Raw genomic sequence first — 68,118 nt, 5'->3', positions numbered from 1 at the left:
AAGCATCACATACACCAGTGAGAGAATGTAGTGAAGTTTTACAATATATGAGGCCTTTTTTTGTATTTTTTACTTTTGATATTTTTTAAGATAAAGGGAATGCAAATTACCTGTTATTTGTATAATTTGTACTCCAAGAAGTACTCTGTCAGGACTATCCCTTCTTGGTGTTTAGATATGCAAGACATCCCTGGTATTTCTAAAAATTGATTTTAACGATAACATCTGAAACAAAAATCAGAGATATCGGTCTCATTTTTTCCTCCAGCATGAAATACAACCCTCGAGACCAATAAGAAATAATTAATTACATAAAAATCTAAAAATGTGGCTATGGCGACCGTTTATACCCCCGAAGCATATTTGTTTTCTTCCTTTTTTTTTGTCAAGCGTTTCTGTTTTTCATTTTCCACTTCCTTATCACTGATATTCCACAGTTTTTGTGTTTATTTTCAGATCAATGCGGACTTTGCCCAGTTATACCGAGAAAAGTGCAGGAGATGGTGAACAGATGGGGGCCATTTTACGTCAATAGAATCTTGCACTTGCCAAGCGAAACTACCCTTAGTTGCAAGACATCGTAAGAAGATGTGAAGACATGGATGGAGACAGTAAGTCCTTCCGCCAATCCTCATAGATCTTGTGGCATTGATTATAATTACTGGAACAATTTCTGTCCAAAGTGTAAGAGTAAAACTTACTCATTTGTTTATGCTTCATTGCTATTACACCTTTCAGGAAAGTGAATGTGTACGAGTTTGCTCTTCATAGACTGATATTGATAATAAGTCGAAAACTGAATGTTAGGGATTGTCAGAGCTTATACAATACGTCATATCTAATATGTTAAAGAGAATGTGTGAAATACTTAAAGTTGAAAAAAAATATTTTGTATTGTGTTCCATTCTATAGGAATTTTGTGGAATGTCACTACTTGCAGCGATGCTTCACAGACCCAACATCCCCATGTACAAGAAAGGGAGAGGACCTCTCATGCTCCCGAGGGATGCCCAGCAGTACCTGGTGCAGAATGACTATGTGCCTGTAAGTACAGTATATGCTTAATGTTTATAGACTTGAAATCAGTTTATGATCAAATCATTGAGCTTCCAATTTTGAGAATTATCAATATGCATGTTTCATTGGGCTTTTAAGTACCAGCTCATGTTTAGAGAAGAATATTTTAGCTTCGTATCTTACAAAGCAAGACTCGTGTAGAATCTGCAAGTACTCAGTAACAGGTGGAATTTAAAAATCTGAATTTCTCATGCTGTCGTGAGAAATGCAAAGTTTTCTTCTCTGATATATCAGTGTTTTTGAAGCGATTCTTCTCAAACAAACTTTAGAACATTCAGCAATGAGTATTGTGTAGGGGTATCTACCGTGTTTTGACAGTTTTCTTTTAAATTCATTAAATTACGGATTAGAAATGCATGCTGACTTCTATTGATTTGTAATAATATGTATATCAAATATCTTATGAGTCTGGAACATGTAAATATCAAGTAGGCCACACCCGATGATGGCAAAAAGTAATCTGATTTCTGGGAATTTTTTTCAAGGCTTTGAGGTTTACCAGATGAGACAAAATGTTTTAAAATAATATGTTCTGAAATATATCAGAAATATTTACTTGTACATCACAAACTAACAGTTATGTGATGAATATTGTATTTAAGATCAATATGTAAAATTATATTTTAATATTTTTTCCCTCCAGAGTGCCCTCTCACTGAGAAATTAACTTCCCTCTATGTAATGCAAAGTTTATTTGATAATAATTGTAGTCTTTGTCATTTGCTCAAACGATTCAAGTGAAATTTAGTTCGAAATATCAGTAGTGCTATACATGTTCAATCTCTTTTCAGGTAGGAACCAATGTTCATGGCATTGCTGATGCAGAGACTCCAACCCCAGCCCCAAGCATCTTCTGATCTGGAGATTCTCCCACCTGAAAGCCCTAGCAAACGGGAAACGCCAAGTTGATCCGCGCGAAACGTATACATCACGAGCGAGAAGCGCGAAGTTCAGTGATGCTAAAGATGCCACCTTCAGCCAGCCCTGCTTAGTCAGATAAGGGAGTGACTAGACGTACATCCAGTATTTTCTCATCCTGGACGAGACCATACTAAGTCCAGGCTGGAGATGACCAGAAGCAAGAATTTGACAGACTCTTTAAAGCCCACTGTGTCTTCATCGTCAAATATGCTTGGGTGCTTGAAGCATTCTTTGATTTTGTGGCGGCATATTCATGTACTACTACAATCCCAAGTGAGGGCTTCGTTCTGGGCATTAGCCACGAACTTCAAGAATACGTCAGTGTATGATGCTAGTAAGATTTTCCGACATTGTGCCACAAACTCATGCACACAAGAAGCATATCTGACTTGCCCTGATGTGCAGCAAAGTTTTCTTAATTTTCGGTGAATTCTTAAATCAAAGAAACACAGGTAAAATGCTGCAATATTTCCTTTGAAGATACTATCATGCATAATGTTTGACTCATGGATATTGAGTTATGTTATGTGTGCCTCACTTTTCCATTTATATTGAGCTACAAATCCATGCACACAAGAAGCATATCTGTCATGCCCTGGTTGTAGTAAAGTTTCCTTGTAATTTTTTTTTTTTTTGTGTGTGCATTTTTAAATGAAAATAACACAATAAGGAAAGTTCATGCCGCAATGTTACCTTTAGAGGTACTATCATGTATGTGTGTGCCTCACTTTTGCATTTGCATTGCTACGTGAACATTTAAACAATATTTCAAGTTTTTATACACGTCCAGTTTCAATTTATTTATTGTTCATCTTTGGCTTGTTTTCTGTATATTATGTCTGGTTGATGATGAAAAAAAAAGTAATGCCAGATCCGCATTGATTTAAATTGAAAGAAGAAAGTTTTAAGTTCCCCTGAACACTTTTGTAATTATTCAAAGATTACCTAATTTTCATCACTCCCACAGTGTTGTTGAGCCATTGTCCATCACATTTATTGAGCGCTGATTTGTTGCTATTTTCATTATGACGTTGTGGCTAAACACTTTAATATGAAACTCTCTATTTATAAAGAAATAAACTTTGGTTTTCCAGCCAAAGTATGTGCTTGAACCCACGAGGAAGGATAGATTCAGCGCAGGTGGGCACCTTAAACAAATTTAGAGCATTTGACTTGAAATTTGGCACACATGACCACTATGGTATATATGGAAACAATGTGGTGAGCAATGCTTTGCCATGGTAACAGCTTTTTTTAAACCAAAAAAACATACAAAAATATTGTGGATTCAGCTCACTTCCTTTAGTCTTCGAGCATTTAGCTAGAAATTTGGCACAACAGACCACTGTGGTATGTAGATGTGTAAACGTATTCTTTCGTAAGTGTCGATCAATGTGTTGCCATGGTAACGGCATATTTTGAATGAAAATCATACAAAAATATTGTGGATTCAGTTAACTCCCTCACTCTTTGAGTAATTGGCTTGACATTTGGCACATGCAACAACTTTAGCATATAGATGTGCAAACTTAATCTTTCATCAATGGTGAACAATGCGTTGCCATAGTAACAGCATCTTTTCACTAAAATGCATACAAAGATATTGTGGATTCATGTAACAACCTCAGTCTTTGAGCATTTAGCTTGAAATTTGGCACACCTGACCACTATGGTACGTAGATGTGCAAACTTAACCTTTTGTCATTGTTGATCATTGTGTTGCCATGGTAACAACATAGTTTGAATGAAAATCGTACAAAAATATTTTGGATTCAGGTAACTCCCTCAGTCTTTGAGCATTTGGCTTGAAATTTGGCACATGCAACCATTGTAGTTCAGAAATATGCAAACTTCATATTTCATCATTGTTAAACAATGTGTTGCCATAGTAACGGTGCATTTTCAATGAAAATCATACAAACATCAGAGCATTTTGGCTTCAAATTTGGCACATGTTACCTCTGCATTACCTAGATGTGCAAAAAATCTTTTGTCAGTGTGGAAAATGTGTTGCCATGGTAACAGTATATTTTGCATGAAAATGATACAGTAATGTGAATTCAACTAAACCCCTCACCCTTTTAGCATTTAGCTTGAAATTTGGCACATATGACGGCTATGATATAGGGCCTTTAGTTGTGCAAACTTCATTTTTTTTCTTAATGTCCAACATTGTGTTGCCATGGTTACACAATTTTTAGTAAAATTAAAAACCATAGAAATCGTCAGTTTATTTATCTTGCTCACTCAGTTTTTGAGCACTTGATTTGAGAGGTGGAACAGTGCATTGCCATGGTAATTTTTTTCTTTATTAAAAAGTAAGAAAAAATAATCCTGGTTGAGCTAATTCCCTCAGTTGTGGGTGGGGTATATTAATCACAATGAGTGATAATTCTAGTTAAAAATTCAGATTGCATCACTTCAACATAGTGCTTTGTTACGAGATATGACATCAAAGTAATTAAGAAACTAGTGGTCCATCTCACTTGAACAGTCTCTTGAGATGGTTCCCTGTCATCAGTTGAGATGGATTCTTAAATATCAATAGATTAAGCAGGAATTTGTATATTCTTTTGTCAAACATTTTGTCTACCAAAATGCAGTATGGAAATGTACTTATGTAAATCCATTTCAGACAATCGATATTCAAGGAATTTTAGAAGTAAGTTTAGAATGTTAATTGTTATTTGAGCTTCTTAATGTTTTAAGGTGAATTTACTTCAGAGTTTACATAGATCTTGCTCCCTTTTGTTGTATGTAATACAGTTTGGATTCAATTGTAAATTTTCTCTACGGAATAGTGGAAAAATTAGGAAAGTCTGGTAAGAAATAAGGAAATGTAACACGTTTTCAGAAAACATGAATATGCAAATACATGCAGGTGAAAAGTGTAAAAATATTTTGAAGGAATGACATCATCAATTCCCTCATTTGGACGTTCATAAAGACTGGACAAGATCTGTTTTCTGGAAATGTGTGAAATTGAAAAGAGGCATATCTTCCTTATTTCGTAGCTGATTTTCATAGTCTTTACACCATTCTGTGTAGGGAAATTTCTTCTCTTGATTACACTAATTTTGGCCTTTACTTCCCTCTTGATTAAATTTATACTATGCATCATTCCAAAAAATCAAATAATTCTTTAAATTGCATGCATGGGACGTACAAATCGTGTAAATCTAAACGTCAACTTAATGGAGGCTGTATTGTTTATTACACAGCATCATTTCTAAAATTTAAGTTATTAGAATTCATTATGATATAATCTTATATTTGTTCATAGTTTCCATCTTACAACTTAACGATGCTCACCAGGGAAAGAAATACATAAAATGAAAGTGAATCGAGTCGTATGGAGTCATCTTGCAAGATTTAAAAAAAAAACGTGAAAAAAGTAATCTATTTGGCAATGAAGGTTCCAGTCGTCTAGTAACTTGTTTACAGAACACAGTGAAAAAAGCATCAGTAACATGAATGTGAAGATGTGACCATCTGAGACTATTGCAAAATATGCTCTGTTTTCATCATGTCGTATTTCATTTTTTCTGGAGCCTACATGTGTATGACAATCATCTCTATATTTTGTAACTTATCGATGTTTGTGAAAAATGCATCAGTTTGATTTTGTTAAAATAAATAGACCTTTACATGTGAAGAAAGTGCATCAACTGGCTGTCATTTTCAGTAGTCTGATTTTAAATCCATGATGGATTTATTTGAAATAAATCCAAGGAAGGTTTAAAATAAGTCTTTTGTTGTTTAAATCCAAGCTGGATTTATTCTAAAAACAAGTCTAAGAAAGATTTAAATGTAATCTAATAAGACTTAAAAAATAAATCCTATAGACTTGAAATTTAAGTCGAACATAGACTTAAATTTTTAAATCCTAGCTAAGACTTACTTTTAAGTCCTAAGGTTCTGTCCGTATCTACAGTCCGCTAGGACTTAAAGAAATAAATCCTTAGGACTTAAAAATAAATCCTAGAAATTAAGAGAGTAGGGAGGACTAAAATATAAGATATGATTCATATAGGCATAGAATTCTTGAGCGAAGGTCCCAGAGTAAAGACGTATAATTTGGATTTAATTCCGCTCACGATGGCAATCAGGGATTATACATAATGAGGTGACCAAAAGACTTCATTGTTCCTGGCAATAGTACCTATTGAACACTAGCGTCTTAGGCAGAATTTACTATTGGATCGAACCATACTTTATACGAGACAATAAACGAGTTTGATTATTATTTTCCATCTCGTGCACGTATATTCGAGAAACATTTCATCTGATTTCTATCGATCTTGATAGGCATTGTTTACACAGCAGAGATGGATATCAAAATAATTTGGTGATATTTTTGCAAATCCTTGAACGTGTGAATTTATTATAGATTATGATAACGGCGCCATTAAACAGTGAGATAATGACCTATACTGCATTGTGTATAGCTTAATGATATGTGAACAAAACACTATGTCATCGGTCGCCACATTATAAGAGTCTAATGCCTTTGGCTGTTATGTCAAACCTGATTCTTGTATTCCTGTCATTTCATAACATCATAAAAGAAAACTTAAACAACAAAGGCAATTTACTCTGAGAACAGTTTGCAGATCAACGCAATGGCATAATACACGTTCAAAATGCTCTGACTTCATCTATTACGGAAACATAATATTATTCACAGAGACCCGGTATGATTTTAGAATAATCAGGCACAATATTATACTGTCCGTGATTTACAAAGATATGAAATAGACAGTGGTTATTTATTCAATAGGCATCAATACTATTCTTAAATCTTTTGTCTTTGGAAATAAGTTCCAGACGTTTAGTTCCCAGACTTTGAGCAAATCGTATATAATACATTTTCATCAGGACTACGCGTGTATGTAAATGTCTGACTCAGTGTGGGAACAATATAAACCCTATTACGTAACACATGATGCTCCATCGCAATAATGTTACTTCAATATTGGGGGATACAAGCAAGAGAGGGGTATTCCCCTCGGACATGAGGGAGCTTTGCATTTCAGAACTGAAATTCACCATTCTTGTGCCTTTGCACTTTTCAGTGGATTAGGAATATTTGGAAATTTTAAAACTGAAAATGTATAGTATAATGACAGATTATATACACAGTGAAAAGTCAATGTTGCCCTGCATTCGTGCGTCTTCACTGCGAACTATAGTCTATAACTATCAGCGGCATTGACAAAATACACTCACAGCATGCTGCAGTGGTGACAAAAATACACATAGTATCGCGATTCTGGTCGTGTATTTTCCTCACACTAGGATAACGAGAAACTTGATTAGCAAACACGAGAAAACAATAAACAAACAAAATTACAGGTAATTCTTTAGTTCTCATTTATTGATCAATAAGGTTTATTTAAAAAATCCAATATCCTAGTCTCATAATACAGAAAAGGGTTTTGGAATAATCGGGGAGGGGGGGGGGGGCGGTATAGACCCCGCTATACGGCCGTGATGACAGGAGAAAAAAAAAAAGGATGCAAATGAAGTGCAGTTGAGACTGAGAGGTATAAGACAAAGTGGCGCACTTATCTTCAGAGCCTTGCAATTAGGCAAAATACAACCAGATCAGCAACATGAACTTCCTTCGAGCAGCGGAAGTTTTCCAGATTGGATAGCCATGACGGCCGGGAGCCAATGACTGAGACAGTCATGATATGCTGTAAAATGATTACCAGGTACCCATCTTTATTTGTTTATCTATACGTTTGATCATTGATTTGTTTTATTGTTTTGGTCAAGACAGACGTCGAGGGATATGTACACACCTAGCTACATTCCCTCATGCATTTATATCATTATAACAGTCAAGTCTGACAATTGTAATTTTACCACTGATCGAATGATCTATATTAATACTTGTGTCCCTACACAGTATTATCAGTACAGGATATGACTGCAGACTTTTTTTCTATAGGACTAATGTCTCATATTTGAAAGTAATGAGCCCCCAAAACATATTTAACCAGAAACAAAACAAAACAAATGAAAACAAAACAAAGCAAACTCAAGACAAACAAACAAAAATATCAATAAACATGAAAACAATGTTGTTTTTCTGTGCCCTCGATTAGGAGCTTGTGATAGTCCGTGTATAAGAGAAGTAATCAAAGAAAGAGCGGAAAAGACAACGTCCTTTTATAGATTCAGAAACTCGGACATGTCGAATGTTCTTATTTATAACGTATACTTCGATACGCAGATCGGGTCACCAAAATATATTTAATTTCATAAAAAGCAGAGGCCTGACATATAATATCTCGTATACTGTGATGCCCCGGGCCACTGGGCCACTGGGCCACCACTGATGTCGAAATCATAATCATTGACTTGATTACTGAAGCTCCTATAATACTGACTTAAAGCAAGACCTTAATGTGAATGCTTCGTATTTTAACACTAAAAACCTTTGAAGAATGAAATGAAAATCAACAAGTAGACTTTATGAATTGAGTGAAATCTTGACGAAACAGTGAAAGTTTCATTAAGCAGCTACAAGCTAAGCTAGATGAGGTGTATACTGTGATGAAGTCTAATGGCCCGACAATTCTCCTCAGTTTCTTACACAGAAAATGTTCACTTTGTATACATTTTCTTTATTCTTCCAGATGAATTAAAGACAAACGAAATCATATCCAACCCCATTTTGTTAGACATCGACCTTTTTTTAACATCACGTTATTGGCTTTATACCTTCTCTCCCTCTCTCTCTCTCTATCTCTGTCTTCTTCTTTTTTTCTGCATATAACAGCGATGAAATTTGTATTATCATGTTTTTGGGGATGCACGCTCACAAGCATTGCTTCTTCAGTATTCTTTCCCATTTTCCAGCATTTATACACTTAAAATGTTTTGCAAACTTGCATAATACGTTTACTGTGCATTGTATTATGTTGATGTACTTATTTTTTCTGTAAAAATTCACATTTGTGTTTCTGTTAGATATGGAAAAATAAACGAATGAAGAAATGAATGAATAGACACTCTTTGCTCGACAATATTGTATCCGATAGCTCGGTAACAATGTCGTTAGTAGAAATGAATAATTTCGTAACTACCAAGTATTAAACAATCAAAGCGTTGTTTGCCAAGGACATTATCTGCTTTTCAGAGTTGCAGATTTATTCTAGTATAAATGTACGAACCGTTGCTGGTTTTGAAAGACATATTAATATTCAGAATTCTGTAACTTTCTCTTTTTTTTTTGGGGGGGGGGGCAGGGAGAGATGGGGTATCCGATCTTGATCTTTATCTTCCTGCTTGGCTGAACACGTCTTATCAGAGTTAACTTGACCGTGGAGTGAGTTTTCCCTTGAAACAAACATAAGAAAAACAGAATTGGAAGCTTGGTTGAACTTATCAGAACCATTAATATCTTGTTTCTTAATTTATATTCTTTTCTTTCTCTGCTTATCAGTGCCTTTATACAGGTAGAAAGAGACTCTAGTTTCGTGTTTTCCTTATATTGTCAATACTTCCAACAAAGGAAAGAATTTCGACACATCAGTCAAGGCTCTTAATCAACTCTTTCAGAAAAAAAAAACAACAACAAACAAACACAAAACAAAAACCAACGTTCCGAAACTCTGGGCATGCATGGGCATAACAACAATTTTTTTTTTAAATTAAATAATTTATGGAAGAAGTGCTAATATAAACTTAAAAGTAGAATTGCTTCTCTAGGACTATCATTGACGCTGATGTATAGGCATTTTATGTAGTTCTTCTGGATACTGTGTTCTTGTTGTGTCACTTTGCAACTACTGTTACAGTACGAGCCAGACACTGAGAGGTTCAACTCTTCCCGGAATTGTAGACTACGCACATTCATTTCCGCTAGGGGTTCAACAAACTTTTCGAACTTTCCCTTTCAATACCGTCTTGAAACAACGCCGCCGGTTGACTTGGCATTTCCACTCACATTTCCCCGGGTGCTATGGTGATATTTTGTGAAGAAATACAATAATAGTGCTGTATAATATTTTCCCTATCTAAACAACGACATGAAAAGACACATTTTGATAAACAACACGTGAAAAATGGAGAGAAAAAAATAAAGGTCATACAGTACTCGTACCCATGAGTGAAATCATGCATATTCATCTATTGTGGCGTAGTACGGAGTACGCCCTCTTGTTTATGACGCGATGAGGTGATTCTCTCGCACGATCACAAGATGACTACGAACATGCATGCCAACTGCCGCACCGCATCCCATACCACATGTGATCGCGTGGCCTTTATGCGTATTGTCAATACCACACACATTTTCAACAGCAGGCATGCAAAGCGTAGTAATCTAAAAGCATACGCAGATAGCAACGCGACGATCTACGACGGGGTACGGTGCGGGAACGGTGAAACGAAAATAGGATCTGCTGAACAACGAGCAGTGGTCAAACGAGTCATCAACTTGAGATGATCCATTTACTCATGTTAACTCATTTGTGAGGGACGTCTGTTGGGCAACTGCTACAAGTAATCTCCAACCAAACAACCGGGCGGTGCAAGAAATTCGAGCAAGACTGAATAGAAGGCAGAGACACATTTCTGTACCGGTACATAACTATTCATTTTCACTTATCATTGCTTTTCACCTTTTCTACTCGGAACGGACGAGATCCAAATCGTATCTCACCTTTTTCTAACAGTTTCTAATTTAATTTTCCCATTTTCAGTAAGTACTGTGGTTAATTCGTAAATAATATGCGGCTTAACGTAAATCTCACTGTTATAACACCTTGGTCCTTTAGATAATGGCTGTTTAGTGTTTGATGGATACAATACCGTGGACGTGGTGGTAGGCCTGCTGGTGAATCAGTGTGCGTGCGGATGCGGGGCTTCACCTACGACATCGTCATGGTTGCAATGCAATGTGGCCCCAATGCAATAAATATGCAGCTGGTGACCAACATCGGGCATGTGTGTGTTGGAGGATGCTGAATTGGATACTACACTAGAATCTAGTAGTGGTAGATCTAACGACCACGTTAGACCAAGGAGGTTGAGGAGATGGAGTAACAACAGAGTTATTCCCTTTCTATGTTCGAAGCCGCCGCTCAAAAATATTTGAAGCATGTGCCAAACAGGATCTGTCGCGCCGATACGAAGACAATTGACTCGCTTCTCGTCGCATAATCACCAGCCACTTTCAAAGGAAGATATGTCTTTGTCAATGTGATGGTAATTACTTTCCGCTATCCCTTCTTGTAAAAGGTAGGTAGTACAGACACGAGGATGCGCGAACAGAAATTGAGGAAAAAATGCTGAAATGAAGATGAAAATTACTCCACTGGGCATATGCGGGCTCTAATCTGATATAGGGCCTAGAGTAAAATATTCCGTTTGCGGCAGTTTAAGCATTGTTAAGGGTTTTTCCAACTTGTAAACAAATCAGGCAAATTATTTTCAACCATTTCATATATCATAGACAAGATTATTCATTAACGCAATTGTTTTCATGAAAGAAATTTACCACTGACCAACGCAGTTTTCATGATTTACGAGGGCAAAACCCGGCACAATTTTCGCCGATAAGGGCGATATGCGACGTAGTATTTCTGCTTGCGGCACGATGTACAATCCCTATGCAATACACGCGTGCTCCACGATCTTTAGCTGAACGCCTTTACATGTCTCGCGAACATTGCGTAAGCGCCAATTCCCATTGCGAAAGCACGTGAAAATAGCGTGCGCACTTGCATTGGCCGCAAACAAGATCGCAATTCTGGCGGTGTTGTTGATGTCTTTCTCGTGTTTTTCTTATTTTTTTCGATGGTAACATCCACTTTCCGAAAAAAATGGCGGCCCACATCGGCTCGGGAAAATTCTATTTTACGTGAGGATATGTTTTCAAAATCCATGAACATCGAGAAAATGACAAAAAATCCAGTTTCTTGGACCATTGTTTCTTAACTGTTATGTTAAGAAGTACCGAAAATTTCATTTTGGATGCGATATGTTGTCATTTAGGTGAGAAAATTTCACTTTCATCAGAGATCGTGCCCATTTTATCGGTTGGTTTTTGTTGATTGCTAGTGTGCATGTAACAGTGCAATGCTGTGATTAGCTGTATATTACCGTGTATGTTGTACCTGCCGCGAACGGCTGCACGGCCGCTTACTGACGCAGTTACCTTATCTATCAATAAAGAATTATACTTGAAGATTATTACATATTTGGGCAAATTAAGTCGAAAAGTTATAAAACCAGCTTTCTAGGATGGTACAGTTTTAAACATTTTTACATAATACAGCTCTGATTTACACTTTTGTGCAATTTTCTGAACGAAATTGACTTTTGTTTTACATGCTTTACTATTAAGTGAAATTTCATTTCATTTAATAAATGAATAAGCAAAATATGGCCAACATTATGATAACGTTCAAAATAAATCTTCAGATTGCTCAGCAAGACGGCGGCTTGGAACATCAATCTTCAAAGGCACAAGTGCACCTGTGGAATTCTTTTGTACGTCGATAGAAATCTGACAACACTGTTTGAATAATTACAGCCAGTTGGAACTCCATGTATAAAACCTCCTTGGTTAGACTTCTTAAGTATCATAATCTAACACTTTAACAGGGTAAGAAACTAGTCTAGATGGCCAAATCGTGATATCGGTCCCCTCTCGTTCTGCGTGTGCGTCCCCACTATATGTGCAAAGTCTATGGAGGTTGAAAGAATTCAGAAGTCCCAGGGGCAGGCTATGAATGATGAAATGAATGGCAGTGAATGGAGCTCTGGAGTGGGGACCTATTTCGCGATAATGCCGTCTAGATCTGTATCTGGCAGTGCAGCATGCGGTGCAGTGTGGAGTGAAGGAACCCAAGTACCCACCACTTTTTTTTTGTTCCCACCGACCATCTTTCTGATGTCAAAAACTCAAATGAGATCACCTGAACTTGGCTTGTGTTGTGTAGAGTTAGCCCGTGGTCGCCGTAATTCATTGCCCATTTTTATCAGAACACAGCTACAAAACTTTTGAAAATTTCTGCTTTCCAACACAAAAGCACGGAGCAAAATATCAATTTCTATTCAGTAATTGCAAATCCTGACCATTGCTGCACAATTCAAAATAGACTGTCTTCCCGCTTTGGGGTTGAGTGATGATAGATGATGCAAGGTTATGCGCATGCTAGACAGAAAGATCTGTCTGTCCGTGTCCGGCCGTGATCCGGAGGAGTCTTTTATTTTTTTGACATTCTCGCTCTCCTCCGTAGACAGACGGAAGGTTATCCCATACCTCGCTGTATTGAAGCTCTTAACCACTGTCTCTATGGAGAATTGAGTGAGGTACCTCACCCTTCTCAATTGCGTCTGATTCACAGCCCTCGATCGGCAAATTTAAATTTGTATAGCAAAATCAACATTCCAAGAATGTACTGTATTGAACTCACCAGATTAATGAGTTATCCAACATTTTGGTAGAATTTTCGTGAAAAAAGTCACAACTCCCAGCCCGTCGTTACGATCGTAACAGATCTTCAACGTATGAATCACATGCAAGGTACATGTTTTAAATAGTGACTAACAGCTAGCGAACGGCAGTGTTGCGATATGGATACAAATTTCGGCAATCTAACCTAGTTTATTGACTGTGAGTATTTCAATTGTACAATGTGAGAAAGTTACCGCAGAGCATCAATACGGGAGCCAGTAGGATAGCCTTCGGTCTGTATGGGAGGGGATTCCATAGAAGCCAGACGCAGTCTCTGCGGAACATATTCCTGACGACCAGATACAGACCGATCTTTCGGCCAATGGGCATGCATGACTGAAAGTGCTCCAGAACTGTGCAGCGATCGCTTCTGCGAGTTCACGTGCCTCTGATTAGTAGATCAATGTCACATGCTGCTTGGTGCCTTGAGTGTACCGCAGCACAGCTAATAACAGCCTGGTCTTTTGAAATACAGTGATAACCTTCTGGGTCATTTCAGCCTTTACTTAGGCCAGGGTTATTCATTGGAAGAAAATTACCTACAGTGCGCAGACAACGCAATAAATCTTCATTTTCGGCAGGTTGTATATATTGTGTTATAAGTCAATGTCAATATTGCCAATCTGAATGATCACAATTAGTTAGGACACATACATGTAGGTCTGAGGTACAAAAACATAATTTCATTTAAGGTAAAACAGTTCTTGTAGTCCTGCAGAACTGTCAAATTTTGCTAAAAAAATATACACGTATGCCTAAGAAATGTGTGGAATAACGCTGTAACAAGAAGATATTTGTTGGGTGACGACGAAAATGGGTAATTTTAACCAAAAAGTTTCGCCAGAGTCGCAATGTCAGCATTTACCCAATCAGAGTCTGGTTAACTTGGACTCGGGGACATCTCGGCTTCACTTTGACGGCGGGGCTGAGTTGTCCTGAAGAATTGTACAGTTGTGCTATGGGAGCGCTTCGCGTTCTGGCAGTTCACAGTTAGGGACTGAGTTGATATAACATGTGCATCAAAGAGGTTCTAGAATAGAACCTCTTTGGCGTGCATACAAAATGAATGTGCGCTTTAAATGTATAAAATATGGCAATCATGAACTGCGGCAAATTGTCTGAAATAGGACTGAGTTGTCCTGAGTCCGAGTTAGCCTGGATCCTCCATAGAATACAAGTCAGTATACCGACTTATCATTTTATATTTTAATCTTCATTTTAATTTTTACGTTGCACTTATGGCACATACGTAGGCCTACTAACTAAGCGGCCCGAACCAAAGATCCTGGAGTACGTGTAGGATCTTTGCCCGAACTAGAAGTTGCTTACAGGATTGAGAGCATGTATAGCAGCATGCGACACGCTTGTAACAACTGATTGAGTGCGTATTGCTTGTGTTAGACATTTTAATGTCGGTGACTGAGCAGTTATGCTTTCTCTGTATTGTCCCATAGGGTAACACGCCGTGCTGTTATGACTTTCCGTTGCATCACTTTTTGCGCGGCTGTGCGTGGTAGTAAGAAGATCACGAGCGCACAAGTGACTCATTTCAGCGCTTCTGATTGGCTACATTCTTGAACCCATTTGGTAATTTATGACAATGGCACAGGTGCAGGATGCACCTACTCCAACCAGCACCTGAAGTTAACGCAGTTAGGCCTGAGTGATTGTTATCACTGGGAAAGAAGCATATGCTGAATATAGAACAATTTGTTAAAGCAAATTTTAAAAAAAGAAAAGCTTTTATCATAGGACATGTGAAAAAGTACATTTTGCGACCGGACACTAAAGGAACTTCAAGTGAAAGTCATAGACACTGAGGATTTCAAAATCGTGAATTGGAAATACTCCCTCATAACCCTAATAACAATAATCCCTAATAAAAAACACAAACCGAAAAGCCTTCTCTGGGTAGGTTTCCATGGTAACCTAGCCGTGTTCATGAGCGACCCAACTCAACACAAAGTGCAGAAAATAAAATTGACAAAGAGCATAGCCAACTTTGTTTTGTAGCAAAATAGTATTGCTGTTGGATTTTGACATGTGCAGTTATTCCAAATGTGCTGTATTGACAATTCCGATGTGTTGAGCATGGATTTGTGGTGGATAACATTGATCATGCTACTTTTCAGATGCAGAATTTGCAATTGAGTTACAGAATTAAATACTAACTGTAAAACCAGAAAAATTGCGTGCATTTTAATTTCATTAATTTTGTGAGAGCCAAGATTCGCGGAATTAATGTGCATGAGAAAGTTCTTGTCTGCACTACATCATGTATGCATTGAATGCCAGTGGCAGTTCACAAAAATTTTATGCCTCGAAAAAGGCTGTTAACTCCACTTTGTGAAAATTTCATACCGCCGGCCAACATTTCTCTGTACAGTACCATATCAAGCAAGGACAGAGTCATACTGGAAATAATAAGATTTCTTGTCACCGAGAGTAATGTTGGTTTCATTTTTTAGGCAACAGTGTGTTAAGAAGACAGGATTTCGATCCCTGCATTGTGTTAAGCGCATGGTGTCATTCTGCCTGGACTGTTGCTATATTGCATGGCAACTGAGATTCATGCATATTAAGTTGTAGGTGTTCAGTGTTTTGTGAAAGTGGTGATCACGTAATGGTCTGTGTCAGCAGGACAGTAGGTACTGTATGATAGCACACTTCTCCTGAATACATCAAGCACTATTGTGTACCTGTATGTATGAATGATTGTGTGATCAGAATTCTATGAATTTTGCAAGCGGAATAGACCTTATGCATTGACGTCATCACTCGCTTGACAACCTCTCGCGACGCCATCTTAGAGGGCAAGCGAAGTCCTTGACATCGCAGAGGCGTGCAGCTAGTTATGTGCTTTTCCTATGCGCGCTAGCGGCGATCGCCTCACTCGCCGCCAGTCCCCAGGCTAGTGGCAGGTTTTTTTTTTTACCATCAAACAAGTTTGACATGACATGACACATTATGCAGCAATATTTGGGTAATTTTCTCACATTGTGCAATCGAAATACTCACAGTAACTAGAGAATTCCTAGGTTATATCGCAGAAATTTGTATCCATAGCGCAACATCGCCGTTCGCTGAATGTATGTCGCCATTTTGAATTTCATTAGCCAATCACATGCGAGGTACGTGTTTTAGTAAAAAACACATAGAAATCTACCTCGCATGTGATTGGCTAACGGATTCGTAGGTTGATGAGCTGTTACGACCGCTGGTAGTTGCATCTTTTTTCATGAAAATTGTGCCAAAATGTTGGATATATCATTAACCTGGTGAGTGCAATGCATACCTCAAATGTCGATTTTGCTATACAAGCTTGAATTTCCCGATCTAGGGCAGTAGATTACATGCAATAGAAATGACAGTAAAAGAAACACCGATGTTGTGTGTAAATGCCCATTGCCTCGCTTGTAAAAGCACGCTCGAGCAACGCATCGCTTGCCCTCTAAGGGAGGGCGCCCTTCAGTTGGTAAGACCGTGTGACGTCATATGCATAAGGTCTATTAGATTTTGGCATTGCTATTGCCATCATAATTCTTAGTGCTAAAGCAGCATACTACTTGTAAATAAGATGTTTGCTCTTCAGATAAATGTAGTTTTCCATGCAGGAGAAGTGGTATGCATTTCATGTGAGTGTGCATGTACAATGTAGTACAGTATTCATCGCATAATCGGGACAGGTTGGGAGTAGCAAACACGGCCCCTTCTAAAGCGGGGTGCCCGATTTTGCGATCATTCTCGCAATGATGTACTGTAGAGAAATCGCAACCGGGTTCTTCTGTCAACTCTCTAAGTAGGAATTGCAAGCGAGCACATGGCTTTGCTTACATGTATGTAGGGGAGAAGAATGTTCGCGAAAGCATGTGTTTCACAATGGCATGGATGCTTATACACGGCGCTTTCGTGGCTATGCATGTACGTGTACTGGATGGACGGCGGTTTCAACACACCAGTCCGAAGCTTGCTTTGTAAGTTCAATGTAAACGACAACTGATAGGGAATCTTTGAAATATTGTTGTGGTATTTTGGTAGATTTTTTGTGTAAAATATCAGCAAAATCAAAGATCGCTTGAAGAAAAATTGTCCCGTTTATCGGAGGTCCCCGCCCGATTAGCCAGTGAAAATAACATGCATTGGAAATGTTTCTGGGAAGCGTATGTCATTTAAGCGAGGTTCCCGATTATCAGATGCCCGATTATGCGATGAATACTGTACCGTGTTCATGAGGGAAGGGGTGTGGTTTCTGCCAAGAATTTAATGTCATTGATGTTATGGGGAAAGGGGGGGGGGGATGGGGAAATCATGGGGGGGTATTAAGCTACAGTTTTACTGTACATGTATGAAGGCATAGTGAACCTGCTCTTGGAAGAGGTACATTATTACAAATGTATGTGCTAAAGCCCAGTGTCTCAGTCTCTTTAAGATTCCTGTTGAGTGTCTATTACTTTCTGGCCAATATCCAACACATTCCACTTCATGCTTCATAGCGTAGTATACACGTAGATCATTCAGCCTCTTATACCTGTCAAAATTGATCATTCCAATTACCAATTGATGTGCAGAATGTACTTTTCTACTGCTTAGATACATGTAATGAAGTTGCTTCCGTTTGTTTCACCTTGTGAGAGGTCATTGTCTTGTTATGTAGATTGACTAACCATGAATCCTTTTTGGTGATTTGCTTTCTGGTGACCTCTCAACCAATGTCTACAATATCATGGGAGCATTTGAGATTAAATTTCTCTTGAAAGACACACAAAAAAAGGTGGCTTTATGAAGAAGTGTATGCACATAATGTATAGGAGGCTCTTTACTGTAGACATACAGTTCAGCCTCGATTATCCGGCCTCCTTTTATCCAGAAATCTCTATTATCCGGACGCGTTCATGCAGTGAAGGACTTTTTTTCCTTCCAAAAATCGAGAAAAAACAGTGACTTTCATGGATCTATTTCACTAAGTTCATAAGATGTGCATGATAGGTTTCTCAATATCTAATGAGGTAAAACATCTATGATTTTCACATAAAGATATACTTTATGTTTGTGAAGAAGGGACTACAATTTTGCGCAGGCTAGCATAGATTATACCACCGTTGCGGGGTACGCTACCTGCCTAGCTGCCATTGCACTGGGACGGCAGCTTGGACAGCAGCCATATACATTAACATTGCGTCTGCCATATCCGGCCAATTCGCTTATCCGGATGAGCGCCGGTCCCGACATGGCCGGATAATCGAGGTTGAACTGTACAATGTACACGTAACACACTCTACATTGTAAAAGATCATGCCAGAACTGTCTGTAGGTAGAGAAGAGTAACAACTTTTTCTGGTTCCTCAAGGATTTTTCCTGTAATATTTATATTTTCAGAAATAAAATTGCCTAGAATACACACAGACATATTGTAGTAATGCCTTGGATGATGTACAAAACTCTTCTTTTGTGAAGTGTCAACATGAGAGGTTTGGGTTTATGACCTTTTTTCCTACGTGCAAAAAAGCATGTTTTCCCTCCGCTACTGGGATTACCTTGAATCCAAATACACATGGTTTGTTTGGTTTTCAATGTCACATTGTGAACTTTCCCATTGATCACTTGCTGCAGGTTTCCAAGTAAACACATGAACAGAATATCAGCATATGACTCTCATGATTTCTTCACCAGTGCTTGCAAGTGTGTAGATACCCCCCATGCATGCAGTAAGAAAAGCACACCTTGTCAGAGAATGTGCAGAGACTCCAACTCTCCCGTTTTCGACGGGAGATCTCCCGCTGAAAACCCATTTTTGCAAAATCTCCCGTTCTCCCGTTTGAGATTTAATTTCTCCCGCCCTGGCTCTTTGTCTCCCGTTGGAAGGGATTTCTTACTTATTTCTATCGTATGTTGAAAAAATAAGCCTTAGATAGCACAAGAGAGCATCTCGAACCCTAGGAACTTCGCGCTTCGCACACATCAAGTTGGAGTCTCCCGTTTGCTAGGGGTTTCCGGCGGGAGAATCTCCAGATCAGAAGGTGCTTTGGGTTGGAGTCTCTGAATGTGTATGCTCGTTGGTAGCACTGGCACATGATCGCTATGATCGCTATGGTCCAAGGTACAACGGTACAAGTGCTAACTGGCGAAAATGGATTTTTCAGTTTGCATAGGGACCATGCAGACTGAGGAAGAAGTGCTGCGCTTTCTGTACATCGTGCTTGCACATGCAGCCCACAATGTAGGCAAATTCATCTTCAGAGAGTCTCTGTGACGTTTCCATCTAGGCCATTGTCTGTGACAGTACCCCCAAAGGTACAGTGTACATACACTATTGCTAGGGGTGATACTACTACACCCACTAAGTCTCATTGTCTGGCCCTGTGCTCTTGTACTGGACCTCATACTTGACATTGCGACCTGTCCAGATTTGCGCAAACTCAAGGATGTGCATATTTGTTTTGACTGATCATTTCTTGCTTGCTGTGTACTATTCAAATTTATGAAGGACTAGTCGGGGAGCACCAGCACTTACCCACCCCATCCCCTTCTTTGTTTTCTGGCATATTTTTTTTCCCCCCTGCCAAACTGGATTCCCATTGTTTGCTGATGCAGTGTGATGCTTGTATCACCGTCAAAGTCAAACAAAGGTCAGATATATACTCACGACACCACACAAGGCCTGCAGAGCCTCGTCTGGAGGTGACTCTCATATGACTGTCCAAATTCAGATGGGTATACCCACCCTGTGCCCTTGTGCCTCGCAGGGATAAGGGGCTCTGACTCATGAATGATGCTCAATGACAGTTTGAAACCACACTGGATGTCATAGGAAACTTGCGTCCTTCCTGCCTTATGGGGGGTGGAGGGGGTTGTAAGAGAAATCATACAAATCAATATTCAACAGCTTGAATATACATGTAGGTACAATGTACGTGTAGGTCAGAAGTCAAGTTTTTCAAGAACAGAGTTTTGGTGGTGTTTTCAGGATAATTTATTTTTTTTTTTGGGGGGGGGGAGGGTGTATAGAGTGCAGTCATCTTCTCAAAAAACTGAAGTTTCTACCAATTGGCATTGGCTATTGTGTCAGTGAAATGAATATCGTTGTTTAAATGTGGACTCGAGGAGAAGGTTATACTGTAGGTTACTAGTTAAGTGCATGTGAGTATCTCACTTCCCGTTTGTTACAAATTCCCAAAGTTGAGCAGAGTAAATGGGTGTTCCCATGACACAGGACAATGAATGGAAAAATGAAATATTGTATGTCAAAATACAAATACATTACAGAGAGCTAATAGTTGGTTACAAAGTTGTCCAACTGGATATAACAAGTTATTTGGCTTTGTGTGAAGAGTTCTTTTTTTTTCCAAAAAAGAAGTTAACATTAACAGTTGCATGCCCTTTTTTGGTGCCATTCTCTCTCCTGGCGGATTGCCAATGAAGGGTATTAAGTCGGAATTCCACTTCAAATTGAGCATAACATATGATTATCGTCACTGAGTGCTCTTTCATTGTTGAGTACTGCCACAATTGTGCTGGCCCTTATTCCAGATCAACCACCCAAACTTTAATATCATGCAATTTGTATTGTGAGCTCAAGAATTTACCACAGAATTATGTAGGAAGAAGAGTTACGAGCAGCCGTAAATGGAGTTTACTGTCATTGCATGCTGGCTAGATAAGAAATTGAAAGGACCACAAAAGTACTTTAATATGGAAGTGAGTGTGTGGGTGAAACTACCATCATTTCAACACACCTCTGAATGTGACTTTCAGTTCGGCAATTTATTATTTGTGTGTACTGTCGTGGCATGTCTTTGTACTGTACCTTCACGCACAAGTGTCCTAGAAAATACAAATGTAGGTCTGATCAGGGACCTTGGCTATGTTTTGGAGAATGTAGACCACACAAACAATCTGGTAATCGTGGCTTGGTATGGTTTGATTTTAATTCAAACACGAAAACCTCGGGTCACTGACAGCAGATATGACTGCATTGTGGCATCAGAGGTCTCTGCACTGTTGCCAGACAGACAGACAGACAGATGCACACACACACACACACACACACACACTCACACAAACACCCTCAAAAACACAATAGTTACTTTCAGAAGGTGATCCTCAACTTCGAACATTTTAAAGCTAAATTCGAGGATAACCTCTATGGGGTGCCAAGTGTCGCATGGTCTATTTCATTACAAAATCAGGCTTTCCATTTTGTCAAACAAAATGACTAATTTCATAACGAAATCAACAGTGCAACAATTGGCACCCCATAGAGCTCATTCTCGAGGTTAAGGACTACTGTCTGAACATAACTTATTATACAATTAATTAAAACATCCAATTGCATCTTCTACTAATACAAGCACACATTGATCCTTCCCTGGTGATGAGCTGCCTCAAGGAAACTAAATGCTTGTACCTCTTTTTATTTACTCCTCGTACTTCCAGATGTATTCCTGATGTTTGCCTTTATTCTTTGTGTATACCCAGTATTCTACCTTTAAAGACCTGGTAGCGTGAGGATGCCATGGAGTGGGAGGGTTGGTCCAGCTTGGATATATTTGAGAATCCCTGAAAGGAATTTTTTATAGCTTTATCACTGATTTCTGTGTAAGTGCACACACAGCTATAAAATCTTGATTTGAGTCAATCGTTCAAGTTGAGTGTACGCTTTGATACACACATTCGCTAAGTGGTGCTATTTGTGGTTTTTTAATGTACCTCGGTAAGCAGCGAATAAGTTGGGCGACCCATGAATCTCTATGCTATTGGGTCTCCAGGACAAAACCTAGCTGCCACCCCTTTAAAAGTCATATAATTGTATGCTGTGGCCCCTACTTCCTGTCCACAGTATCTAACCGTTATCTGAAGAGTTATTTTAAAAAATACACAAGAAAGTCGGTTTCCTTCACTGTATTCCTACGAAAGAGGGTTTCCCTAAATAGTCGCACATTCCTAGTATGAGCATTGCGCCCTTGATTCTTCTTAGGTGCTTCAGAATCCTGCAAACAGTTGGTGTGATGTGTGTACAGTGAGTCACTTGGGATGGGATTTTCTTCCCATCCTATGTGGGTCTGATAATGCTGTCTTGCACAAGGCTGTTCCCACATCAGCAGCCCTATTCGCATTGATGCCCCACACTCATGCACAGCACTGCAGCTTTTGCTCTGTATGGTGGCCCTGAAGTACGCTCGACGACAGGTCATGTGCGCTGTGAATTTTGCGACCAGGTCATGAAATTCGTGATTTGGGACGCCAAGTTCGTGACCCGGGACGCAAATTTTGTGACCCGGGAAACAAACTTGGCAACCAGGGACATGAACTTGGCGACCGGGGACACGAATTTGGCGACTTTGGGTCACGAAGTTTGCAACTTTGGGTCGTGAAAATCGCGAACTTCCTAAAGTCGCGAAGTTTACGACCACAGGACGTGAATTTTGCGTCCCCGGTCGCCAAGTTCATGTCCCAGGTCATGAAATTCGCCTCCCGAGTCACAAACTTGGCGTCCCACATCGCAAATTTCGCGACCTGGTTGCAAAATTCACGGCGCACATGACCTGTTGTCGAGCGTACTTCAGGGCCACCATAGCTCTGTGACTGTCAAGAATGTGAGAGGGGAGAACGAGCAGCTTCTGTATACCATATGCCATGTATTTAACTTTTTTCTTAATTTTCGTGAGTCAGATGCTCTTTGTGAATTATAGCATAATAATATTAACTCTGATCCAGACATGAATGTGGAGTGTGGGTATGCACATTTCTCTGTTCACTACTGTACCCAAGTCACAAATTCAACCACTCGCCAAATTGTCAGTAAGTCCCGATTTGCAATTCAGTGTCATTTTGTCAGCTGGAGATTTTGCATTTATGTATGTATGGCACCCAGTCATGCATTTACCGGTACATGTATGTCGTCCAAGAGAAACTAAATTTAGAAAATGGGAGCATACATTGTACATTACAAATACCAAGGCATGGATGGAGTGGGTGTGTACATACACTTAACCATGTGAGTGATCAGTACCATTCTACCAACTGACTCTTCGTGCTGTGTTTGAAAGATTTTATGCTTTCTGTGCATCCTGTGCTAATTGGCGACCTAAGATATCAAAACAATAAGTGTTTCACTTGACTTGCTTCAGCGTTGTCTGCAGGGAGCAGCGAGTGTGTCCAGTTTGTACAAGTGTATGTTTATGAAAGCTTTGAACATCAATATGCACATTGTTTACGTGGCCTTCTGAACTGTACACACTTTATCGAAATACCTTTGTTCTTCTATGACCCCAACAACTTTTCGAATTGATTACATTCTTTAAAGGAGTTCATGCTTGACGAGTCCTTTGAAATGTTACAGTTCCAGCTGCACTATTCATTGTTGGCTCCTTTATGGTTTTCCACACAATTACAATCCAGGTAGACGTATGCCTTCCTGGACATGCTAATTAGTGGTACAATTTTGAGCTCTCCATCACCGTTATTTATTCAGGCAGCGGGGAAAGTAGGCTGGTGCCATTTCAAATGTAGACAATGATTGTGTGCAAGTTGCAAATACAGCATTGTTTAGCAGGCATTGTTAACGCAGTTGTTCATCATGTGCCGGTACAACCAATAGGGGGTGGGGGGATGTAAGGGATTAAATTGACCAGTTGGGTCAGATGCGCATAGCTGGTAGGTCGTACAGCTGTACATAGCACAAGGTGACTTTCAAGTTTATCTTTACTACAGCTCTCTCCCAATGGGGGACAGATTTAGGAGACCAAATGAAACAGGATATGACTGAGGTGTGGGGAAGTTTCTTGCGAAAAAACTCCGGAACCACTATGACAGAGGTGATGATAGGAAGGGGGGGGGGGGGGATTGAATGATTTAGCAAAATATTCCCATTTCCATTGAGAAGTGTCCCAACATTAGCAGATTGATTTGGCAGTCTGTGAAGTGCAGCTACAACTTGCAACTGTGATATGTCAACAATAACCTGGCCTGTGAGCTGCACATTTGGAGTTAGCCCAAATGGTGAAGGAATGAAGTCCTGTGACAAAAGCAAAGATTTCTCTGTGACAAACATTCTCAAGGTAAATAGTCACAGCAAACTTCTTGCTAAGGTAGAAAAATATCACACCCTAGTGTGGTTTTTCTGCCATGTTTTAGGTGGTTTGTTGCAGTGTTGTTGGGCAACTTTAACGTACAGCTGTAAATGTCACTTTTTTAAAGATATTTTGATGCTGCAAATTTTAACTAAGAGTGCCTATGGCCCTAATGCCCACGAACTTTGCAGTGCCACTTTACATCAAACTCTGACTATGGTATTTATAGTACCATAAAGCACCTGTCTAGATGCAGCACTCCGCTAATGTTCCCATGAGGTCTTTGAGGTGTAACATGTACTGATTTTAACCCAGTGGGATTGCCCAAGGAGGTATGAGAGAGCATACCTCCTTGGATTGCCACATTTGCGCTTCCAGTCCCATTCTGTTCAAAGAACGTATATGCCTATTGAATGCTAAACTGCACTCAGGTATGAAAGATTAGATTATATTTGACAGGTTTGATGTCGAATTGATAGATTGCAACTAATGGCTATGTCAGCGAGGAAGGCATGTACATACCGTTATACCACATTTCTTTACAGATTTAATTTGTGTGAATTTGCAAAAGGTGAATTTTCGAAGATCTACTGGTTTGCGCTCTTCAAGCTGCAGTACATTGTCTGATGAATAATATGCACATTTACTGTGAAGACCTGTCCGCTATGAACAGGGAAATTTAAACACCAATATGTGTTGCTTGAAGGTTTGCGGTAACACCATGTGTATGTAGTCCTCATCTGGATCGTTGCTTGGCAGAAGAAGAGCCTAGAAAGAGGAGAATTGAGGAGGGAAGCGACATACAACGTGTATATGGGTTTACACTAGGTTTTACTGGTGCTGCCTTCATTGATCCATATTGTACAGAGTCAAGCAGCACTCTGTACAGATCAACGGAATGTGGCTGTTACTCAATGGGTTTTATTCAAACTTGGTATTGATGGAAGTGAATGGTAATACAAAATTAATATAGTTTGGTGATTCTGCCACCTGTGTTTATTCAAACTTCTTCCATTTGATGGGAGTGCACTTTCCCTTGATTTAAAAGCTAGAGTCTTTTGTTTATATACAATGTATTTTTTACAAGTCTTTAAAAAGATTATACACTCTTGTGCTTACTTTGATAACCAAATGTGTGCACTGCTCCCTACATTTGTAATTTATCACTTAGTAATCATATAACATTGAGGGCAAGGAGGAATTCTGTTTGTGTGTGTATGCGGTTATCTGGTCAAAACAGTCTGGATGAAATCAAATATTTTGATGCCAAAAATTTGAAACAGTCGATTGGTTTCTTCATAACATGAATGCTTTGCCTTCAAAGATGTAGACTACAATGCATCAGATAGGAAACATTCTTTCGATATCTTGTTGAGTGTAGGATTCTGTGTAAACAAAACACTGTGTCTTCAAAAGCTAAGCAAACATTTGCTCTAAGATACAGCTCTGTAGCAAGAGAAGTACAAGGGAAGAACTGTAGATGAAGAAACACTCAAGTGTAAAGAAATTTTGAAAGATGTGCCAGTTCTTTCAAGAAATCTATCAACAATGTTACTGTACATGTACTACCAACTGTTTCCAAACAGGACTTTTCTTATTACATGCAGGAAAACTTTAATTCTGGTACCATCAGTTAGTCACAAATTTTCATTGTTTTTAAGCATTTAGCGGTGATTTTCCAGCAGCAATTCTTCTTTTGATAGATTGCTATTTGTGAATTCAGTATCTGAGGCTGGTAGCATAGGACCATGTGGCTCAGATTTTTTTTTTTTTTTTTAACTTGACACATTGTTGAACGGTGCTTCTAATAATCAACATTTCCTCCGTGGAACAGGCTTGTTTCCTTCTGCTGAGATCATCATTCTTGCCCAATAGGATCACCCTGGCATTCGGCTAGATGATTACGTTGTACTGTACATGCATGTCAACCACCTCTGGTAGACCACAATAATCAATACTATTGACCTGTTATACAGTGTACCAATAATTGCCAGTGGTAATGACAGAATTCCAGGGTGTGAGTCTCTTGGTGAAGTGAAGTGAAAATGATGATTGACGAATGGTTTTCTTTACCCTCTATACTTCTGTGATCATATCAATACAATGGCTTTGTTCATGGTTACCATCCACTTTTTAATATGGTGAATGCTTTCTGCTTTCCTTTTCTTGGCACAGGTAACCTCACTACGGTACAAGTTGTCAAATTGTCTGCTGTTGAGACTCCAAGAAACAAAAAGTTGATCTGCCCGTAGAGAGAGAGAGAGAGACATTTCACACTGCAAAATGGCAGAAAATGGGGAAAGCGAGCCGTTCCACGTCTCGCTCATCATACGTGCAATCCAGGCCATAGCCTGGGTCTACGACATGGCCACGTACATCCCGTGGCAGATCGCCACCTACAGCGCGTGGCAGTATCAGAACCGGCTCAAGGCGCTACCGATAGACGGCGACAGCCGCAAGGCTTGGCGCATCATCGGGTCCAACGGGCTCAAGATCCGGCGGCGCGAGGACTGCACGACCCTAGCGGAGGACTTTGAGAGGAACTGCCAAGAGTACAGTGACCTGGAGGCGATAGGAACGCGTCAGATTCTCTCCGAGGAGGATGAGGTGCAGCCAAATGGCAAAGTCTTCAAAAAGGTACTTGATATTTTATTCTTTTGAGGATATGTAATGGCCCAGCTATCTTTTCAGTTGTGCATCTAAACTTGTTACCTGAAATATGTCAGTAGCAGCATTGAATTACGGTGGTTGTGTGTGCATAAACCCATAAGAGGATTTTCAGGGCCAATATTTGTCATTGATACCAATAGATAATGGTGTCCTTTTTAGATATCTTTAAGCTGTATCGTAATAAGTGGCACATTTTGCCGTTTCCCTGTGTCACATTATTCTCGCATGTTCCTCCCTGGTGTGTGCAGTTGCTTATTGAAAGTTGTGATCTGAGATTCTCAGAATTTGAGTTTCTATCGCTCAAATGCCACCTGCTTTAGTCTTCTTCATCTATATGTGTCTGCAATGTAGTGGCATTGAAATGTCATATTTGTAAGGTTAGAATTGTGGCACTGTGCCATTGCATACTGCATGTCAACTCAGAGGGTTATGGAGCACAAATACCTGCTGGTAACACTTGCCGGGACTAAGTTGTCTCATAGGGTTTGTAGTTTTGTATTATGGATATGACACATGTTTGTAAGAACCAGTTTATGCCAGGTATCATAGAGTAAGGGGTGTTAATTTATCAACACAAATATGAAACAAAAGCATGTCAGACTGTTGAGAGCAAAGTACAGTTTGCAGTGTGCGTGAAGATGACTCAAAGACTTCATTTGGACAAGTTACTATCTTTCTGAGCAGAGTGATTCTCATGTACTTGAAGCCACCAGCGATGTGTATTTCTTATGATGTATACAGTACATGTACATGAGAGCTTATTGTTGCCCCTCCCCCCCCCCCCTTAAAAAAAATAATGTAGACAGTGCCACAAGGTTATGACTATAAACTTCATAGTGGTATGCATCACATACTGTACACACCCCAAGAGACTATGCAGTAGTGGCAGGAGACATGTTTTATCCTCTGTTCATGTTCATTGCTCCCCTATTATTGACGACACACAGACCTGTTTGTGGACAAATGATGCAAGGTTATGTCTGCTACATTTTCGCTTTTGAGCTCTACCCAAGAAATTGTTGCCGATAAAGGATTATCTTTTTTGAAATATATCTTTACATGTATCCAACATAGTCAAGAAGTGTGATGTTTTTGTATATATATATGAGTTTTGTTGCCAAAACAAACAACACCTTTGATCTGTAGGCTTGTAAGTGAAGAGCACTGTACAACTGTGTATTATTTCGAAAGATGGAGGTTGTAAAATCCAATACAATGAGTTTATGACATACTTAACATGATCATTTTTGTGTTGGGGAAGGTTTTATGTGCTTGTGAGTATCAAATTGGTTTCGCATTAGTGAAGGTTTTCTGAGATTGCTGATTATCAGTTGTTATGCTACATGCAAGGTGCACATGAATTGACTTTAATTCAAAATTTTGGATGTACAGTGAAACTGTGTCCCCTTTAGTCTCACTAATTCTGCAGAAGACTCACTGAAAACTACAGTATGCATATCTCGTCATGTCCTGACAAAGGAATATAATACTTCAATGACTTCGGAAAGAGTATTGCATAGATGAAGATGCTTGTAACATACAAATGTTTCCCTGATTGTTCTAGGTGGAACCGTCCTGATATTTGTTGTAATGTGCGTTTCCCATAGACACCTGGGTGAGTGTACTCAAGACTAGTCTTCAAATGGGTTAATGTGGGAAGGGTGGCAGCCCAGTTGGTATCATTTCCTTGTACTACTCACAAGGTACATATGAATTAATATCAATTTTAAATCTGAAATATGTTTTCATTTTTTCTTCCTCCTCCCCTCCCCCTTTCCTGCACCGTCTCTAGTTGATCATGGGGGACTATCAATGGAGAACGTATGCAGAGTTCTTCAGCGACGTGGACAACTTTGGCAAGGGCCTGATGAGCCTCGGTCTCCAGCCCAGACAAAACATTCTCATCTTCGCCGAGACGAGGGCAGAGTTCCAGATAGGTCTACAAGCGTGTTTCAGATACAACTTTCCAGGTGATACATTTGCTCCTCTGCAGTTTTATGTTTGTATTATATTACAAACGGTTAAAATTAAGTGTATTTCGTTCTCCCCCCTTCTCTCTTGCTGATTAACTGAAAGAAGCCATTTGAACTTAGGAGAAAATGGATATCAAAGGAGCTGATGTGCCATGCAAATTTGGTGATGAGCCAAGATCATTTGATAATTCTAGGTGATAATTTAGGTGATAATACCAGCGATTTCATTGAGCTCATGGCAAACTTGATATGTTATCTTGGTATGGAGTGCTCTGTAATCAAGCATGATTCCACACATAAGACTCAAATCTTACCCACCCACTCCATAAAGAGAGACACATATTATTTTGCCTCTAGGCATATCTTCAAATGTGACTTTGTGGATGAGACCAATTGATAAATTGTCAGTTTCTTGTTTTTTCACATTTTTATTTTTGTTAATGCACTTTAATGTAGATGTACATGCCAGTATTGTCAAACGGGGACAATAGAACAATTTGCACCTACCACCCAGCATTTTCCATGCCATCATTTGTGTAACAGACGCCTCTGGAGAAAAACAAAACAGAGCGAAACAGAATCCACATGTTTGAAAGCCAGAAAGTCCCACCGGAGGCATTGATTATCGGTCCTACCCACTTTGATTCCGCAAACCATGAGAATAGATTTCTTGATATCAACACTGCGAGTTGCTTTTCTTATTTTAATGTCTTGTCACTTCGGCGCCTGTCGTACATACGTATCTTCTGCTTTTGTGCTCACACTCTTCATCACTTTTAGAAAAGCTACCATTACTCCTAGACTCAACCAAACAAATGTCCATGGCATCACAACATTCTTACTGTTGTTGCTCTTCCCCTTTTTCGTCTCCTTTTGTTTTGTCATTATTCCTTTGCCTTCCCCCTTTCCTCTTTGTATTTTCCTTTTAGTCATTCCTCTACCCCTTTATTCTTTTTTCACTCATCTTCACTATTTCATCCTCCAACTGGATGTACTTCTTTTTCTTCTTCTTTATCTGCTTCCTCTTCCCTGTATTTCCTTCTCCTCCTCCTCCTCCTCCTCCTTCTCCTTCTCTTCCTCCTCCTCCTCATCCTCTTCATCCTCTTCCTACTCCACTTTCTCCTCCTTCTCCTACTCTTCCTCCTTTACCTCCTCCTCCTCTCACTCCTCCTCCTTCTCCTCCCCTCTTCTTCCTCCTCCTCCTCCTCCTCCTCCTCATCCTCCTCCTCTTCCTCCTCCTCTTCCTCCTCCTCCTCCTCTTCTTCCTCCGCCACCTCCTTCTCCTTCTCCTCCACCTCCTCTTCTTCCTCCTCCACCTCCTTCTCCTTCTCCTCCACCTCCTCTTTCTCCTCTTCCTCTTCCTCCTCCTCCTCCTTATCCTCTTCTTCCTCCTCCTTCTTCTTCCCCTCCTCCTCCTCTTCATCTTCCTCCTCCTTCTTATTCTCCCCCTCCTCCTCCTCCTCCTCCTCCTCTTCCTCCTCCTCTTCCTCCTCCTCCTCCTCTTCTTCCTCCTCCACCTCCTTCTCCTTCTCCTCCACCTCCTCTTCTTCCTCCTCCACCTCCTTCTCCTTCTCCTCCACCTCCTCTTTCTCCTCTTCCTCTTCCTCCTCCTCCTCCTTATCCTCTTCTTCCTCCTCCTTCTTCTTCCCCTCCTCCTCCTCTTCATCTTCCTCCTCCTTCTTATTCTCCCCCTCTTCATCTTCCTTCATCATGGCATTTAATAATGCTTGTGCATATATATCTCTTACTGTACTTTTCTCCGCAGTGGTTACACTCTACGCCACTCTCGGAGAAGCAGCCATTACGTACGGGATCAACCAAACAAATGTCAAATACGTCATCACGACGACATCACTCTTACCAAAGCTGAAGGTAAGGAAGGGCAGACCATTCGACGAAAGATGGGAGGAGTCAAGCTTTCAATCACGTTGAGATTATGACAGATGGCAATCAAAATGCCACTCGTTTCACATTTGTATTTTGTTTCTTATTCTCATATTTTGTGTTTTGTGGACATCTACACCTACTGCTACCACACTTAATTGTCCTTGGGATGAAGGAAGTCTCGGCTTGTTTCATTGTCAATAGCTGGGCCTCTTTGGTTACTGTTAACTCGTTGAGGACGGACTGATTTTGGTACAACATGCATTTCCCATAGACAACTGTCTGAGTATACTCGCTTGAGCAAGTCCACGGGACTGGCTGTAGCGGTTGTGCCTGTAGACAAGGCACTTTACACCACTTTCGATAGTCATTCGGAGGGGACTTAAACCCATAGTAGTCCTGTGGTAGCGTGCTCACAAACATGGAAGTTCTTTCTTGGTGGCTATGTAACATAAACCCACAAGCAGCAACAACTTGTCTTTTACAACATACATGTAGCCCTTTGCATTATAGAGCAATTTGGTTTGGGTTCTGTTTGTTTGTATGTTTGTTTGTTTGTTTTTAATGTTGATGTCAATTTCAGCCATAACAAGGGGGTTTCAGTGTGCCTATGAAATAGTTAATTTATGCACTGACATAGCGATGCACCTGACTGATTTCACAGCCCATTAAATCATCTTTTTTTTTTTTAGGTGATCCGAGTATCCTCTCGGATCACCTTCTGTATCTGTACGGATTCTTTGTTGGGTCTTCTTCTTCTTCTTCTTTCTTTATTTCTGGACAAAATTTGTGTATCGATTAGCTCAGAAAGTGTTCTTCCTATCAATGTCAAAATTATACCATATATGTATCATGTCCCAAAGACGACGGGTCAAATAAAATCATAGTGATCAGTCGACCGTGACGTCACTATGACGTCATTATATGAAAACACATTTTCATTCATATCTCATTAATGGAATGGAGTTTTTCAATGAAATTTACGTCACATATATTTCAAGTTATGCGGATTCTACTCATATTCTCAAAATTCATATTTTCTCTTAAAACGTGCGCGTACGCGCGCGTAGAAATATTTGTATGCTCAAATCGAGCTCAAAATTTTTTTGCACACGTTTCAGACCATTTGGAGCATTTTTTGAAAAATTGAAAAAATTGGACGGACGCGTACGCGCGCGCATATATACGCACGCACAGCTCATATGCAATAGAAATTTCCCGTTTTTTCACACTTATCGGATGCCTGAAATGTCAAGGAATATTTCTACCAAGTTTCAAGTCAATCCGACTCAATATGACGTCATACAGACCCGTCAAAGTTGAAATTCCGCGCGCGCGTCAATGGCGATATACAGTCCAACAATGCCAAAAAACCGCCAATTTCAAATCCGATTTTACTCGTCAGGATGGACGGTGACCCCCCATTTTCTTCAGATATTCTGAAAGCTGATGAGTTGTACATGTCATTTCATGGGTTGACGATGCTGAAAAAATGATTAAAAGATATCAAATTTCTTAATAAAGTAAAAAAAGTAAATTTTCAAAATGACGTCATCAAATTTTAAGTTCATTCGAGCGTATCTCACTAATCCTTTGCCAATTTTCACCTAGATTTCAGTATGTTGTAGCTTATTAAATGCTCTTTCGGTAATATAGTAACAACATTTTGATTGGATGACGGCATCATCTCGTAAAAATGGATTAAAAGTAACATTGTTAAATTTGACCAGTTTACGTGTTATCTCTATGGGAGTGCAGTTTTTCTGGAAATGAAAACTGACATGACTATCTTTATCGAGCACTAGCTCACTTATGCTTCGGTGAATTTCTCCCATATTTTAGTATGTTGTAGCTGAGACTTTGGGCTATCGTAAGTGTGCCCTTCGTTTTTTCATACGGAGTCGGCATCATGCCCAAAAACTTGGTTGAAATTAAAGCTTATCTTCCATGTATTTTCATATTCCTTTCTTTCTGCAACTTTCTTTGCAATAACTCAAGAAAAACAAGCTCTATCAGCCCAATATTTTGCACATGTTTAGTTTATGTCACGTACATTATTTCATAAAATAACAACTACTTGATCGGACACCTTCTTGGGTATGTAAATTAGGGTCAAAGGTCAAAAATGTTTCATCCTGTATCTTGGTGAATACATGTCTTATCTTTCCCATATTTTGCATACGTAAAGAACATGTTACAAGAATCATTTCACAAAATAACCACTTTTTGCTCAGACGCCATCTTGTCTGTGCAAAGTAGGGTCAAAGGTCATATGTACTTCTTTCTTTATCTTCATTATCACGTGTTATCTCTATGGGAGGGAATTTTTCTAGATGTGAAAATTGACATGATTGTCTTTATCGACGACTAACTCAATTACCCTTTGGTGAATTTCTTCCAGATTTTAGTATGTTGTAGCCAATGTAATACTCTTTAAGTTTTGTTCAATCAAAGTTTTAATCGGATGATGTCTTCACCTCGTGAAATTAGATATAATGTAACCTTGTCAAATTTAACCAGTTTACGTGTTATCTCTATGGGAGGGAATTTTTCTGGAAATGAAAATTGACATGACGGTCTTTATCGAACACTAGCTCACTTACTCTTCTGTGAATTTCTCCCAGATTTTAATATGTTGTAGCTCAGACTTTGGGCTATCGTGATTATACCCTCCATTTTTTCATACGACGCCGAGATCACGTCAAGAAACTTGGTTGAAATCAAACTTATCTTCGATGTATTGAGATATTTCTTTCTTTCTACAACTTTCTTTGCAATAACTCAAGAAAAACAGCCCCTATCACGCCCATATTTTGCACATGTTTAGTTCATGTCAGGTACATTATTTCATAAAATAACAACTACTTGATCAGACACCATCTTGGGTATGTAAATTAGGGTCAAAGGTCATAAATGTTTCAACCTGTATCTTGGTGAATACATGTCCTATCTTTCCCATATTTTGCACACGTAAAGACCATGTTACAAGGATCATTTCACAAAATAACCACTTTTTGCTCAGATGCCATCTTGGCTGTGCAAAGTTGGGTCAATGGTCAAATGTACTTCATTCTGTATCTTCGTTATAGTTTATACCAGGGAGGTACCTCCCTGGTTTATACCGAATTTGGTACCAAAGATGGTAGACCTCACTCTCTTTTCTAAATGAGAATCCAAATATCACACGGCCAATGTCTCTAAACACAGATAAAATCTATATGGTCATGCCTATTGCGATCAGGACTCGAATCATTGATTAAAAAAAAAAATCGGATCACCTAATTTGTCAGTCTTGACAAATTCCGAGTCTAGTTTTTATGTTAGAAGCCCCCAGACATGACCAGCATTAGTTACAGTGTTTTTAAAACCAACGTTGTTGGGTGGATGTTATGTCAGTCTATGTTGTTACATCATATAGCCATACGAGTTTAGGACAGGGTCTGTTATCGTTTCTTTATACCATGCCAAACATTATACATCTGCAGTGACCTGCCATCCCCCTCTGGAAATCATGTTTATCCAAACTTTGGCCGTTTGTCAAGCTAATGAAGTATTGTTTTCCTATTCTTACGGAGGTTTCTTTTGTTTTATTAAACAAAAAATATTGATATGATATTGACTGGCCTTGAGGGGGATACGACACTTCTTGCCTGAGTTGAAGACGAGGGCAATACAATTCTAGTGAGGGTGATTAATGTCGTATCCCCAGAAAGTAGACCGTCCATATCATTATTATTACCCATTTCAGGCATCTTGAGCAGTAAAATAAATCATTACAATGTAAACTTTGTACAACTTTCCAATTCACAGCAATGATTTTCCACTCGGCGCCAGGTAGAGCTGTACACCGCATTGTGCGCTACATCCCTATACACAGGCTAGCTCACGGTATGCAGCGCGCATATAACAGCGAACTCATGCTCAGGGATTGTCCTCTATTTTTACGTGTTAACCTGTGGGAATTTGCCCTTTGTCGCGAACTCGGGTATGCGGCGAGCATAGAAACAGCCAGCTCACGCAGTAACAGCAATCGTCCTTCAGTTTTATGTGTTAACCTATGGGAATTTGCCCTTCGTCGCAAAAGCACTCCGCAAGAAACTGTCATCAACAGCAAATTTTCCTGACTGGGAGCTCAAGTGCCCGGATGCTATATTCCCCTCGTTTTTAACACGCAAATCCCATAGGCATTTGCAAAAGAGGGGAATATGAGCAATTTACCCCTCTTCTCCCTGCTGGCGCGCAATCCCGCACATAATAATTAGAGGGGAATACAACTTCGTAAAACCACAGCTCAGATGCCTGATATGGGTAATACGTATGACAGCTCTTCAGGGCTGACAAGTTAATTACATGTATGCCTCAGTGATAAAAGACAAAGTTAAGAAAGCACCGTATGCAAATCAACTTGTTGGTGAGTTAGGAAGTTAGTTAAAGCCTCTAGTGATGAACTGAACTTACAAACCATATGGCAGGATGACAGAAGACACAAGTGGTATTTACTGGGTTTAAGTAGAGGAAAATCAAACATTGATAAGTGGTGGGTCAGATAAGGAAAAAAAGGACAAACGTGAATACTCAAGGAGAAGTAAATAGACTCCGGGAAGTGTCTTTACAGCCCACTGCACTGAAAATAGCCTCATCAAATGCAGTTAACTTGATATGCAATTGATTGTAGCATAATTATGACCACATTTTTCTGCATCATATGTATGGACAAAGTTTGATCCTGCTTCACTTTTAATATACATGTACAGGTATCCTACCCATTGTTTGTGTGATACAATACTATCAAACCAGTTGTAAGATGTTGGCGTTGTGTAAATCTTGCTGAACTGGCTTGAGGCAGTGTGGGAAAAAAATGTCTGTTTACCTACTGGTACTTCAAACATTTGAGCATTGCTAATTTGACGGACTTCGTTCTGTCCAAGTGGAATACTTGGACGCTAGTGATGCCTTAATACCCCATTACCTGTGATTTAGTCCAGCACTTGGCCCCGCCAGAGTAGGGGCTGAAACCAGAGTGAGCCCCATGAGGTACTCACTCTGTGACCACATGCCCTCACTCTGATCACATGACCAGAATGCCAGTGGAAGGTGTCCTTGTTCACGCTGTTTGCGTAAGGTATACATGCAGTGTTTGCAAAGTCAGCCTCTAGGTCCTCTTCAAATCCAGGGCAGTGCAGGCCTGAAAGATATCGTGCGACTATTTATCTCATTGGCGACTTTGACTTGTCCTGTCTGTAACGATAGCGAGCCTTGGAATTCAAGCCTGTATTTGCATTTTGGCCAAACAGGGATGTCAAAAGTGTTTATGCTGAAAGGTAGATACCCCCCCCCCCCCACAAGCCTAGCTCCGTCTCTAAACTACACACATTTTTCATGGAATGCAGTGGGTTTTTTTAGGATCACAGTGTGTTTGAGAAGGGAAATCGTTCGCAGTTCCACATCTTGATACTGATGGCAACTCGATAATAAAGATCTATTAAGTGACCCTGAACCAGTTTTGGAAATAGGTTGATTGCTGTAATTCAAGGTGGTACTCTCAGCAGTCTCTTGATATAAGAGGAAAGTGCTCATTTACAACATCAAACTTTTTCAATTCTCCTTGAACAATTGCCAGTTTAATCTGTAGAACACAAACAACATTGACCATATTAGGATAGTTTGTTTTAAAGGGAATACACAGAACTACAGAATATATGTATTCTTGAGGTATCAAATCATTGTTCTTGAACATCTCCGTGTATACCGTATACCCTTACAGTGCCTTGGATTCAAATTTAAAGGATCTGACAACAAATTTAAGGGTGCCCACAACGATTAATATCTGAGGATTTCGTATGTTTCAAGACTATCTAGGTTAATAATGATTGTTCAGTTTTGTAAAAGTTGTCATTTATCATGTGCTTCATCTCCCCTCTCAATGAAAGTGTACTTGTGCCTGGAGTAACTTCATCTTGTTGGGAGAGATAAGGATGAGACGACTTCAGCTGTCAAGGGGTACATACTCTACACCCCTACTGGCGATTAAATTGGTGCTGAAGGGTAGCCTTGCTTTTGGTAGCCTTGCTTTCAATTCAATTCAATTCAATTCAATTCAATTCAATTCAATTCAATTCAATTCAATTCAATTCAATTCAATTCAATTCAATTCAATTCAATTCAATCCAATTCAATTCAATTCAATTCAGTTCAATTTCATTCCATCCCATTCAATTCAATTCAATTCAGTTTAATTCTTCTTTTGCAGGCTATCCAGAAAGATATTCCATCAGTGAGCCACATTATATGCATGGAGGACCCAACGTCCAAGCTGGACGAGAAGAAGCTTAGCAACGGCATCAAGGTCACCTCATTCCAGTCGGTCATCAACATCGGTGCCTCCACAAAGAGTGAGTTTTTTGTTTTTTCAGTCCATTTACTGGACGCTCCTATATTCTCTTGCTCCTCTTACCCTTGGCAGCTAGCTTTGAATATTTGCCATCATGATCACCAGCAAAATAGTCCATACGCAGCGTTTATATTTCCTCAAATTGTGCGAGTTAACCAATATTCACGAAATCAACGACTCCCAAAAATATTACCTCCTTGAGCACAAATGCATCGTTTATTGTATCTGAGATGGGAAAGCGCTAAGTTTTTCTCTGAGAAGTGATGGTTCTTCTTTCTTTTTGAAAATCACTTATTCAGCCTCTTCTGAAATTGTCTTGCAGGGCTCAATTTACAAAATGTATGGTGTTTATACAATATGTAGAGATGTAAACACTTCATGTATATTAATGCTATCGACATAATTTTCCGCCATGAATTGGCTTACCTCTCTAAGTGCCCAAAATCTCACTGTTACTGTGTGAAACCAGTCTTACTGAGGAATAAATGAACATTGTATTTTTTACTAATCAGTGGATGTTTACTCTCAAATAAAAGAGCAGTGCATGAAATATGGTAAAACTTTAGAGTATTACTTCTCTGATACCTCAATTCAGGAACACAAGTGTAGTCTCAACGACTAATAGTGGTAGAGTAGTCAGTACAAAGATTTTCACAGTACGTTGCACTTGGTATTGGTATGTATGACTTGTGCCATTTGTAGATAACTGTGCTGATCCAGAGATAACTCTGTGTGCTGAGGTCTGTGCTCTTTGTTTTTGGGATTACGCAAGCATCATTCATACTATTTGTTGTTTGATAATGTTGTCTCTTGGCCCTTCAGCAAATGTGACAAGATTTTTTTTTTGATCAGCGGTGATAATTTTCAATGCAAGTTGACTGTTTTAGCTGTGCAGCAGAAATAATTTTGTTGCTACTACTTGTTTGGAGCTGCTGTTGTGCATGTGTTCAGTGGCAGATCCAGGGGGTGCACTGGGTGCGCGCCCCTTTAAATTTTTCTTAAAATAAAAGAAATAAAAATGAAAAAAAAAATGAAAGTAGGTGCATGCGGGAAGTGGCACGACAAGAAACGAAAAAGTGCATGGGAGCCTCTTTTTTTTGGCTTGCTTGTCAGCTGATCAAAATGGTCCCAGAAATATTTTTTGTGCCCCCCCCCCCCCTTTACGGACTTCCTGGATCCGCCCCTTTGTGTGGGGGTAACTTTGGAAAAAAAATACTTGGAGCATTGCGAGTGAAAGTCATCCCATCCCCCATTTCCATTGAAATGTACTTGACAATTTCTGCATGCATTGTGGTTTTTTGTTTCAGATGTGAAACGGTCAGAGCCGAGTGCCAACGATCTTGCCATCATCATGTACACAAGTGGATCTACGGGAAAGCCAAAGGGTGTGATGATTTCACACAAGAATGTTCTGGCCGCAGTTTGTGGTGCAGTCGACCGCATCAACGATGTCGGGTGAGGGTTCCATCCAATTTCCTTCATTGACTCTGAAAGAAATAACTTCACATGCTTGTTTCATACCTTCCCTAGGTGACCAACGCACTTGTCGCCAATACAGATAATTATACCCCCGCCAAACGAAGTTTGAAGGGGGTATATAGGAATCAGCGGACGGTCGGTCGGGCGGTCGGTCCGTTGCAAATCTTGCGTCGCGAACTACTTCCTCAGTTTTCAACCGATTCCCATAAAACTTGGCACAGATGTGTGCCTTGGGTTGTAGATGTGCAAGACGTATTTTTTGACAGTACCCAAAAGTACGTTGCCATGGTAACGGCATATTATGGGCAAAAATGGGTACAAATCTTGCGTCGCGAACTACTTCCTCAGTTTTCAACCGATTCCCATAAAACTTGGCACAGATGTGTGCCTTGGGTTGTAGATGTGCAAGACGTATTTTTTGACAGTACCCAAAAGTACGTTGCCATGGTAACGGCATATTATGGGCAAAAATGGGTACAAATCTTGCGTCGCGAACTACTTCCTCAGTTTTCAACCGATTCCCATAAAACTTGGCACAGATGTGTGCCTTGGGTTGTAGATGTGCAAGACGTATTTTTTGACAGTACCCAAAAGTACATTGCCATGGTAACGGCATATTATGGGCAAAAATGGGTACAAATCTTGCGTCGCGAACTCCTCCCACAGTTTTTGATCAGTTTTTATGAAATTAGGTACAGATGTTCATCTGAATATGTTAATGTGCAAGACACATATTTCCGCAGTGGCAAAAAGTGCGTTGCCATGGTAACGGCATGTTATTGGTAAAATATAGGGCAAAATGCTTCATGGCAAAACTGCTTCATCAGTGTTCTTCTAATTCTTATGGAATTCATATTGAATGTTTGTCTTAGGATATAGGTCAGCATGACACATTTCTTGACAGTGACAAAAAGTATGTTGCCATGGTAACAGCTCACATATTATGAGCCAAAATGATGGAAAATTTTGTGTTGCAAACTACTTCCTCAGTTTTTGCCCAATTTCCATGAAACTTGGTACAGATGTGTGCCTTTGGTTGTAGATGTGCAAGACACATTTTTCGACAGTACCCGAAAGTACATTGCCATGGTAACGGCATATTAATGGCAGAAGATCAAGGAAAGATCTTGCGGATTTAACTACTTCGTCAGTTTTTTGACCAAAGCTTATCAAATGTTGTTTTGACCAAAGCTTATGAAATGTTGTTTGGCGGGGGTATAACCAGTCGCTGTAGCGACATTTCTAGTTGATATTGTATTTCAAGTTCCGAAGCTAATGTCCTCTCTCAGAATAATATTGGAACAAAATTTGAGTATATGTGAACTCCTTTTTGCAGTGTTGATTTTTCCCCATCCTTTGATGATGTTGTCATTCCAGTTGCTTATCTTAGTGTGTATATGAGTGGTAAAAGGTTAGCTGTAAGGTAAGTTAAATCAGGATATCTTTAAGTCATTGTTTCTCCTTAAATTGAATTGTGAATAAAAAGCACAAGCACTTTGATAATCACTTGTAAACTCAACAGGTGTTTTAATATAATCTTAACATAATCTCCTTTTTTTTTTTCCTTTTTTTAAAACTGCTGTCATCATGGGTGATATACAATGTATCTTCTCACAAAAGAGTACAAAGCCTTTTTATTTGAGAAGGGGGGTGCGGTTCATGGATAAAGTCAAGCAGCATCTTCTCATTGTGGCTCCAATCTCGTCTATCAACAGGGTTGGTGAGACGGCGTCAGTGTACCTCCCGCTGGCCCATATCCTAGAGGTGGTGGTAGAGCTGTCCCTGATCACTCTGGGCTGTCGGCTGGGCTACTCCACACCCCAGACCCTGACGGACACCGGCACCAGGCTGAAGAAGGGATGCCCAGGGGACATCCGCATTCTCAAGCCCAACCTAATGGTGTTCGTACCGGTGAGCATTTGATTTTTGATTTTGAACTTCAAAGGTCCTGTTTACCACTGGGATCAGTAATTTTAAAAACATTAGAGATACCATATTTGATGCATATGTGTAGGTCAGTTGTATCACAAAACATCCTACCGTGTAAAAATTTCGTAATAAAACCAAAAAAATAAGGAGATGTCACTATTTTCCCCACTAAACCATAACTAAACCATAACAGCGCAGTTTAGTCTAGAAACATTCTTATCATAACTATTGTTCACATATTGTATATTTAACAATAATTAACATTGACTATACTGATTCAAATTTTTACTTTGGTTGTTTCCATCTTTAACTCACCTTTTAGAACTATTTTGAAGCACTAAAGCTGGGTTTTTGTTTCATCTACAAATGGTAAATAATGCCTTTAATATGAGAGTCTAAGTCTGATATTAACTTTGACATTACATTTGATTTTTATTTTGATTTGTGATTTTGATATTTTGTTGTCTTTAGTGATGAAAATAAGTGTAATTGCCAACAAGCTCATACTGGCAGGTTGCACATAAAGCCATTTCAAACAGTGTTACATGAATGGGAACATTTGATTTTGTGAAAAGAAACTGAAGCAAAACAAAATAAACTAAATGCCTTGCTAGAGAATTCCTGACTGACTTTCACAAAATGTACAACATGCCAAAGTTATAAGGATGGTACTGTATTGGTGGAGATGAGAATTTGGCTTTTAACTTTTTGTGAGATACCAAGAAAACACTTATGAAATTGTACAGAGCATACGGTATTAAGAGGAATTCAACGTTTATTTGATGAAAATCGGGTTTGGAATGACTCAACCATCCAAAAACAAAGTAAAACAAAGCAACCGTAATAAAATGTGGGTCCCACACTTTATTAGAATTGCTCTGTTTTGGATATCTCAGCCATTTCAAAACCAATTTTCATCAAATAAATGTGGAATTCCTCATGGAATTACATGCTCTTTTATATTTCATTAAAAGGTTTCTCATTATCTCACCAAAAAATGTTAGAAACCTGAAATTAGGTCTCAACCAAAACTATACAATCCCTTTAAAATACTGCCCTCTGTATTACAAGCACAATATACTGTGCCACGATGGGAAATTTGCTCAGTTTTTATCTTGAAAAGAGACAATGCTGATTTCTCATTCCATTCCTGTGGCTCTTGGTCACATTTTTACCAAAAGTGGCATTGCCTTACAAGCCCCGATATACAGAATATTATGCTCACTAAGGGAAGGGATATTTATTCTCACTAGCGTTCTACCGCAGGAGGACGCATGGAACGCTCGAGGACGATTTTACGCGTATATAGGCGCATTTGACATGATGTGCGCGCTGGTGATTTTTTTCTGTAATAGAGAAATCGTCCTACCGCGGTAGGACGACTGTCGTCCCTCCGCGTTCTACCGCCGCTGCTTTCAAAGTGAAAATAAGCATGCAACGCGCGCGCGAGCATTTTGGTCACGTCTCATGCTTTGTGCGTGTGTGTAGGAGCCCGGTTTGGTTGTGTTGATCCCAGAACAACAGAAGTGAGAACTCAACGCAACCAACGAGAGCCAGAAGCTAGCTATCGGTGTACTACGATGCGTATGGCGATTTTTACAGCGTAAAGACTAGAATTACACGGCTTGAAATTGTTTATGGCCGTATGGATGCCAGTTTAATCACAAATGAGGTGGAAAAATATCGTCGAGCAACCTTCAAGCTGAGACACTATTCTATCGGAATCACTCAAAAAAATAAAGTGTAGGCCCTAATTTACATCCAAGGATGAAGTGATTATGATTACTAGTAGTACCTGAATCCTGATTTAACGACAGTGAAATGAGCTATACATGACAATTCGCGAGTCTTGTGTTGATATAAATGAACGAAATCACTGAAAAACATATCTACACGTGACTCATAGTATTCTTTGTCAGGCAATTGAATAGAGAGAGTGCAACGTTTGACATGTTAAAATGCCAATGGGAAAAGTGAGCTTCAAATATCGAAGCTCGTAAAAAAAAAAAAAAAAAAAAAAAAACCGACAAAACAAAACACAAGTCACGAAAAAGACATCGTGAAGCTGCATTTTGACAACTGTTGTGATTATTTGCATACGGCATACGTGCCACGGTCACACACTTTGCTTAGACTCGCCTTTAGACGTAAATTTTGGTGGATGAATTTCACTTCTGATGAACAAATGTAATGTCTTTCTAGTAACAAGTTAGTTTGTAGATTTATTTTGTACATTGTTATTAGAGCTTGATCGTCACATTGACATTATTTTACCGACTGTCGGGATACTGTTTTACGGAAATTAGTTCTTTTATTAATCTGGTATATAATGGTACATACACCTACAGAATATTTACCACGCCTCGACGGGCAACTCATTCCGTGTGTAAGGACGCCAAAGGTTGTATTAAACGATGTGCAATTTCGTTCCTGATCTCCCTATCATTACAGGAGTATTGGCTGCTGCTAAAATACCGTTGCAATCCCAAGAAAACCGCTGGATTTTACGTTAAATTGGTTAGGCTTTTAGGGGAGATTGCCTGTACATACCACTTGTCTTTGGAAGATAGGAAAGCAAATTCTTCTCAAATCAGTAGTAACCTGTGATATATTCCCAACAATTCCATTTCAAACAAGCTGTTGCTTTCCCTGCAGGCTATCAACAGCATAAATATGAAGAGAAACGCGTACATTGTTGTACACTAGTTGAATGATTGAGAACAACACTGTAATCAAGTCAGTCTGCAAGAATCTGTGAACAGTCTATTGCAGAAGAAGTCTACTCAGTATGTGTCCAATGCGAGGTGCGCAATGACCACGTGCTGTCATTCAACATGTGCGTGCCTGGGAAGAACGCAACTTTCATGTTCAGCTCCCACGGTGTCATGTAAGATGTTCTTTGAGTGGTGGGAGACCGACGTGCAATCAACACGTTTAATACGACGCGAAATTAAATGTACAGTTGTTGTCTTCTCTATTTTTTTTTTTTTTTTTGAGAAGCATAGCGGTGTTTTAAAACGCACTACTAGTATGTGTTAGGTTGGTTTTCGAGGGGTGGGGGTGGTGGAGGCGGAGGCGTTACGGTAGTACTGAGTACAAGACTTTGGGCAAGGAGATGCTACATCTTTCAGTTTTTTCTCGGGATGCGCAGAATTGCTGTAATTATAATTATGGGATATTACACGATGAAAGTTGAATTAAAACACGCAAGTTAACGTATGCCCACATACACGCACTGACATAAACACAAAAACATGATACAGTTTTGACGAAATGAAATATACTGGCGATCTGTAATTTTCTTAAAATTCAATGATAAAAAAAAAATCCTTCCATCTGCCACGTTTCCCTCTCTTCTACATCACCATTAGGATCAAATTTCAGGATCAAATTTGATCATTTCTTTCACTGTTGTAATTGTCAAATACTAGTACATGTAGGCCTACATGTATTGCTCTTTATGATAAACTAACAACTTGGATGGAATTGCCGAATAACCAACCGTTTGAGTGTTTAACCTTTTTTTATTTTCGGTTAAATTACGAATGCTATAAAGGGTTAGATGTTCATTACCAGCAAAGAATAAGGGGGAAAAAACATTGACGACAGTAAAATAAAAGCGAAGAGCTGATTGTGCGTATGCAGTCTCTTCGGATAGAAGAAACTTGACCCCCCCCCCCCCCCCAAAAAAAAAAAAAAAACACACACACACACACACACACACACACACACACACACTTGTGGGCATTTCCACAAAAACCGTTGCCAGACTCCAGGTGCTAGACGAAAGAATGCGCGCACTTCTGGTAATAAACAGCGTATATTACATAGCCTGGAAATATCGATCGAACGACGATCAGCTTGTATAATTGGCAAATCTAAGCAACACATCATGATTGTGTATAGCCTTTCTTTTGGCCCACACTAGACAACATCGAACAGTCGATTGTATATATTTGAATACCAGTATTTTTAATGCTCACTGAACTATAAAAGGGATTGATTAAACACTCAATCAAAAATGGAATTACAGAAATATTACTAGTATGAAGGGTCTCGTATGCCGAGACAAATTCACTACGAGAATGTTATGCAGCCGCATGCTTATTGAGAGCTACATGTACCCGATTAGACAGCCAAATCATGACAATTTCATGCCCCTCAAAACTGCGTATCCCTATTCAAAGTTCGAAGGAACTTCACCTGTGAAAAAAAAAAAAATATATATATATATATATACTGTAAATTTCCACTAAATTTTACTTAGATATTTTGGCTAGCAACTTTCGTTCAGGGTTTTTCTTTTTTTTTTTCATTCTCATTTTTATTTCTTTGCTCGTAAAAGACTTCTTGATTTCTTCAACTAAGTAATGAGGGGCATTCGATCCATCGAACTTGCAATAACCTCATTGAAACCACGTGTTTCGTACGGGTGCTGTTCGTAAATATTCCGAAGGTTCGTTAATCCGAAACACGCAAATTCCCTATACCTAGAGGCTCGTTAATCCGAAAAATGAAAAAGGGTTCGTTAATCCGAACATTTGTGGCGTTATTCCGAAGGTTCGTTATTTCGAAGATTCGTTTATCCGAAAATGAAATTCGGAACAACGAACCTTCGGAATAACGAATCTTCGGACTAAAGGGCCTTCGGAATAACGAACCTTCGGAATAACGAGCTGTAACCGTTTCGTACTTCCGGCACATCCACGCAAAGCGTGGCGTTTAGCGATCATGCATGTGGCAGACTTTTCAGATTATAGTTAGGGGAAAAGAAACTGGAATAATATACTTCGGAAATGGTGATGTTTAAAGTTAAAGCTTGAAAACAACGCATGTCTATGTTTTATAGTAAACGATAATTAAAAATACCCAACAAAGTTTTGCATTCGCTCTCACAAAAGCTCACAGTTTGAGAAGATCAAAGTATCCCCCTCCCCTGAAAGGCAGTTGGAGTTTCCGCACCCCCCCCCCTTCCGAAGCTTTTGGAGATCAGATATTGCGTCCTTGGTATAACATAAAGCAATCAATGAACGCTGAACATAGGAATCTTCATTCTTAGGGCAAAATACGAATTTTGGAGCTGCTGAGTATGTCTCTACTAATTTCTGCTTACGAGCACATAATTCTGTGAGGAATTCAAAGTTGTATTTGATGAAAATTTGTTTTGAATTACGAACCTTCGGAATAACGAACATCATCCCATTTTGACTGGACGGGACTGGCATTTGTATTTACCATTTGGAATTGCAGATCGGTCTGTAAAGAAAGAGTAAAATATGGCCACCACGTACTAGTATTTTGCGGAATTCTATCCGGACTCTTTGTGGAGTTTTCTGACAGTTCATTATTCCACAGGGAAAGGTTCGATAAAGGGATGGTACAGTTTTGATTGAGATGGGACTAGATTTTTTTTCTTTTAGATGAGACATCTCTAATGGAATATGAGAGAACACATATTCTATGAGGAATTCAAAGTTTATTTATGAAAATTGGTTTTTAAATGGCTGAGATATCAGGGAGGTGGAATAAAGCAGTTCAATAAAAGTTAGACCCACTTTGACGATCGTTTGTTTTACACTGTTTTTATATCAGCCATTTCAAAACAGATTTTCCTCAAATGAATGTTCAATTCCTGTTTTTTCATTTTTTCAAAAAGGTTGTTTGTGAGTATCTTGCTATGAAAAAAATCACCCAATATATTATACCACTCCTTTAATGGAATTAAAATAAACTTATACAGCAGTGAAAAACCTGCGGCGAAGACGGGGGGGGGGGTCATCGTTATAAATGATGATGAGAAGGGGCTGATATGACAAGGGGAACACGCAGCCCATTATTTCAAAGAGGATGATCAGGATCAGCAGGCCCGTAGCGGGGGTAGGGTATCCTGTATATAGGTGAAGTATATAGGGTGCATGCGTTTATATTATACGCCACCCCCCCCCCAAAAAAAAAAAAAAAAAAAATATATATATATATATATATATATAAAATAAATATAAAATAAAAGTCTGAAAGGTCCACTTTTTCAAAAAATACCGTAAGACATATTTATAAGCCTCATCTGTATGCACTACTCCAATGTCCAATGTCTCGTTGGATGACCCCGACACTTGACCACTCGGTACCCCTCACCTTACCTTCGCACACAAGTGTAATAATAATGAAGTAACCTATAAAATACAAGAAGCAGAAATTATTTTTTTTTCTTCATCATCACAGTTTCGTGTGAAGGGAGAGGAAGAGGAAAAAATGTAAATAATAATGATAAAATCAATTCCACATATTCAGATTACGATTATATTCCAGTTCGTCGCTTGGTGTATCGTGTATTCGTGTGTGAATTTACGCCTACCGATTGTAGTTCGTTATTCCGAAGGTCCGTTATTCCGAAGGTTCGTTATTCCGAAGGTTCGATAATCCGAAAAAAGTGATTAGGTTTGTTATTCCGAAGGTTCATTAATCCGAAGATGAAATAAGGTTCGTTAATCAGAAAATGAAACAAAGCTCGTTATCCCGAAGGTTCGCTGCGGACCCAATTTCATTTTCGGATAAACGAACCTTCAGAACAACGAACCCTATTTCATTTTCGGATTAACGAACCTTCGGAATAACGAACCTTCGTAATACCGCCACAAATGTTCGGATTAACGAACCCTTTTTCATATTCGGATTCTCTAGGTATTATAGGGAATTTGTGTGTTTCGGATTAACGAACCTTCGGAAAAACGAACAGCACCCACGCCTACCATGTCTGTCAGCTTTAAACGGGTATGTGTGTGATTCTGTATAGGTGCGTGTTTTCATTTAATTTTCATTCCTTGATATCTCCATTTTTTTAACTGTTTGTAATGGAGTATACGCTGATGAAAACATTATCAAGTCGCGACTCGACCACTCACCTGTCATCTTAACCCATCTCCGCCACACACGTATACTCTCTAAAAAAATCGAGTGAAAATATTCACTCTTAAAGGAGTGAATACAAAAAAGAGTGAATTTAGTGTGAAATTGGAGTGAATTTTGAGTGAAAATGTTCATTTTCACTCATTTTGGAGTGACCTCAGGGATCACTCGAAGATTTTGGAGTGATCCCTGAGGTCACTCTAAAACGAGTGAAAATGAACATTTTCACTCAAAATTCACTCGAAATTCACTCTAAATTCACTCTTTTTTGTATTCACTCCTTTGAGAGTGAATATTTTCACTCGATTTTTTCAGAGAGATTCAAAGAAGCATGCAGAACTGATATTTTTTTCTTTCATCACAATAATGTCAGTAGATATATAATTCATCAATTCCACAAATTGAGATTACGATTGTATTCCAGTTTGTGAATCGTGTGTTCTTGTATTTGTAACATTGTGTTTGCATGCGCCTCGACAGAACACCATTTTTTCAACATATACATAATTATTATGGTTACAATTCGTTATTCCGAAGGTTCTTTAGTCAGAAGATTCGTTGTTCCGAAGATTCGTTATTCCAAAGGTTCGTTCTTCCCAGGGTTCATTAATCAGAAAATGAAATAAGGTTCGTTATTCCGAAGGTTCGTTAATCCGAAAATGAAATAAAAGCTCGTTATTACGAAGGTTCGTTACGGACCCTATTTCACTTTCGGATCAACGGACCTTCGGAATAACGAACCCTATTTCATTTTTGGATTACCGAACCTTCGAAATAACGCCACAATAATGTTCGGATTAACGAACCTTCGGAATAACGAACAGTACCCTTGATATATATATATATATATATATATATGTTCATCTTGGAATTTTCCACGTGTTGGACTTCGAATGTTGTAATTATTAGAAGAAAGAGTCTCAAGTACGCCATGGATCCAACGATTACACAAAAATTTTATTACAAAATTTTCGGTCTGCCTCAGACCTTCGTCAGTGCAAAGACAATGATGGACAATGATAAACATGAATCATAACAACAATGCTATGCGCGTCATGCGCGTAGTGCGTTGCCCTGGAGCTGCGTTGTCAAGGAGAGCGCTGATACCCCCATACGTATCAGCGCTCTCCTTGACAACGCAGCTCCAGGGCAACGCACTACGCGCATGACGCGCATAGCATTGTTGTTATGATTCATGTTTATCATTGTCCATCATTGTCTTTGCACTGACGAAGGTCTGAGGCAGACCGAAAATTTTGTAATAAAATTTTTGTGTAATCGTTGGATCCATGGCGTACTTGAGACTCTTTCTTCTAATAATTATGTATATATATATATATATATATATATATATATATATGTATATATATATATATCATGAACTAACGAACCATCAGAAAATCGAACCTTCATTTCGGATTGCCAAACCTTCGGAGAATTTAATAGGCCATATCATTCATCATATTCGGATTCACGAACCTTTGGAATAAAGCACTTTCAGAGCAACACGCTATAAAACCACTCTTTTTATTCGGGCATTGGGAGAAAGTTCAGAAAAGAATAATCTTTGAGGTATAAGAAATCAGTTTCATTCGTATTCGACACTATCGATGATTTCTAGGCGTGGTGTTCATTTTCCGACAGAAGAAGAAGAAGAAGAAGAAGGAGGAGGTTCGTTATGCCGATGATTCGTTATTGCAAATCCGATACGCGCAGATTCCCACTGCCGACTATAGAAGTTTGTCGATCTGAAAATAATCAACATGGTTCGTTTATCACTGAATTCCGAAGGTTCGTTTCTCTGGAAATGAAATAAGATTCGTTGATCAGAGAATGAATCACGTCGTACGAAACTTTTTCTGATAAACGAACTTGCAGTATACCGAATCAATTTTCGTTATCAAATGAACGAACCTTCGATCCTTTCTTCCTCTCATTTTTTTTTAATATATTTATTTCTTTTTTTATTATCGAACCTTCTGGTTATTAGGGATAATCAAGAAAAGACAAAATCTTTAAGGCAAGATAAGTTAACTACATGGTTCGACATAGTTTACTTTTTATCGAGGAGTATTCATATAGCAGTGAGTGATACCTTACAAGGAGGTATAGAAAACGTGGAGATATAATCGTAACAAATAAGTATATCTTTTGGTTTAGAGTGGTTGATTTCTTTCAGGCACGGTATTCATTATTCCGTTGAAAGGAAATTCTGATGTTTCGTTATTTCGGGTGCATGTACGTCACGATACCGACACCCACGAGTCATATTTACATACAGTCCAGGAGTCATACACCTCACGAGTCATACGTATACAGCCCTGAGTTCGACATAGATGATGTCCACTGGCGGGGGAGGGAAAATACCGAATGTTCCATCCGAAGGGTTTGAAATGCTATTGAGGGAGGTTATAAGTCCCGAGACGAAGTCGAGGAACTTACAGCCTCCCGAAATAGTGTTTCAAACCCTGATGGTGGAAGGTTTGGTACATGTCCCCGACAACAAATTTAAGTCATCATCTGTTAGATTAGGCCTATCCGTTATGGGTTAGTCAAATTATCACACTTTCGTACGCATTACGATTATCGGTCATCTGCTTTAATTTTCACATTGTATACGGAATAGGCAAATTTATCCTATCGATTGCGTGAAAATATGATCGTTCAATCGTTTGGTATCGTTTGTCATTTCTTACGTGAAAATGTTTTCCCATGGGAGAACATTACAAAAATGGCACAGGCTGCCCATGGGCGAACATAACCAATGTGCCTCCATCACGTGACTGTGTTTAGCCAATCAATAACCGGTATGTGTATTTGAATAACCCATTTAACGTAAGCAAAAAAGGCCTACGAGACCGACACATTAAATCCCGTGTTGTATCCATCGAACTCGTGGGCTGTTTTTATTTATGTCGAACTCGTGAGCCGTTTTTACCGAGTGTCGAACTCATGAACTTCATTTGCCTAGCATCGAACTCGTGGGCTCTATGACTCGTGACCTGTATGACTCATGGACCTGTTTTCAGTGTCGAACTCGACGTGGGCTGTATGAGTCGTGGGTGTCGGTCTCGTGATGATCCCGTTATTTCGAATCTGAAACACGCAAAATCTCCAGATGTTTGTTAAAGAAAATGTAAGGGTTCGTTAATACGATTATTCCCAGGGTTTGTAAATCTGAGAAAAAGTTTGTTAATCTTAAAACGAACTCTCATGTATAGGTCTGCGTGGTACGAAACTTAGGGCCTCTTAGTTTCGGGATTGCGGAATCTTCAGAATTACACATTGTGTTTCGCTTTCGAATCAACAAACTTTCAAAATTACTAAACTTTTCTTCTTCTTTTTTCATATTTGGTAAAGCGAACCTTCGGAAAACCGAAACTTTTTTTCTCTCTTTCATTTTTTTTTCTTTATTAAAAAAAACAAAAACAAACAAACTTAAAAAAAAAATCGGATTGTGAACTGTGAGAAACGAACAGTTACTGTTGTTTTTTCCCCGATCAGCGGTGATAATTCAGGCAGGATATAATTTAGTAGAAAAGAAAATAAGGCACACACACACACAAAAAAAGTTATTTGAATCCTGACATCAATTACTGTTTTTTCTTTTTACCGATAAATGAAAGATCATACAGATAAGAAATGAGAGGAAAAAGAAAAAATAGCCTGTGATAACGAATCGTAATGTTTGACATCCTTGGTCTTCGCCCTCGGTCGTCGACTTGCTTTCCTTACCTGTCCATCCCGGGTCCCCCAGGCCCCAGACTGTAAATAACCTCCAGGAATGCACCAGTGCGCGCGGTTTCCTTTGTTGCATGCTCTCTATTCTACCGCCCCACCCTTCCCCAAGTCTGGCACCTTGCCATCGTGGGGTTTTTCATGTTTTCCTTCTTGGTCAAGTTGGTGTTCACAACTTTGTCTACGTGACTGCGTTCTGTTCTGTTTCTCCGAATTCCTCACTGCGTACTCTACAGACACGTGGTGCACAAACAGTTACTGTATGCTGTTTACGATGGAGGGGGGTCACCTATACTCACCTGCAAATAACTATACACAGCCCAGTCGCTGTACATGGTACGTCGCTGTTTTCGCATAGCGTAACAGTGTCTGGTCGGGCTAACCTGCAAACAGCTTTGAATACGGCGAGCAGAAAACGGCAGTTTCCTCTGCTGTGGCTACTTTTACTGCCAAAATATTGGGCTTTGTCACTACGGAATATTATTCACACACAAATTGCAATGGAATATTCAAGTACATTCCAACTCGTACTTCCGATCATAGCGATCTCTCGAGTGTTCGTGTTTCATCGAAAAGTAAGTGTTAGAAAGTTGTTGAAACTGCGTGGCAGCGCTAGACAGTCGTTAGTTTAGGGCTTCCGTATGCTCGATTTTATGGGTTTATTGATATTGGAGCTCAGGGAAAATGTGGGGGGAAAGGATGACTTCAAAATAATTTGCTTGCCCGATTCGGTCAAGCATTTTTTTTTCCTTGTTCCAAAACACTTGCCCAACTTTACTACTAACGTTGTATGAGAAAGTGTGTGATACTAGTACAGAGTGGCAGGACAGTGATAGATTGAAGTTTACTTCACATGTCATGATCGTACTGTACAAACTCAAAGAAAAAAAAAATACTCGCAATTTTCCTGAAAGTGAGATCGAACAAAAAAAATATAAAATTGGATAAAAAATGTCATGATCGTGCTGGAGAGAGCCCAAATAATTTGCTAGATTGTATATTTGTAGACAAATCACACGCAGTTTTGCTGAGCATGATTTCGAAAGAATTTGATAAAACTTTGTCATGATCGTGCTGTGACAGAGCTCGAAGAATTCGTGAAGTGCAAACAAGTCAAACGCAGTTTTGCTGATGTTGAGATCGAAAGAAAGTGTGATGATGTTTATTAATACGATCGTGAGAACTCAAAAATTTAAACGCACCGTTACTAACCCCGCGTGAAACACACGAGCCGCCCAAATATACACTACAACATGATACATGTAACTAGATTTTCCGCGCCAGTGTACGAGTGTATCGTACATGCATCAAACGTTACAAAGGTTGTTCCACAGATCCGATCGACGGGGAAAGGATGTGCGTGCACCACTTCAGTATCTGCCCGTAGTTGCGTGCACACAAAGAATAAATCATGCCCGTCCTACCGCGGCAGGACGATCGGCGTCCTACCGCGTTCCTCCGCACGATTTTTTTCCCCTGCCGCTGCGCGAGGAAAAAAACGTTCAGCGCGTATTACGCGTTCGGCAAATCGTCCTACCGCAAATTTGCGGGATCCCGCGGTAGAACGCTAGTGAGAATAAATATCCCTTCCCTAACTAAAGTGTATATGGCATACTATATGTGCTGGATATTTTGTGAGGTATTATTTTCGCAAATTTCGCGAGTGAGGAGCAATTCGCGAATTTAGAAGCATGCAAAAATCTGAACTTGCGTCCTGAAATGAATATGATGTGTACACATACATTTCTCCAATCGGTACTGTACTCCGCAGTCGCGAATTTAACCACTTGCAAAATTGTCGAGAAGTCTCGATTTGCAAAAAATTAGACTTGCAAAGTATATGCCGTGTACAGTATGTGGAGGATCAGATGTTTTACTTACAATTGTGTGATTTTGTCACAATATCCGTGTTAAGCAACAGCTATGATATTCCAGTGAAGAAATCCTACTTTTTTTTTTTCTTTCCCTCGCTGCTGTCTTCATGGGCCAGATGGTCCTGGAGAGAATTTACAAGGGAGTGTCGGAGAAAGTGAAGGAGGGCAGTGCCCTCCAGAGGGCGATCTTCAACTTTGCCGTGCAATACAAGAGCAAGCATCTAGAGCGGGGATTCAACACACCCATCCTCAATAGGTGAGACTCTACGGCAGTGCGAAAGCTGCCGGCAAGGGTCGGCATGACTGTGCTCAAACCCAATGGTCTCAGGGACTAGGGCCCCATTTCATAAAGAGTTGATATGATAGCAACTCTTGCTGGAATGGCAATTGTCATAGTAATGACAAGAATCCGGCTTCCTGATTGGCTGTTGCTATTGGAAGTTGCTATTTCAGCAAGAGTTGCCATCCTAACATCTTTTATGAAATGGGGCCCAGATCTGCAGTCTCAAATCTATGATCAAGTGACCACATCAAGAGGTTCATTGCTAGTGCAATCCAGATGCCAGTTTCCAGTGACAATGTTAAGTGCTTGCCTTGATCAAATTTGGCCCACTTAAAGGAGAATGAAACCCACATGTATATGTTAATTTAGTGCATGCAGCAACAATAGTAGAACACATCAGTGAAAGTTTGAGGAAAAACAGACAGTCTATTCAAAAGTTATGAGATCTGTTCAGAAGTTGCCCCTTCATGCATGTTTTGATGATGATTGGATCGAGCCAAAAGTAATTGAAAAACTTGTTGCCTCTGTGTGGGGAACAAATGCTTTTTTGTGTGTAAATGTTCATTTTTATTCCATCTTTTTAGTTATAAGCAATGTGAAAATCTAGAAGGGAATGAAGGTATCGTAATGCTTTTGAAATGATGGGAATGACATTCTGTGTGTGATTAGAGCCAATCTCAGTACAAGTTCTTCTAATTCTAACAATCTGTCACCAACTCATAAACAGGTTAATCTTTTCCAAGCTGACTCGTCAGCTCGGGGGCCACGTGCGCTTCATGATCTGCGGGGGCGCCCCGCTCGCCAGCAACCTGCAACGTTTCATCCAGTCTTGCTTCAACTGCTCACTCATCCAAGGCTACGGCCTCACCGAGACCTGCGGGGTGGCGTGTGTGTCAGAATGTGAGTTATGCCATGCATTCTGCATGTGGTCAATCAATAAGTGTTAGCCAGTGGTATCCACAGTTTTTTTTAGCTTTTAGAGCTTGTGTTTGTAGGTTTTAGGAGTAGCATAGTTTTGGTTGATATGGGGATTCAGGTTGTAACTTTTTATGAAATAATTAGAAACCACTTATATGAAATATTAAAGAGTATAATTTCTATTTGAAATACCAAATTTATTTGAGGAAGATCGCTTTTGAAATGAATGAGATATCAAAAAAAAAAAAAAAAAAAAAAAAAAATAGAACAAAGTGGTTCAAACAAAAGACCGGTCCCACCTTTTATTGAGACCACTTTGTTTTGCTTTCTATTAGAATATCTCAGCCATTTAAAAACCAAATTTCATCAAATAAACTTTTGATTATTCTTAAAATTGTATGCTCTTTAATATTTCAGATAAGTGGTTTCTAATCATCTCACAAAAAGTTAAAACTTGAATCTCCATCTCAACCAAAACTGTACTCTCCCTTTAAAGGCACCTTATGTTTATCCTGGTTGTTGGAACATTTGATATTGAGGTTAATTTAATATTGTTTCTTTATCTATATCAGTCATTTTTACTGTATGTATTACAAGAGAAAGAATTCATGTTGTGATATTGTGACAAGCAAGGCAATATCACCCTCAGCTGTCCCATTAGAGAATCACGCTACTGCTCGCAGAGGGACATATTGTATCGTGCCCTGCAGAAGGGGTTTACAACTTCACACACACACAAAAAAAAAAAAATCACGAAAAATGATGGCTACATCATATCAAAGAGCTAAGTCTGTTCAATTATGTCACAGACCAAAAGTTGATAGTGGGGTTCAAATTCCATGCTAAGGCCATTCTGCCAGGCAGGTGATGATATGTGAAGTAAAAAAACGAAAATACGTAGTTGATGTATTGACTGTTTCACAAAGACCCATTATCCTTAGCTCTCAGCATAGAACTTATATACATTGTCAATTGCTGTATTTCAGTAATCTGTACAATTGTATTTGCTTTTCAAGAACCAAAATCAAGACTTGCGAATTACGTAACATCTTCTTTCATATTGATATTCCAACAGCACAAGATCTGAGAATCGGCCATGTCGGACCGCCCCTGACCACTACCCAGGTCAAGCTAGTAGACTGGCCAGAAGGTGAGACATACAGTAGCAAATGATGTCTGCAGTGAGCCTTGGATGATTTGTGGCGTGGAAATATTCACATTATGTGCAATTGATTGGAGCACACATTAATAAAAGCCCTCAAAAATTCATCTCAGTGTATCATGTATGTTCAGTGTATCCATCCGTATAATGTGTTATTATCAGTAACGATTTGACAGTGTAATTCAAAATAGCAAAATTTCATGTAACTCGCCCGGAGTTGAAAATTTAATCCATCAAAAATTACAGTCCTCAGTTCTAACCTTTGTATTAGTCTTGAATATGCCACACTTTCTCAAAAGTACTAACATAGGTGTTTTGTAAGTACTGGCAGTGTTCACCTCCACATGTTGTTGTTGGGGGGGGGGGGGAAACAAAGGAAATGTGTCCTCCATACCAAGCATTGTAAGTGTACATCTGGCTTCGTGATTACATTCATAGTTGCCTCTTCTTTTTTTTTCTCACATTTCTTGTGAGCAAAAATTAATGTATCAATTTCCATATGAACCAAAATGTCATATTTGTCATTTCGCTCGCGCATTCCCAAGGTGGCTACACCAATCAGGACAAACCCAACCCACGTGGAGAGGTCATTGTTGGGGGCAACAACATCGCCATGGGCTACTTCAAGATGGACGAGCTGACCAAGGAGGCCTTCGTCCAGGAGAACGGCACCCGCTACTTCTGCACTGGGGACATTGGAGAGTTCCTGCCAGACGGCAGCCTGAGAATCATTGGTAGGTCTTGCAACCGATTTACAAATTGCCCTACATCGATGTAAATAAGCACTGTATTGATCAGTGTCTTAGTAGTAGCCATGACAAGAGAAATCATGGGCATACCTATTTGGGCATGATTTGAACCTATGACGTCCTGATCTCCAGACAGGCGTCTTATCCAAGGATTATCACCAGCAAGGATTAGAATGAGCACTAGTTGTTGGGCGGAAGCTCGGTGGTCTAGTGGATAAGACGCTTGTTCGGAGATCTAGGCCCCATTTCATAAGAACGTGCTACGATAGCAACTCTTGCTGGAATGGCAATTGTCATGGTAATGACGAGAATCCAGCTTCCTGATTGGCTATTGCAATGGGAAGTTGCCATTCCAGCAAGAGTTGTCATCCTAGCATCTTTTATGAAACAGGGCTCAGGAGGTCGTAGGTTCGTATCCTGCCCGAGTATGCATGCCTGTGACTTCTTTTGTCATGGATTTTGTCATGATTTGATATATTAGATTATTTTTATACTTTGAAAGATGTATAGTTATCATTCCTGATATTGTGTCCTCATTTCTTTCTTTGTAATGCAGTTGTGCAGTGAATATTACCATTCACACATTGTTTTTACACATTTTCTATGAAAATTCTTTGATGTATTTGCAAATCCCATACAATAATTTTAATGTCATTCTTCCCCCACCCTACCACCTCCAAATATGCACGCTCTTTCTGTCCTCCTCCCTTTGTCCAGACCGCAAGAAAGACCTGGTCAAGCTGCAGACCGGAGAATACATCTCCCTGGCAACCATTGAGAACTTCCTCAAGAAGAGCCCCTTTGTGGAGAGCATCTGCGTCTATGCCGACCCTCTCTATGACTTCTGCGTCGCCCTCGTGGTGCCTTACCGCAAAGCACTCCAGGTGAGCAACTGCATAGCTTGGCCAGTCACTGCACTCGCCACTACCTCTAGTATTGGTTGATGACTCAGTACCCTTAACCCTATTTTAACTGGGCTATTTGAGACCAAGTTTTTACTCCAGTTGGAATAGGGTTAACTCAAGAAAGATGGCAATGCTCTTGTTATCTCTTAGTGTGTGACTATTGTATGCCATGGAGATGATTGAGATTATGGTGGTAGTGGTGGTGGTGGTGGAGGCGACCCTGTTGGTGGTGGTGATAGTGGTGTTGGTGCTGGTGATAGGATGGTGGTGGTGATGATGGTGATGGTGATGGTGGTTGTGATTGTGATGGTGGTGGTGGTGGTGATGGTGGCGATGGTGATGGTGATGGTGGTGGTAGTCCTGATGGTGGTTATGGTGGTTATGGGATGATGGTGATATGGTGATAGTGATGGTGATGGTGATGGTGGTGATGGTGATGGTGATGGTGATGGTGGTGGTGGTGATGATGGTGGTAGTGGTGGTGATGGTGATGGTGGTAGTGATGGTGATGTGGTGGTGGGGATGGAGGTAATTGTGATGGTGCTGGTGGTGTTGGTGATGGGTATGATGGTGGCGATAGTGATGGTGGTGGTGGTGGTAATGATGTTGGTGATAATGGTGATGGTTCCGATCACAAATTACACTTGCTTTTTTATATGCAAATTAATGCAGTATGACATAGCACATGAGCGTAACAGGTCTTTCTAGAGGGACCATACCCAAGTTGATTTGAGAGTTGAATAGCTTATTCAGATGAAATTTTATATTTCATCTTCCACCTCCCAAGTAGATGATGAAACTTTTGGTCATTCCCCACAATGTTGCTGTCCCTCATCTGTCAAGGCTTAAAATTGTTCACATGTTCTTTCGTTTTGTTTGTTTGTTTGTTTGTTTGTTTTTTCAGGAGACAGCAAATAATCTGGGATTATCAGAGAAGTCTTTTGAGGAGTTGTGTAAGAGCTCTACTCTCAACCAGGAAGTGCACTCATCGTTGGTTGCTGCAGCAAAGGAGGGTAAGGAAGACAAAAACACCCTCTTCTTTTGAAAGTTTTGGTGCCACCATTTGCTGGATGAGAAAACTACATTTTTTGGCATTACACATTGATAATGATATAAAGAAAGTGTAAAGAGAATTCTAATATATTTTCATTATTCTAGCATAATTTCAAAGCACCTACTTTCCCCTTCCAGAAAATGGGAAAATTACATTACCCTTAACACAGGTCAGAAACAAGACGAGGAAATTACATTTTGTGGAATTCTCTTGATTTCTTTACATTGTTGCTCTTACTTTATGTCTGGAACTGTTGTAGTCTTCACATTCAGCAATAGTGGCACCAAACACAACTTTGAATTCATAACTTTTGAATGGATTGTCCAAGTATTTTCATTCTTCACTGATGTATTCACTAATATTGCTTCATTCAATCAATCCATATATACATTTGGGCTTCATTCCCTTTTGATGAAAAACTTTGGGTTGCTGTCTATTGAATAGTTTGATCTTTATGAGATTAACTTTGAACCTCTGATTTGTTGACATGCTTCAGGTTAGTGTTTACAAAAAAACCCAGCAACAGCAGAGGAGAAAACATTTCATAACTGTCTCCATTCCAATTCAACAGTAAAACAAGTTTTGTCCAAGTAGAATAAGTTTGATTCAACAGTTTCATTTCGTAATTTTCTTGTGTACTCAACAGTTTCTCAAGTCATTTCTTACATGAGAACATTCAGCTTTTCATTTTCAAGCAGTCCAAGTCAAAGAATAGCATTCTTGCTCTAAAATCAAACTGCTCAGCTACTCTGTGGTACTTTGTTATAGTTGTTTTAATACATGGATCACTGAAAAAGCTGTTACTTCCGTGAGGGTTTCATATTTGCGAATTTCTTAAATCACTGTTGGGCCGGTGATTTAACAACACACGCAGATATTGCCACCTGGGCCCCATTTCATGCAATAGTTGTTATAAGCTACCGAAATCCTTACATCTGATTGGCTGAGAGCAAATTTGTCATAGAAATGTGGTAGTTGTTACTGATAACAAATTTTATGAAACAGGACCTTGATCTTGATGGCTTTAAATTTATGGAGTGAACAGACAGGCATTAGTGCACTTACGATAATCCTAGTGTCCAACCGCAAAAACAACATCTTGCGAAAAATGTCTGTGACCCCCTCATTCATTTAAATAATGACTTTTACCATATTTTAACCTTATTTTAATTTGTCTGTCTCCCGCACCTTTGCAGCAAAACTTCAAAAGTGGGAGATACCTCGGAAGGTGCACCTGAGCGCGGAGGCGTGGACCCCTGACAATGGACTGGTGACCGACGCCTTCAAGCTCAAACGCAAGCCTCTGGCTCAGCACTTTGCCCCTGCTATCAAGAAGATGCTTGGACAACATTGATACCCAGAGAATGGGTCACCGCACCCCTCCCCCTTCATACACAGTGCATATAGCTTGTACATTATAATGCTAAATTTGGTGTTCATAAATATTGTGTAGTCCGTGTTTCATAACTCCATGTTGCTGAAAACAATTACCAAGACACTGCAGGAAGAAATAACGTGAAAAATATTTGATGTGGAAAAACATTTCATATCGTCGGTTGAGAATGATAAGGGCGTTAAGTTGCCTCTAAACCCATAGTGTTCGGGACAACTTAACGCCCTTCTCATTCTCAACAGACGATATGGAAATCTTTTGTTGTGTGTGTGTGTTATAGTTTTTTTTTTTTTTAATTAACAGAATGGGTAATATAATTGTAAATATATATGTGCAGTGTCTTGTTTGCGTTAATTTTAATATATTCGTGTTGACCTTGTAAACATTCTTTGGCAGGTTTACCAAATCAGTGCGACCTCATGAAGAATGATGTACTTGCTCATGTAGAGGACTTACATTAAATCACTGTATCTGTGGAATGCATATGATGCCCACTTTCTCTGTCGAACAAGTATATTCAAACCATCTGCCGCAAGAAAGTATCTTACCATAAAGGAGATTATGTTACAGTACATATCTCTCTCTTTAAATTTGTACTCTCACCTCTTCATCAACTTTCAGTACAGTGTAGGCTACATTCTATGATTTAGGAGAAAATGTTTATGCTAAATATATGACATGGAACACCAGCGCCTGCTTGAGACGTGTTATGTTTCATTGTTTCCTCCGTTGCAAGGGATCTCGGTTCAGTGACAAGCATTACGCAACAAGGTTGATCCTTCCAAAGACTTCCCACATTAAGTATTGTATCGAAGGAGTCCCTCTGAGTGAAAAAAAAAATAGTTGTTCTATCTATAGTGTACGTGACCACATCATATTTTGCACCCATGTACTCAGTGTACTCTTTCATCGTTCATTATTTACTAGATGGAAAGAAATAGGAGTGACTTTTTGCACATAGGTCTTGTAAGATATTGCAGGCTGTTTTGATAGACAGGGATAAAATCATCTCTTTTGCATTTTTTGAGAATCATTTCATTTTGCTATAGCCAATTTCACAAATGTTCACTTGTACAATATCAAAATGACTGAAGATATTTTACTCGCATTGTCCACATTTTCAGGAAGTATGTTTTCTCAGAATTGCACAGTGATCAGAGTTATTTTCAGGAATTTAATTAGAATGATGCAAACTTTGTAGTTTGCCTGAATAACTGTAACAGGTAGCATCGTTAATTTAGTAACCTAAATTCCGTTTCCTGTTGTCAATAATTCATGCAGCTGTAATATCAAGAGTCTCTCTAATGGTTATGTGTCTACTTTTATGTTGATTAGATTGTATAAAGCCTGCTGCACACTATACGACTCACGACTGTACAACTGACAGACTTCAGATCCGAAATAAATCACAATAGCTTCAGAATAAACACGCTTGTTAATTTCAGATCTAAAGTCTGTCAGTCATATAGTCGTGAGTCATATAGCGTGCGGCGAGCGTTAGGTGTTGGGTAGGACCGTCAACGTTTCAGTTCATTCGTGTGAAAACGGAGCAAAGCACAGTTTGTGCCCTCCCACCTGCTCCTGTCTCTCACACCACCAAATTTGACCTCGTGCAGATACCGTCTTGTTGAGCAACCGATTGAGGGCATTGCATATGTATTCAAATTTTCATGCACGACATACGAACGAACGATACTTATATCTGCTTGCCCTGCCCAGCACCGACTAATGAATGCAAATAGGAGTAGATTGCTGATTTCATCGTAAGAATTACAAAAGACGCAATCGGCAGGTGTAGGATTTGAATAACTTGCATCGCTTGATTATTTACGAAACCTCTTTGTTGCTTGCGTACAGTCACCAGATGCATTGGACAGCTAGAAAGTTGACAGTCATTGCTACCCGTGTCTGTTTCTTTGGATTTTTCTTTTTTAAAGCTTTTTGTGGATGTTGTATATTTGACTGCCTTCTTCCCAGTCGGCCAGCTGTAGATCTCCTCACAGTTGGTGCTTTGCCTTCCTATGTTTCTGTCTCTGCGAAATACGCACTTCCCCCAAGCTACACGCTCTGTGGATGTTTTTCTAGTTGCGACAAAGGCTGTGAATCGTAGACTAGCGTCTCTCTGACTCCATGTGGGATGTTTCAGAGAGACCTCTTGTCGCACACGCTTTGAAAGTAAGCCGCGAGAAAATGAAAGTAGTTGTAGAAAGACTTATCTTGCCTAGAAATTTGGACGCTCACGCAATTTTTTTTTTCTTCTTGTCATGATAACTCCCCCTCAGTCGGGGACTCTGAAGTTACATTGAAATTCATAGCAACAGGTTCTGTTCCCTTAATTCCACCCTCAAAAAAAAAAAAATAAAATAAAATGAAGAAGAATAAGATGAAAATTGACATCAGTAATCTGAGGCCTCTCTCCTTATTTTTGTGGGTATCTATTTACTGTACAGCTATTAGGCATGAGCAACTTCACGCATTAGTGTTCAGACAGTAGCACATACCAAAGTCATGTAGAGGACAAACTGCTTCCCATGTTAGAGAGACACATGAAGTATTCCTAAAGTAGGTCTTTGAAGTGCTATATTATTTATTAGCTGAAAGTGTGTGCAAAATTAATGTAAAAAAAAAAAACGACAAAAGCACTCCTTTTAAAGTTGTATCACATATTCTTGGTTCAGAAGTAGAAGGGTGCAAATTTTGTACATTGTTAATACCCCAGTTTTTCTTTCTCAGTTAAATGAAACCTTATATTCGGGAGTCAAGACTTGGCATTTGAAGTTAAACGTGTTTAGACTTCTTGTATTGATTGGAGATCTGCACCGTGAGATTTGTAGCTTGTGGATTTGGCTCACTGCTACATCTTTTTTTTTTTTTTTAGGGCATTAGTTATTAAATCCTTCAAGAAGGAGAAAAGATGAAAAAGATACTCTAGTTTGTGCAGATGTGCCTATATGTTTTACAAAGTTCATGTACATGTATGCTGTAATTGTAAAGCCAGCTGCCATCATTTTGTGCAGTAAAGCTTTATAGACAAGCTTAATGGAGTCCTGAATCAAAATCTTGCAAAATCTTGCTCTTGGTGTCTCAGGGTGGATGTGTGCAGTTGTAAAGTGTGCACTGATTTGAAAATGTGCACTGATTTGAAAGTAATAAGAATTCTGATGTCTCTTAAGTAACCGTGATGTCCCAAGAATTTACCGTCACACCAAAAAAAAAAAAATTCCATGTGGGAAATGTTGACATGGAATTGCTCCTGAGAGGGGCCTACTTTGTCTCCGGAAGCAAATCAGAGATTACCGTGATGTTCGTGGTTACATGTACTGTATCTGCCGTATATTCAGCGAGCCTAAATTTTTTGCAAATCGGGACTTCCCGACAATTTTGCGAGTAGTTCAATTCACGATCGGGATATAATAGTGATGAACGGAAAAATGTATGCATGCACGTCGCATTCATGTTGGGATCAGAGTTAATAATTTTGCGTGATGTCAATTTTCGCGAAAAGCACCCGACTCACAAAATTCGCCAAAGAAAAATAAAGCCTTGCGAAATATACGGCGTATACAGTATATGAATAAGCCATAGTGTGCAATGCCGAGAGTCACTGTAAATTGAACAGTTTGTGCGTGCGTGGGTGTGTGGACTGCACAGGGAGTGTCCCGGCTCTGATGGATGAAATAGAGACAATCCGTCGGCTCCTCCGAGTCTTTTAGCTTGCCTCTGTTTGTTCCAGAAATAAATTGTTCGATGAATGAACCTGGAAAATGTGTTCCTGTCCCATGTCTTCCTTTATTTTGTCACTGCTGGAAAATAGTCAACCTCGCCTATTAAAGTTAACCTCGCTCAAGTCCAAGAATTGACCAAGTCAAAGAAAAATGTTCTCCCTATAGGGATATAATGATAAAAAAATTGTAGCATCCATATGGAAGGGATGGTATAGTTTTGGTTGAGATGAGGATTCAGGTTTTAACTTTTATAGGGGACTGTCAGACTGGCAAATGATCGAGAAGTTTGTGACCTTTTGTCATTCGGTCACACTGGCAAAAGATTGAGAAGTTTGGCAAGGGTGGCATAGGGGGAAATACGACGTATCTCTAGTTGTTGTGGAAAGTTTCGCGAGAAGTTTAATGGGAAATTTTGTGGGAAGTTTGCGGTCACTGGCATAACATGGAGATCTTTAAAGATTGCAATCTTACACTTCTTGATCTTTTGCCAGTCTGCACCTTTTGCGAGATAATTATGAACCACTTGTATGAAATATTAAAGAGCATACAATTCTTAGAGGAATCAAAAGTTAACTTGGTGAAAATCAGTTTTGAAATGGCAGAGATATCCCCCCCAAAAAAAAAAACCAAAAACAAAGTCATAAAAAGTGATAAAAAGTGGGCCCCACCTTTTATTAGGATGAATTTCTGAATACAGTGTACTTGAATGAACTGTTTGAGTACTGCTTCGCGAACAATTAGCGTAACTTTACAATTTCATAACTTCCTTATTTATCCAATTTTGAACAAAATGTCACCATTATGCTGATAGAATTTTACTCTTTCCTTTCAGACTAACTTTTAATTGATCCGGGGCCCGTCTCATAAATCTTGTTATCAGTGACAACTGCCGCATTTCTATGACAAATTTCCTCACGGCCAATCAGATGCAAGGATTTCAGTAGCTTTTCACATCTATGACAACTTGTCACTGACGACAAGTTTTATGAAACGGGCCCCGGGAGATCAGCTGTGAGTTTTATATAGTATTCACCATGATCACTGTGCTCCATTGTAAAATGCAGGATAAGTACATTTTGTTCCTTCAATTTCTTGAGATTGGCTCTTATAGGTGAAGAATTCCCTCAAACCAAGAATCGGTGGACTTGTCCCTGCAGTGTATTGGGCACATTATTGAGATCATATAGCAAAAGAAAAAAAAAGTTGCCAGGTTCGTGTGTGTGTGTGTGTGTGTGTGTGTTGTATCAACTTGGTTCTGCTGTATGTTTTGTAGAAGAGAAAGAGTGGTCATAGAAGTTAAGTTAGCAGGGCTACAAACCCACTGTATGTAAACAAACTCCCCCCCCCCCCCAAAAAAAAAGAAAAAAAAAAGGAAATTTTAAACAAATCTTATGCATAGTAAGATATATCAGCTATCACATTTGGGTAAAAACGGGAAAAGTTCACATTCATTTTTTCCCCTTTTTCCCCCTCGGGGTATATATGCTGTCAGGTTAGTTACATTGTTAGTTAGTTGTAGGCCTATGCGTACATAAGAAGTAACATAGTAACAGAAAATTCACACCGACTAGCTGGAAGCATGTTGCATTCTTTCAGATTCATAGCTGTTTTTATTCGATATGGACAATCTGACATACATACATGTATACATTACAGTGTACAAAATATTTCAATTTCACACCGGTTCTGTGCTACATGTTATTAGAGTGACTTCATTCTAATCACGTTGGCCAACCTGCCAATCAACTTTATTTGTCGATTGAGAAAAATAAGAGCATTGGCAACAGACAAACAAACATACACATTTCAATCAAATTGAAAATTCCTGGGACTGCCCAGTATTTCATATTTTCAAACTTTATAATTTCAATCTGTGAATGGACATATGACTTTCATCCCATTTTGATATGTTTTTTTTTTCCATTACAAAACAGAGTATGTGCACACATTTTGTGTCTTACATGATACACTGTACTACTAAAATTCTCAGCATGTCTTGGTTCCATATCCTAATAAGTACGTACAGCCAAGAGCCTTTCACTATCAGGGCCAATGTATGAATGTTGGCTTTAGTAGCGAATTTGTAAGCACTAGTAACTATTCTAGCAGCGAGCATGCAGAAATTAAGGGAGGAAGGAATGGTGGTGGGGGGGGGGGGGGGGAATAAAGAGTGTTATCTCAAATCCACATGTTCATTATCGACTCTGGTAGGCGCGAATAGATTTATGCCATGTAACGAAATACGAAGTGGCACAATGACGTTTGGCACACATCAAAAATTCTGTTATGAAATCTGGGGGGTGTAATAGATTATACAATGTGTGCATGACTCCCAAAGTTACAAGAGTACTTGCACTTAAGGTACATTTAATTATTGGTGCTGAAGAGGTTTTACAGTGAGACAGAGAACCAATCAGTACACTGAAATCTCCTATGATGTTAAAATACAGTCAAACCCGAAATGTTTGGGCCACTGGGGGGCAAACACTGTACGGTTGCATTGGATAGAGAGGTGGTCCTCACAAAGAGAGATGGCATAATTTCATCACATAATATCGTGTCTCAGATGTCATATCATTATGCATGCTTTTACTTACATGTATGAATGCCAGGGAACGAGTGACACAAGTCATATTGTCTTATTAGAGAAATAAATGTGTTAAAAGTGTTTTATCTTCAGTTCCTTTCACTCCCAGTTAATGACTTGGATCCCCACCCCCTAAATACAAACAAACAAACAGAGCTCTGACTTTTGAGGCTGCTGTGAAATAAATACAGACGGGCCCCCCGGGACAGGTGGCACAATTCCTTTCTTGGGGAGTTTGCAGTGGCCACACACAGGAGGTGGCCACTACACATAGGAGGCCACCATAACAGGTTTCATTGTACTTTGAAAAAAAAAAAAAAATGAGCATTCACGTATGGCTGTAATTACAGATTATGATATGTATGACAAAAATACACACGCACGAGGAGAAACGGCAAACATCTTATCAACAGTCCGTTACTACTATTGCAATTTCATGGCATCATTTCTTTGTTTTACGGAAATACTATGACCTATACAAGCTCGGGTCCACTGGCTTTACTGCAGCCAATGACAGTGCATATCTAGTCCAGGTACAATGTATTCATCAATGAGGGATAAGGATTCAGGACAATGGGATGCGAATTACAAAACCAGCGATACATGTATGTATATCGTTGCTGCGATTATTGGAGCATGACTTGTCTTCCCTTCATGTGGCAAATGTGCGAGTGAAAAAAAAAAGCAGCATGTTAAATTAGTGTGCACTGTGAAGGCTATCATTTCAAAGAGTCAAACATCAAACAATGCAGTTACCTTTATAAACATGCATTTCTATACAGCAATCTACACACCACTTTTATAGACAATCGCAGAGCTGTACATTCCACTTGCGCCCCTTCGCTCGCGACAAATGGGCAACTGCTTACTTATTGTAATTAGTTTTGGTAAATGTTTGTAGATATTGTGCCAACATTTATTTGACAATTAAACATTTCACGGTTATCTATGAATCTGGATAACCCTGGTAAGAAAAGCTTACATGAAATAATTCATCCTCTTCAAAAGGATGGCCACTGATAATCTCGGTGACGGTATACCAAACGTTTTGACCTCATGCTGGTTGGCTCCTACACAGGAGGAGTCTTCTTTATAGAAAGAAACTTCAACTATGCACAATTTCAACAAGGAGATGTCAACAATTAATAATCTTGCGGTCCAAAACCATTAAAAAAGCAGTGAAGCATGGCCTGGACATAACACTTAATATCATCATTATTATTGTAATCTTTCTTAATCAAAATCTTTCTCATGATTGGATTGAGGGAGAGAGAGAGAAGAAAGATATTACAATATTCTTGGGGCAAGAAACTAATAAGAATTCGTCAAGTTGATCCCAGAAATAATGATGCATAGAGTATTGAAACAAAACAGTAATAGAAAAATTCAGTCGTTTTCATGTTTCTAGAACAAAACATTCAACTTCTTTGCAAAGACAAATAAAAAAAGAAGAAAAAATCCCAACACCCTGGCACAGTAGACACAATAGCTACCAGTCATTACTGCATTACTGCAAACATTGACAATGCTCAGAGTAGACATGAACGTTAATTTCAATCGCATGTACAGAGGTTGTGTCTGCCACTAAATTGTGCAAATCGGGCAGATGCTAACAATGTTCCTACGCAAGACTTTTATTTATCCCTTTAAACCTCACTGACTACAATCTCTTGTATCAAAATTAACTTTAAAACATTCTCTACATCTTATATCCTTCTTCTTTTTTTTTTATTGTTATTCGATAACTCAATGTGTGCAGAAATATAAGTCAGAGAATAAGTAATAAATTTATATATAGAGATAGACAGATATGTAGATAGATAGAAAGACAGATAGATAGATAGATAGATAGATAGATAGATAGATAGATAGACAGATAGATAGATAGATAGACAGATAGATAGAGATAGACAGACATATACAAATAGATAGACAGATAGAGAGATTATTTT

General features: G+C 39.3%; 1 protein-coding gene across 1 annotated transcript; it reads left to right on the top strand.

Annotated features, from left to right (window-relative positions):
* The first annotated feature begins 10,329 nt into the window (after positions 1–10,329).
* On the top strand, positions 10,330–63,623 carry LOC140244566 (long-chain-fatty-acid--CoA ligase 4-like). Its single transcript, XM_072324192.1, has 14 exons — positions 10,330–10,595; positions 26,722–27,183; positions 29,009–29,186; positions 30,955–31,061; positions 37,324–37,465; positions 38,772–38,919; positions 40,659–40,854; positions 53,507–53,646; positions 54,401–54,573; positions 55,667–55,741; positions 56,299–56,487; positions 57,220–57,386; positions 58,312–58,420; positions 59,658–63,623. Exons 2-14 carry the CDS (start codon positions 26,830–26,832, stop codon positions 59,813–59,815), a joined length of 2,136 nt encoding a protein of 711 aa, XP_072180293.1. The 5' UTR covers positions 10,330–10,595; positions 26,722–26,829; the 3' UTR covers positions 59,816–63,623.
* The last annotated feature ends 4,495 nt before the right edge of the window (positions 63,624–68,118 follow it).

Source organism: Diadema setosum, chromosome 21 (genome assembly GCF_964275005.1).
Source record: "Diadema setosum chromosome 21, eeDiaSeto1, whole genome shotgun sequence".
NCBI lineage: Eukaryota > Metazoa > Echinodermata > Echinoidea > Diadematoida > Diadematidae > Diadema > Diadema setosum.
This window is presented reverse-complemented; position numbering and strand designations above follow the sequence as displayed.

What these genes read in the sequence shown, in the direction of transcription:
- LOC140244566 (XM_072324192.1), top strand. Translation starts at nt 26,830, where the DNA reads ATGGCAGAAAATGGGGAAAGCGAGCCGTTCCACGTCTCGCTCATCATA. An exon ending in GACCGCATCAACGATGTCGG is followed by an intron (nt 38,920 to 40,658) that starts GTGAGGGTTCCA and finishes GTCTATCAACAG; the next exon opens with GGTTGGTGAGACGGCGTCAG. An exon ending in GCTAGTAGACTGGCCAGAAG is followed by an intron (nt 55,742 to 56,298) that starts GTGAGACATACA and finishes CGCATTCCCAAG; the next exon opens with GTGGCTACACCAATCAGGAC.